Below are 72,089 nucleotides of genomic sequence, written 5' to 3' on the forward strand. Positions count from 1 at the left end.
AGCTTTGTGACAAATCAACAGATTCAAGAAAGAAATACACATGTTTCTGATGAAAAGCGCAATGGTGGGCTCTGGGAAGCAAGCAGGAAATTGAAGTTGAGGCCAAGATAAGATCAGCCATGTTAAATGGTGGAGCAGGCTCTTCGGGCTGAACTGCCTACTCCCGCTCTTAATTCCTATATTCCTTTGTTAGAGATGGCTATCCAGAACAAGACCTGGAAAAGTGTCTCTCTCATTTCGTTTTCATCACCTCAAAAGCCAGCACTGGTAATAAATCAATTTGGAGAAAGATTCACTTATTGAGAAGCCAAGGAACTTGCTGAGGATACAAGATATCAACTAAACTGCTGTGGTCTCAGATATAGCTACAACACTGCAAAGAGTTTAATAAACTTTTAAACTGCATTTTTTTCTTATATATATATATTTATATATATATAGCTGTAACACCATGTTCTGCATTCTGTTCCATTAGATTAGAACAGAATCTAATCTTCGGCCCAACAAGTCCACACCGACCTGCCTAAGCACAACCCACCCAGACCCATTCCCCTACATTTACCCCTTCACCTAACACTATGGGCAATTTAGCATGGCCAATTCACCTTAACCTGCACATTTTTGGACTGTGGGAGGAAACCGGAGCACCCAGAGGAAACCCACACAGACACGGCGGGAATGTATAAACTCCACACAGTCAGTCACCTGAGGTGGGAATTGAACCCGGGTCTCTAGCACTGTGAGGCAGCAGTGCTAACCACTGTGCCACCGTGCAACGTTGGTCTGCTTTCTTGACTGGAGCATTGATGTGGATGGACAAATTGTTGGTGACATTAATTTATAGGAACGTGAAGCTCTTGACTAACTCCACCTTAGCACCATTGATACAGACAGAGGACCATCTTCCACTCTACTTCCTGAAATCAATGACCAACCCCTTCGTGACACTTGATTTTTGGTTCCAGTTCAGCCCCATTCTCCTGCTGTTTGGGCACCTGGTGCAAAGCATTTGGGCAAATCAGAGGACCACCTCGGGAGGTCTTCTCTTGGGCCTGGCCAGGCTGATTATTAACAGATCCCAGCAGCAGAATGTGAAGGGGAGGTTGTCATTTCTGGTGACTGCTTGCCTCTTTTCCATAGTTCGGTTTGGAGAAGTGAACAATGTCCATCAATGCTCTCGTCACTTTTAGGGAGAACAAAAATGCAAGGTATTATTTGTTTGGTTAGCACGTAAAGCAACACTTTTCACTGTATCACTGTACATGTAACAATAATAATCAAAATCAAATCAAATTAAATATTATATTTCTACAGTATCTATTGTCCCCCTTTTTAAAAATTTTTTTTAAAGATATTTTTATTAGAAATTTAATATTTTGACAGATTTACAAAAATAAACAGAACTTTCAAGCACAAACATTAATATAAAAATAGATCTTAAATATATAATCATCAAAATTCAAAGGAATGATACTAAAGAAGAAAGAAAAACAATGAAACTCAGTTAACTACTAATCTAATCCACAATTATCCAGAGTGTATAGTTGAGTCACTTACATCCTTCAAACAAGAGAAAATGTTCTCTAATACACTCATAACAGTATAATAAAAAGGAAACTATTTCCAAACAATAAGAACAAAAAACAAATGTTTGAATGGAGATCCTCCCCCTTGTTCTCAGGGGGCCTTACTTCCTTTCTAACGGTCCACCATATCCTCTCCCAAACAGTGTCCCACCCTTGACCCGGGCGCTCCTTAATAGGATTTAGATATAATACCGAGCTAGAGTTGACAGTGAGCGCCCCACCCCCACCCCTCCCCACCCATACCTGAGTATATCTGATAGCATCAATGCCACGTACAAACACACATAACTATAAAATTACAACTCCAACAAATTACAGTTAAGTATAATAATATAAAATAGCAAGAGAAGACAACCCTGCTCCCAGAAGCAAAAGTAAAGTAGAGTAAAGTATCCATTTCTCCCCACGGAGTGTGGAAGAGGCAAGCCAACATAAATTGTCTCGTACGATTTATTTAAACGAGTCTAAAAGTTCCTTAGCCTCTTCTGGTGATCTAAAATTATACTCGGATCCTTCGTGGGTAAAGCATAACGTCGCTGGGTAGCGTAAGGTGTATTGAATATTTAAGTTCCTTAGACATTTCTTCACCTCATCAAACGCCTTCCTCCTTCGGGCCAAAGCCGGGGAGAAGTCCTGAAATAACATAATCTTGGATCCTTCATGAATCATAGCTTTAGGATCCTTTCCAAGATTTCTGGAGGCATCCAGGAGTATCTGCCTCTCCCTATAACTCTGCAGCCGGAACAGGACCGGGCGTGGGCGCTGGTTTGGGCCAGATCCGCGTACTGCGACCCGGTAGGCCCACTCCACCCTTACCCGGTCAGTTTCAGCCCCCAGGTTTAAAAGCTGGGGCAACCATCGCTCCAGAAATACTACTAACTGTCCCTTCTCTTCTTGTTCAGGGAGGCCCAGAAGACGGATATTCTTTCTCCGATTTCTATTATCCAGGTCATCCATGTAGATTTCAAAGGCCCGGACTCTCTGCTCCAGAGCTGGCACCTGTTCTGCAGCTGTTTGTGCTGCAGCCTCGGAGGTCGTGGCCTTTAGCTCCGCCCCCTCCACTCGGCCCTGCAGTTCCTCGAGAGCCTGGCTGTACTTTTGTAACTTTTCTTCGAATGCATTCCATCTCTGTCTGGATTCTGCGATGAAATTGACGAGTGTCGTTTCCAGCCTGGCAATCATCTCTTCAAGGCCTGTTTTTACATCAGCTGCAGCCGGAGGAGGAGAGGAGGGTGGGGGAGGGGTCTTTGTTTTCTGAGAGCTGCGGGATCCCTTTGGTTTACTCATTATCCACTTAATATTAAACTGCTTAAATATAATAGTAAGCAGCTAATTAAGGTTAGAAAATTTTTTTGGGTGGTTTGGTAAGTGTGGTGGGGGTGAGTAACTCACTTTACCCAGGTTTTGGGAAGAGCACTGTAAACTCAGACTTGCTGAGTCGCCGCCATCTTGGATCTCCCTTTTTAAAATTTTATTTAAAATTTATTAGATGTTTGCATCACCAACTAGGCCAGCATTTATTGCCCATTCCAATTGACTCATTAGGAAGTTAAAATCCAATCACGTTGTTGGCCTGGAGTCATATGTAGGCCAGACTAAGTTAGATCCTTGATAGACCTTGGTGAACCAGATGGATGTTTGCAACAATCAACAGGAGTTACATAGTTACAATGAGATCATCCATTTAATTCCAGATTTTTATTAAATTCAAATTTCACTGTCTGTCATGTGAGTGAATTTTATGAGAGGATTAGCCTAGGCTTCTAGATTACTGACCCTGGTTGGATATTTGGTTTTATGATTTTTATTGCAGCTAGTAAGTAATAAAATTTCTTTCATTCATGCAAGAAACACTTGCAAATAACTCTTTTGATTAATGCAATGTTTTAATGAAAGCATGCTGAAAAGAATGAAAAATTGTTGTGGCTGATCGAGAGAGATAAAAACAGGGACGCTAAGTCAGCACTCTGTAACTGTTTGTAACACTGCTTTCTCTCTGTAATACAGAGGAACATCGATCATCCGAAAGACCCGGGTGGGGAGTATTTTGTGCGAATAATCGAATGTTCGGATAATTGAATGCTGGATAACACAATTTCACCAAGCATCAGGACCTTGCTATCTTGTTCGGATAATCGAAAATTCAGATAATTGAATGCCAGATAATTGAAGCTCCTCTGTACTCTCAATAACAATGTTAGAGCTTAAAATTAAAGTATGGAATTGGTGGTATCCTTCTGCCTGTGAAGCTAGATTCATTGCACTTTTCTCACTGAGAACTGGGTTACGGAGTCAGCCAAAACATACTGAATCTCTCCGACAGCATCCTGACTGACAGTCTACTTGTCTGATTTGAATTTGAACAAGTAAGTTTAATAGTTCCTGCTGCATCTCCCTGCCAACCATGGCCCCACAAATCAGCATCATCTTCTTTTACAAAATCAGGAATTGCTGATAAACTCAGCAGGTCTGGCAGCATCTGTGGAGAGAAAGCAGAGTTAACTTTTTGGGTCCAGTGACCCTTCTTCAGAAAATCCTCTCCTTATGTTGTACTTACTCTTCCTTTCTAACATTATTTTGGGGTTCTAGTCCACAGAGTACAAGGCAAAAAGTTTGACTTCATGAGCTGAATTTTGTTTTGGCTAAGTTTGAGTTGTGATGAGTTTATCTTCACATGCTTGCATTAACCTGATTCACTATCATGATTACAAATCTAGTTAACTGAAGGGAAAAATAGCATTTAAGAAGGAGTTAAATCTGGGGCAAAGCTCATTGGTCATCACTAACTTTGTGAGCTGTGAGGAAATGAATGAACAACTTCCGATTTATTTAATGTGGCTTTAAGAAATGGCCTTGTGGTGACATTCTTGAAGACTTTGTCAATAGTCATGTGAATAAAAATGTTTTGTTCAAAGTTCAGATCTCCACTATAATGAAGAAATTATGCCACCAGAGATAAAAAAGAAAAGCCCATGTGAGGCATCAGGAAACTAGTCATTCAATAATAAAAGTCAGATTTACTTAGTCACGATTCTTGACGTTTTCAATTACAAGAATGCCTCAGATGAATGAAAACAGTCATTTAAGGGTAAGCTGATTATGTGAGAATGTTTAGTTTTTGAATACAAAGTAGCAGCAATCTGAGCCCAATCTTGCAGGGTTTAGCTCATGAAAGCAGGTGACCTTTACAGATCAGGCTTCCCCAACAGGCAACCGGATCTGTGGGCCACAATATGCCCTCCCACCCCCTTCCCCCAAAATGGTCCTGTCAGTCTGGCCACTGGGTTTCCAATTACAGGAAGGACAACTGGAAGATTCTGCAAGGATGTGTTCCTCCAATTAGACCCCGATCTGGTCTGGTGTTTGCTGCTGATCAGTTTATGAGTCAGCCTATCAGCAGCACCCCATGTGAGTGGGACATGGCTGCTGTTTGGATGAGCAGCAAGCTGTGTAAAATGGGAGTAATTTCATTTGGCTCACGGCCAAATGGGGAGCAAGACTGTGGGGATGGGATGACTGCTGGCTTGTGTGGTAAGTGGGTAAGAGGTCCAAAGTCAGGACCTGAATACAAGGAATCGGGAGCGAATTAGAGGCTAGAGTAGGGTCTCTCTTCCTTGTGCCTGGTCAAGAGCTAGCAGTTTATAGTTTCTCTGAATAGTTGGAGATGTTTTTTTCTGGACATTGCAGACAGAGGGAAATTGACCTGGCATTTCCTGGATGTTTTGATGAATAGGATGATGCAGAGGCAGGACATCTTGTTTGCCCAGGACTGGCAGAAGAGACCAAAGCACCAGATCTCACCAACCTGGTCTGAGGTTGCCATCCAAGTCACGTGATCTTAATATTCCAGAAGAATGCCAATAACTTTCTCCACTCTTCCAGGGTAAGTGCTATCATCTGCTACCTTACACTCACTCAATCTTTGCTAATGTCTCCTACCAAGCCTCATGCTCTACCACTCTCACCAATGCATGCAACACCTTTCCTCACATGCACTCACCCCTCCAATTGCCCCAAAATTAATAAACCTGAATGGCCTCTGTGCTGCTCACTTACTCGCTTTGGACACCCCATCATCATTTGCACCCACACTAACAGCAGTGTCACCTACTTTTGTCTCACACAATCTCTCCCATTCTCTCATTCCAAGAGAAAGTAGCCCATAAAAGTGCTGAAAAAGCCAGGATAGGTGATGGGGTGGCAGACATTGGGTACCTCACCCCCTATGAAAGAGAAGTTGGGCCTGCACTAGCGAGGACTGGAACTGGTCCTTTGGAGATGCTGGACCATCCATTTCCTGGCAACAAAAACAGAAGCATTGTTCATTGTTGTACTACTCTCCCATTACTCTTACTGAGAATGTATTACTAAAATACCACAAACTAACCCTTGGTCATGATGCTTTCTCTCTTCTGTTTCCAGTGGATACCAGTGGTTCCATTCTTGAGTCTGTTTGCAAGTTGATTTGTACACAAGTTACAACACAATGCAGGACAGTATAAAGTACTCATTCATAAAAGTTCATACGTTGAATGTTTTAAATGATGTCCCAGCATGGAATTGTAATTCGGACACTCATAAATTAGAGATTCCCTTTGTACCTTCCTCACTTGTCAGCATCATGGACATAAAAAAAGCTCCAATTTTGCATAAAATGTCCTCAAATTAAAAAGATTTTTGCAAAGTTGTGACACCAAATTCTCTCCAAAGCTAAAGTCACCATTCTTCTATCTGGTTTATGACAGGGCTACCTCTTTACTTCAAAATAAACTTGATGTCTGTCATTCAAAGCATTGGCAAGATTATTCATGTAGAATGACCAGATGCTAGTTTCTGTCTTCTTAAAATTATCAAATTGCATAAAACACTAAAAGATTTTTGAGATGCTAAGGCATTAAATAAATCACAATTATTCTTATCATTATTTTAATCTTACCTGCCACAAGCAATGAGAAAACCTGGCTAACATTAATATATTCACTAAGACCAATGCTGTATCTCAGATGCTATGTTCACATTGTAGAGATGACCTCATTTCTTGATAAGCAGTAGCAGATATTACCTAGTTTATTTGGCAAAACAGGATGCAACTCATCTTCCATCTTTTAATGGAGTGCTAGCTTAGATTTTTAAACTACAAACTGGAGTGGGCCCTGATGTCATGATCAAAAACAAGAAGGCTATCAACTCAGTCAAGCTGAAATGTCCAGGATGAAAGCAACATCCTTATTAGCCTCATACTTATTGGTATTTGGAAGCCACAGGAATGTCAGAAAGAAGAAGAAAATATAACTTGTGATTACTGTATACACATACATTTCTATAAGCTATTGTCATCATGGCATTCAAAGTCATCCATCTAGTTTCTACACTGAGGTTTCAGGACTTCAGTTTAATACAGTTAGTTTCCACATTTGTCTGTACATTGAACAAAGTTATGCCTGAACAAAGTCAAAATTTACAGGACATTTCCAATCATTCAACTTATGAAAACAATCTCATACAGGGTGTAATTTTAAAGATCCAACATACAAACATTTCCTTTATCAATGGACAGCTGCTTTATATTGTTCTGCACTGTGTTCTGACTTGAGTACAAATTGACTTGTGAATGGATTCAAGGACAGAACCTGCCTGTACAGACTTTATAAGACTTCTAACCATATCAACTCAGAGCTTTAGGGAACATCTCTGGGACACCCACACCAATCAACCACACCGCCCCGTGGCCCAACATTTCAACTCTCTCTCCCACTCTGCCGAGGACATGGAGGTCCTGGGCCTCCTTCACCGCCACTCCATCACCACCAGACGCCTGGAGGAAGAACTCCTCATCTTCCGCCTTGGAACACTTCAACCCCAGGGCATCAATGTGGACTTCAACAGTTTTCTCATTTCCCCTTTCCCCACTTCGCCCTAGTTCCAACCTTCCAGCTCAGCACTGTCCCCATGACTTGTCCTACCTGCCTATCTTCTTTTCCAACTATCCACTCCATCCTCTTCCCTGACCTATCACCTTCATCCCCTCCCCACTCACCTATTGTACTCTATGCTACTTTCTCACCACACCCACCCTCCTCCAGCTTATCTCTCCACCCTTCAGGCTCTCTGCCTTGATTCCTGATGAAGGGCTTTTGCCTGAAACGTCGATTTTACTGCTTCTTGGATGCTGCCTGAACTGCTGTGCTCTTCCAGCACCACTAATCCATATCAACTCATGCTTACCATGACATATCATTAGTAATATGACAGCACAAATATGAAGATGTGACAGTCCAGTAGGACAATGCCATTGACTCAAAGCTTTTCCTCAAAATGTAAAATGGCTCTTGACTGTCCATTGCATTCCACAAACCAAAAGTTGCATTATGATTTATTTTTCGAGTTACCAACTTCATTTTTGAGTGTGAGTTGCTCTAGTTTGTTAATACTTCTATTAAAAACACATATTTTTGTCTTCAAACAAATACTTGACTCCTAATTGGATTACACCATTTCTGAGTCCCGAAAAAACAAGAACGCAATACTAATTTGGATGAAAGATGTCAGGACCATAGGGTACATAACACTTATATAAGCCATAAAAACACAGACATGTAGGTGTTATGGATCTCAGTTCTCATTGTGAAACAAAACTTGTTTTCCCAAAAGCAAAATAATAAACACTAAAAAAACTTTGCCAGTTGTGACTATTATTACTTTGAGGAATATTTGCAAAACAGTTGCTTTCCTTTGATCTTCTTCACATGCATAAGGATGGCTTACAGCTGGAAACCCCCATATGAAATTTCCATGAGCCTTTATGTATTTGCAGGCCTGTGAGTTCACACTAAGCTGTGTGAAGTTGTGATGTTTGGCAGGTTCACAGCAGTGCTTGGGAAAATTCTCAGGATATGTCAGACTCGGGAGAATGTTTCAGTTTGCAAGCAGGCGTTTTACAAAATCAATCGCATTTCTTTTGCCATCAGCTTGTCGAAATGTAATTTGCAGAGCCCTGTAACTTCAGGGGCTCTGTTGGGTTGAACAGAGCTTATATTCTGAACTGACTACTCTGTGTTAAATCTTGCCAGTTAACTTAATTAGCCCTTTCTCTGACACTCACTTGTGTAGTTCAGAACGTAATTGCTCTTGGAGAATATGATCTATATTTTTATTTACAATATCACGAGAAAGCCTCAATACCAATGAACTCATAAATTAGTGCTCTGGGGTTCAAAACCTAGGGGCAGGTTTATCATTGCTGGTGATGGGGGTCAGAAGCTAGCACGGAGAAAACAGACAGTCATTTAATGTGATTTTCCCAGAACTAACCTATTACTGATCAAAGTGTGTTTTTGCCATCTACTTGAGAATGGATGGCATGATCTCGAATCTAGCTGGAAAATAGGGAACCCTCCAGCTTGGAAGTTGTATCAAGAGGTGGTATCCAATGTGGTAAAGGAGAACATATCAAATAGAGGTGCCATCTCCCCAAACATTTTCAAATTTGATAATGGTCCCCCCTGCTAGGTTGCTCTTGTTGGAGGGAGCACTTCCTACAGGTGACCCTTGGTACTGCTAAATTAAGGTGGCAGTGAGTGTAGGTAATCCTGCCTGCATTGTTCTTTGCTTCCTGAGAGGCCTGGAGGCAGACTGGAAAATCTCAGCTGGCCTCAACATCAGTTGAAAATGTGTTGCTGGTTAAAGCACAGCAGGTCAGGCAGCATCCAAGGAATAGGAAATTCGACGTTTCGGGCATAAGCCCTTCACCAGGAATGAGGAAAGTGTGTCCAGCAGGCTAAGATAAAACGTAGGGAGGAGGGACTTGGGGGAGGGGCAATGGAGATGTGATAGGTGGAAGGAGGTCAAGGTGAGGGTGATAGGCCGGAGTGGGGTGGGGGCGGAGAGGTTAGGAAGAAGATTGCAGGTTAGGAGGGCGGTGCTGAGTTGAGGGAACCAATTGAGACAAGGTGGGGGGAGGGGAAATGAGGAAACTGGAGAAATCTGAGTTCATCAACTGTGATCTCCAGCATCTGCAGACCTCATTTTTTACCCTTTGGCCTCAACATCAGCCTTCAATAGGCACTTAAGCAGCTCAACTGATTACCAATTAACAGTGGGCAGGCTGCCCTCACTCTCTTCCTTTTGCAAACAGGAAAATGGATGGAATGTATATGGTACTGTTTCTGAAGAAAGGATTAAGCTCGTCTCAATGTGATGAAATCACAAGGACTTGGGTGGGACAAAGGGAGAATAGATTATAAATTTGGAGGAAGACTCCAAAGTCTCCTCATTGTCCTAGTAACAATATCTAACTTGCTAATACTTACTTATACCTAATTTCTATCTCAAAATAAGCTATATTTTTTTAAAAGAAAAGAGCCTCTGCTCTTGAAGGCTAAGCATTTATTCTTTACCACTATAAATGAAGTAGGAACTTAGACCAAGTGAAGGAAAGAGGATGGTCATGACAGAAACATAACTGGATGTAGCCTGTGAACTAGCACAGAGGCTGTTGGGGTTGAAGCTCTATGGCCCAACTACCCTGCTTTGGCCACTGGCATAGGCTAAAAATCCAGATGCTAGTTTCTAAAGTGCTTATCACAATGCAAAAAAAAAATCACCAGGAGTTAGTGGAGTCCAGTATTGTTCTAAGTAATACTAACTTTTGTTAATATGGCACCATTTCGTTTGAAGCCCTTGGCACTTTTTTTCTGACCTCCCTCCAATGTATCAATAGGCTTTGAAAGTACAAAGCTCATATTTAACATTGACGGAAAGTAAACTTATATGTGTAGCCCTCATTAAAAGATTGAAGTGAGAGATTGAAATTTGCAGTAAATTCTGCAATCCATGTTTGCAAAATAAGAAATTCTAAATAAAATTAGTTTGGTGACATTATCAGAAATATCTTTTTGAAGCCTTTTCATCCAAATAGAAACTCAATCTCCTGTTAGAACAATCCTATAATTTATAAGAGACAACCATGTTTATGCCAAAAGCATTTTTTTCTGCTTAAGTTGTTTGAAGTGCCTTGAATGGTTCATTGCCAAACTAAAGTATAAAGCCAGGCTCATTGAAACTGATGAAGGGTACTTCTAAAATATTAAAACATAAAACTAAAACAGTCACTGAAGGTCCCTCATTGTGTAATGTTGATTGCTACAGAGCAGATAGTACCAGCTTTCATTCTCATTCTGTGGTCTTAATTCACATTGACATCAACATTCCTGAACTAAAGAAATGTAAAAGTCTGCCATGGTTATCACTCCTGATTACTCCCAAATAATCCATGTGCTGTGGCACTGAGCCAGTAGATGAGGACTCTGACCTAGTACCCAATCCTACAACTTACTAACTTAGGGTCTAAATTGCTACCACTAAACAACAGACATAAAATGTGTCACTCCTTTGGTTGAAGTTATTGTACAAGGCAATTGGTCTGAAGGAGTTATCTTGGAAGCTTTGGAATATCTCTGCCAATGTTATCTAAATGACTGTCCTTGTGAGGATCTTGTCAGTTTGTTGTTAGTCATTTCTATATTCCACGCTGTGCAGCATTTACCTAATTATTATCTCAGAGATAATAATGTCCCTAACCTTATGTCATTATAATCAACCAGTCTTAAGGTAATATAACCAATTATCCTACTATAACATAAGAAACTATTTCTTGTTGCTCAAGTATGTACCTCTTCTGCCGAAGATGTAGTGTATTATAGTGTAGTTCCCCAATTAATACTAATAAACCCTACCAGAAGAAAGCTAAGTGGCAGCAAATCTTCCAAAAGAAAATCCTATCACAAATAGGTGCCAATTGTGGGCATCTCCAAAAACACAGATGGTTATTCTTTTAAGAGTGAGGCACATAATGAAGGTCAACAGCCAATTTGACAGGTGAAACTCTTCCGGGTGGAACTTGATCTCCTCAGCAGAACTTTCAAAAGGGGCCATTGGAGAATGAGCAAGAATGAGAACTTTCGCTGATCTTTCTCTTCCCTTCCCTTCCCTCATCGAAGTGAATTGTAAACCTCCAGCTGGTGCCCCAGCTGAGATCAACTCATGTAACTCAGACTGATCAGATGTGTAAAAGATAACATCAAGGTGTGTCTAGTAAATTGACTCAATTAAAGCAATAGCTGTCCCTCCCAACCATTATTTCATTTGAGAGTGGGAATTCTGTGGAGAGAATTTAGAGCTCCCTGGTTTCCACTTCTGTGTGCACACAGAACATTATAGATTAATTTTGACCATGAAAACTTTTCTGGATGGTAAGCTAGAGGAGATACTTGTTAGGAAGGAAGATGTGTTGGGCATTTTGAAAAAACTTGAGGATAGACAAGTCCCCCAGGCCTGACAGGATTTATCCTAGGATTATGTGGGAAGCAAGAGAGGAAATTGCAGAACCATTGGCAATGATCTTTTCGTCTTCACTGTCAATGGGAGTGGTGCCAGGGGACTGGAGAGTGGCGAATGTTGTGCCCCTGTTCACAAAAGAGAATAGGGATAACCCCAGGAATTACAGGCCAGTTAGTCTTACTTCAGTGGTAGGCAAAATAATGGAAAGGGTACTGAGGGATAGGATTTATAAGTATCTGGAAAGACACTGCTTGATTAGGGACAGCCAGCACGGATTTGTGAAGGGTAGGTCTTGCCTTACAAGTCTTATTGAATTCTGTGAGGAGGTGACCAAGCATGTGGATGAGGGTAGAGTAGTGGATATAGTGTACATGGATTTTAGTAAGTCATTTGATAAGGTTTCCCATGTTGGCTTATGCAGAATGTCAGGAGGCATGGGATAGTGGGAAGTTTGGCCAGTTGGATAGAAAACTGGCTAACCTGTCGAAGTCAGAGAGTGGTGGTAGATGGTAAATATTCAGCCTGGAGCCCAGTTACAAGTGGAGTTCCACAGGGATCAGTTCTGGGTCCTCTGCTGTTTGTAATTTTTATTAATGACTTGGAAGAGGGAGTCGAAGGGTGGGTCAGTAAATTTGCAGATGATACGAAGATTGGTGGTGTTGTGGATAGTGAGGAGGGCTGTTGTCGGCTGCAAAGGGACTTAGATATGATGTAGAGCTGGGCTGAGGAGTGGCAGATGGGGTTCAACCCTGTCAAGTGTGAGGTTGTCCATTTTGGAAGGACAGATAAGAATGTGGGATACAGGGTTAACGGTAGGGTTCTTAGTAAGGTGGAGGAGCAGAGGGATCTTGGGGTCTATGTTCATAGATCTTTGAAAGTTGTCACTCAGGAAAATAGAGCTTGTGAGAAGGCCTATGGTGTATTAGCATTCATAAGCAGAGGGATTGAATTCAAGAGTCGTGAGGTGATGTTGCAGGTGTATAGGACCTTGGTAAGGTCACATTGGGAGTACCGTGTGCAGTTCTGGTCGCCTCATTTTAGGGAAGATGTGGAAGCTTTGGAGAGGGTGCAGAGGAGATTTACCAGGATGTTGCCTGGAATGGAGAATAGGTCGTACGAGGATAGGTTGAGAGTGCTAGGCCTTTTCTCATTGGAATGGTGAAGGATGAGGGGTGACTTGATAGAGGTTTTTAAGATGATCAGGGGAATGGATAAAGTAGACAGAGACTTTTTCCCCGGGTACAACAGAGTGTTACAAGGGGACATAAATTTAAGGTGAAGGGTGGAAGGTATGGGGGGATCTCAGGGGTAGGTTCTTTACCCAGAGAGTGGTGGGGGCATAGAATTGCCTGCCTGTGGGAGTGGCAGAGTCAGAATCATTGGTGACCTTTAAGCGGCAATTGGATAGGTATATGGATAGGTGCTTAAGCTAGGACAAATGTTCGGCACAACATCGTGGGCCGAAGGGCCTGTTCTGTGCTGTATTGTTCTATGTTCTATGTTCTATGATGTTATCTGAATGGCACCAGTTGTGAAAATCCCAGCAATACTCACTGCCGAGCAAATTTCTGATCTTCATTAAATTTTGGCTTTGATTATATAAAGTCAATCTATTTTCTGGACTTCTTTTTATACATCAAATTGAAATTTATTTTGGGAAAATTGCAGTGCACAGCTGTAACCCACGTGGAATTGAATGGACCTCCATTTGTTGGAGATATTATTAATCCTTCTCTGTACTTGAACGTGTGGGCTAGAAATTTTCATTTAACCCAGTTGCCTGGAAATGATAACTTTCCAGCCTTCACTTACTGAATACCAAAAAAGGCTCATGGGTATATCTCTGGCTTTTTGTCCCTGTACTCATCTTATAGAGTTTATCTTCACTTCAGCAACTTAGGGCCTTGGTCACTGTAGTTGTTGGGTCTCATTTGATTAGCACTGAGCCATGTGAACAAAGAAGCCACTTATCCTTATACCCATTCCACTAGCTAAGAGAACCACTCAGGACACTGCATTTGCTCTTGCTGATGCAAGCTTGTGAGACATGCATTCAGCCAATGTTTCTGCTCTTGATCATTAGCTAGTGACGTGTGTGTGCATGTGTTTGTGAGTGTGTGTGTGCTGGTGGGGGTTTGGAGGAGTGGAGGGAGTGGAGATAGCAGAGTGAGTGTGGTGTCCTTCATGACAGAACAGACTGGCATCGTTCGGTGTGCTGTCTTATCACAGGAAATGGGTGAGGCACTGGAGGATGTTACCACCACCTACTGGAGTCCAGCATGAATCAGGAAAGGAGGGAAAAAAATTTGGGGTGAGGGTGGGTTACAAAAAATGGAATATTTACAGATGTAAGATGAATGGCCAGAATGTGCCAATTTAGTCATTAATAGAATAAACTGTGAGTAGATCAGTTCCAAACATTGATTGAAAAAATGTAACAAGATCAATAACTAATTGCATTAACATCAGTCATGAATATATTTCAGTTACTTGTTCACTCTCCCCTTTTAGATTTCCAGAAACTCAGAACATGCTGCTTATTATATTGCCAGGAAGCAGGAAAATCCCCTTCCCCCACTCACTTCCCAGTCTCTTCTTCCACATGCCAATTTTTCTTAAAAGCGGAGGCAGCTCTGAAACTTTGATTATCATTTCAGTATCTACCAGCACTGAATATATTGAGCAGTGCATTCTTTAATCTAACCATTGATTAAAAGTTAAGGTCACTTACAGTTTATTCAGAAATTCTTCCTTGATAATTTAATTCAAGGTACTCTCATGAAAGGCATTTTATGGAAAATGATTTTTAATCAATCAGCTGGAAACATAATTGGAACTTTTAGAGACAGAAACTTTTCATAACACCAAAATTGTAACTTGAAATTCAGCCAAAGATGGTTACCCTATTACTGCACTTTCCACAAAGATGGCTACCCCATTACTGCACTTTCCATGTTCCAGTCCATTTGAATGCAGCTGACATGTCAACAAAATCCTTTGCAGGCAATTGCCTCCTGGGGAAAATGAATGATCCACATATTTTGTACCATTTGGAACCATCAAGGGATTCACCTGCTCTGTTCACTTGTTGGGAATGATCAATAATCTATTATCACTTAGGCAAAGGTCCTGAGAGAACTTCCCATCAATTATCTAATCTTGAAATACACAGGCATAAAAATATTTGGATCTCTAGGCAGTTGGAGGGGAATGGAGATGTGATAGGCCATCCCATTGTATTTTATCGAACAGTTTTATGTGCAGAACTAGGGGTCAGTAGCTGAGATGATGAAATAGAAGGTTGAAGTGAAGTGCTTTCTGTCTATATATCTGCACGCTTTCCTGCAGTTGGGCATACTTGAGAGTTACATTGATTTATTTTATTCAATTTTCAAAATGGTTTTCACTCACACTATTGTTGGCATAGGGCAGAATTGTCCCTTCCCTGGATGTAATAAGAGAGACGTATGATGGGGAAATAATTGGGTGATTAGGCCCCAGTGAAATACTTGCCCCTTTCTTGTGAATTAGCTGAGGGAGTCTTGTGGGAATATTCTTGATCCATAAACAATTAAAGTCCTTAAGTAATTCATAAATAGCTATTTATAGGCTTCAACCTTTCACTCCTCTATTTACCAGCCTTCCCGGTAGGTGAGGAATGTCTTTATTTTCCTGACTGGGAAACCTGGGTGACCTACCTGCCTTGTTCTGGGGACTCCAATTTTTCTGGCGGGGGTGGCCTCTGAAAGCTGTGGCCCTCCCCATTCCTTTTCCTACCTCTGACCCATTCACATTCCACCTCTCCACATGATCTGAACTCTGTAGCATGAAGAAGAAGAAGGAAAAACAATACTCATCTTCTTGCTGCTTGAGTAGGAGGCCTAAGTCTTAACTAATAGCTCCTCTCTAATTGGGCAGTGGCTACTGTGATTGGTATCAAAGCCTGTGATGGGCCAAGAAATTCACCTAAACAATGCCTGATAGCTCTTAATGAGCTGAATGATGCGTGCTAGGTTGGATTATCTTGGCAAGGGAGCGACTTGGTGATCACCACTTAACATGCCCGCCTACTCACACGTAGTTGCAAAACTGAAAGATAAACATGGCCTCAAATACTTACACAACATTCCCAGGAACAAACCTTTCAGCACAGCCTGGCTATGTCAGTTTTTAAGCTTCTGACAAGCCTTCTCCCCATCCTCATAGAAATAGAATCATTGCCAGCAGATTCCAGGTCAATTAAGACACTCCATGCCATTCAGGATTATCGATTTCTGATGGCTGGAAGTCTGAGAAGGGTAGCACAGTGGTTCAGTAGTTAGACTGCTGCCCCATAGCACCTGAAACTTGGGTTTGATTCCAAGCTTGAGTGTTTTTCTGTGAACCTTATTCTCCCTGTGTCTGCATGGGTTTCTGCTGAATGTGCCAGTTTCTTGTCACAGTCCAAAGAAAAGCAAGTTAGGTGGACAGGCCATGCTAAATTGCCCTGCACTGTCCAGAGATGTGCAAGCTGGGTGGAATTAACCATAGTAAGTATGGGCTTATGGAGATGGGGTGGGGCTGGGTGGGATGCTCTTTTGGAGGGTCAGTGCAGGTCCGATGGGCTGAATGGTGTCTTTCTGCACTGTCGGGATTCTATGATACATGTGTGCAGACATTTTTCTTTTATTGCATTGCTCTTTCATGCTGATGCCCTGTGTTGAATTTTACAGGTTCACCTTAACACCGCTGATATTATCGTGTTCTGCTCTAGGGGTTGAATTAAAAGAAAACACATTTCACTTCTGAGACTTATGCTCCACAGTCAAGCCTGCGGTGCCTCTTCCTGCAGGATAGGGACACAATTCCTACATAACGCAGCACACATCCGTGACCTTGAGCACCTGAAAGGAGGACTATTGCAGCGCCTTGGCACAAACAAATGCATACGCATGTTACATTGGAATGCCATATGCATTTGTGGTTTGGCACATTTCTCATTCTGCCTGAAATGTTCTCCAGATGGGGACAATGCAATAGAAAGAAAACTGACCGTGCAGGCACCAGAAAGACATACAGTGACATGGCTGCACTCACTGCTCAGACAACAGCCACAGATGGATGACAATTGCGTGCACCTCCTCAATCTAACCTGCTGGAGCCCACAGGGTCATTGAGAGAGGGGAGATAGAGAAGCAGGGGGTGTCCTGTGATGAAGCTCCTCGTCTGCATAATAGTATCTCCCGGACGCCTTGAAGAGAAGGAACACCTGGAAGGAGGTTAAGGTTCTGGATTAGTGGTGCTGGAAGAGCACAGCAGTTCAGGCAGCATTCAACGAGCAGCGAAATCAACGTTTCGGGCAAAAGCCCTTCATCAGGAATAAAGGCAGTGAGCCTGAAGCGTGGAGAGATAAGCTAGGGGAGGGTGGGGGTGGGGAGAGAGTAGCATAGAGTACAATGGATGAGTGGGGGAGGGGATAAAGGTGATAGGTCAGGGAGGAGAGGATGGAGTGGATAGGTGGAAAAGGAGCTAGGCAGGTCGGACAAGTCCAGACAAGTCATGGGGACAGTGCTGAGCTGGAAGTTTGAAACTAGGGTGAGGTGGGGGAAGGGGAAATGAGGAAGCTGTTGAAGTCCACATTGATGCCCTGGGGTTGAAATGTTCTGAGGCGGAAGAGGAGGCGTTCTTCCTACAGGTGTCTGGTGGTGAGGGAGCAGCGGTGAAGGAGGCCCAGGACCTCCATGTCCTCGGCAGAGTGGGAGGGGAGTTGAAATGTTGGGCCACGGGGCGGTGTGGTTTATTGGTGCAGGTGTCTTGGAGATGTTCCCTAAAGCGCTCTGCTAGGAGGCGCCCAGTCTCCCCAATGTAGAGGAGACCGCATTGGGAGCTATGGATACAATAAATGATATTAGTGGATGTGCAGGTAAAACTTTGATGGATGTGGAAGGCTCCTTTAGGGCCTTGGTTAGAGGTGAGGGAGGAGGTGTGGGCACAGGTTTTAAAGTTCCTGCGGTGGCAGAGGAAAGTGCCAGGATGGGTGGGTGGGTTGTAGGGGGGGCGTGGACCTGACAAAGTAGTCACAGAGGGAACGGTCTTTGCGGAAGGCGGAAAGGGGTGGGGAGGGAAATATATCTCTGGTGGTGGGGTCTTTTTGGAGGTGGCGGAAATGTCGGAGAATGTTAAGGTGCCTCGTTCCCCCCTCACCCAGCCATTGCTGCACTGCATCCATTGCTACAAGCAGTGAGCACATTCACAACAGAACTCTGTGTTCTGCCAGATTTGGGTCACGTCATTTCCAATGAGGGAGCCAAGATTTTGCAGGCCAGAGACATAACCGCAGTCAAAACTTGGAAGGACTTCTCCACCTTTTCTTCAAGTCTGTGTGTAATATCTGTACCAGATGTTCCAAGGCCTCTCTGATCAGGTCACGAACAGCCAATACTGGAAGCTCGATATCAGCACTGGGCTTTGGATGGACCAAGTCTCCAGCAGTCCCGGGAGACCTTGGCTCTCACATCCTTTGTCAGCTGTGAATATTTGTGTGAGATTAGAATAGTTAGGTGGTTGTTTTTGACCAGTGCAGACTCAATTTGCCAAAGGGCCTTTTTTCAGTGTTGTAGACCTCTGTGGATGTATGAGATGTGCTCACCAGCTTGTGATCCCAAATCTAAAGTAGAACACACCTTGACCAAGGCGAGTGTACCTGCAGGAGTGGAGGGTGCATGTGAATACTGTCTCTGACGGTTCTGCACGATCATTCAGAGAGATGGTGGTCAAGATAGAGTTAAGGCAAGGCTATCTCCACATCTTATTTTCTGAGTTGCTGCAAAGGTCTGCAGTGGAGAACAAAAACAATAAGCTAAACAAAACAAAGAACTGCGGACACTGGAAATCAGAAATTGCTGGAAAATCGCAGCAGTCTTGCAGCATCTGTGGAGAGAAAGCAGAGTTAACTTTTCGGTTCCAGTAACCCCACCTCAGAAGTGATTGCAGCTAGGTAAAGGTGGTGTACATCCTGAAGCTCGGGTGGGGGGAGTGGGCAGGAGTAAGTGAGAGTGGGAGATAGAGCCCAGAGAGAGGGGACAACAATTGAACAGACAAAGGAATAGGTTAACGTTAGCCTGGGAAAATCAATAGCTGTTATGTGGACAATTAGTAGCCGACAATGGGATGGTTGTAGTAGGAGTCCATGTGATGGCAAGGCCAGGTGTGTATGGATTGGGGTAAAGATATGAAATAAAGTGCTGAGGTCCTAAATTGATTGAACTCAATATTGAGTCCAGAAAGCCACAGAGTTCCCATGAGGAAAATGAGGTGCAGTTTTTCCAGCTTATGTTGAGCTTCACTAGAGCACTGCAGGTATCCCTCTAGAGGTGGCTAATGGTCCTTTGAATGTGGATGTTATTGGGGTGTTAAGTGAGGACCAGGAGAATGCTGTCACTATTGTGGGAGGGAAGAGAAGGGATGAGGGCCAAAGTACAGGAAATAGATTAGAGACAGCTAAGGTCCAGGACCATCCTTTACCCAGCTACAATCCGTTCTGAAGAAGGGTGACTGGATACAAAACATGTTTCCACAACTACTGAGTTTTTGCAGCAGTTTCTGAAAAACAATTAGCTGATGGTTATGCACAATCCCTTTTCTCAACAATATTTCATGTGTTAGTCCTTTGTGTGCAATTTGTCATTAGCAAATTGGAGGCATGCTTACTGGATCACAGTGAGACTCCAGGCTCAATATTGCTGCAATTCTGGCCCAGTCCTGCCCAGAAAAGTTACCTCCTCAAAGTGGCAGAGAGTTTTTCCGCTGGGTGTCCCTTCTCCAGTTGCGTTGCATGTGATTATGAGCACTTTCCTCCTGCAGACAAACCAAATGATAGAATGTCACCCCAATGAGTACATAAATATGTTATGAGCATCTGTGTCTCTGACAGCTCCTGAGTACTCCTCAGTAAGTGCTTGGCATACACACTGCCCTGTAAACTGGTGCAATATTCCCAGCATGAAGTGACTCCCACAGATTCAGCCCTTATGGTCCCAAGTTCTGCTGAAGCTTGTAACCCACCCCCTGTCTGGCATCTACATTCACATATTTCAATGGGTTACTGCCCTTCTGTGACATGTAGTGCCACTTAGACCGTTGCAGAGAGCAGCAGAACCTCATTGACCATCAGCTCCTTAACCATGCACAGCTTAATTGCACCCCCTCCCTGTGAATTAATGTGGTGAGTCACCCCTTCCCCAAAGATGTCTGCTCATTCATGTCTGCTCCTGAGGCCCACAGGATTCCACTCATTGTATTAAGTAGCACTGGACATCACTCTGCCTATCATCCATTTGCTGGCCCTATGAAACATCAATTCCATTTGGTCCCATGACTTTTTTCTCCATTCCTATTGCCTCAGAAACTTCCTTGACAAGTATTCAGTTTCATTTCAAATGTTATTATTAAAACTGCTTCCACGAGCCATTGACATAGTGCATCCTGGATCAGATCTTGCCATGGCAAAATAAAATCTCCTCACCTCCCCTCTGATTATTCTGCCAATTTCTTTAAAATTGTGTCTTCTGCTGAAACACCAACCTTCCTGCTAGTAGAAACATGCACTTGGTCAAATGCACAATATTCAACATCTTGGATAATTCAACCCGTTTGCAATATGTGGGTCAAAATGAAAGATTAACACACACAGATGTGTCTTTTACATCCAATTTGTGGTAAAGCAAGAGGTTCTTTTCTCAGATGCTCTGCTGATGCACTCTGGTGTTTAGGAATGGTGTGCCAATTAATTTACCATTGGTAATCCAGATTGCGGAAAGTCTCTGCCTGTCATTGTTTTTTACTATGTGTAATTGACAAGGTTCTCACATTGTCCTTAAATTTTCCACCAGGCAGTAAGTTTACTTTGAACTGCAACTTACAGTCAGAAACAAAATGCAGAATTGCTTGTTATTATTTGATTAAAACCATGCCATGGAATGATGCTGGGCCAACAGCTCTCCTGTCACTGTGTTTTCCGAGTGATCTATGGGAAATGTAATGCTGCAGGGTCTGGTTATGGAAGATGTAGTATAGAATTCTCTTACGAGTGCACAAACCCACAGCATTGGTAGATAGAGAAGCCAGCTGGCCCATCAAACCTGCCCCACTCAATAATGGCTGGAAGAGCTGAATGCTGCTTCCCATTCCCACAGCCATGTAGTCCCCTGGGAGAGGTACATGAAAACAGAGAGGAAACCCAGCTCCAAGCAGGGAACAAATGCTCTGGAAAAAATTCTTCTTAGATACTGTCAGGCAATCAAAATCAGTCCAGGGGTCAAGTGTTAAACGTAAAGACATTACCCTCTGTATGACATGATCTCTGGCCCAGTCACAAGTCGTTTCAGCTTTCTCTGGAAGAGAATCATCAGTCACCACACTAGCTGATCATATGTTCCAGACACTTCTGCTCTCCAGGAAAAGAACTGCCTAATACCTCTTGCATATTTTAAAAAATTGTGTTCTGTGATCTTGGAATAATAAAGACACTTTTCAGCTCTACTCAAATGCTGTTGTCTCTAAGTCATGTAAACCGAGGTCTATCCTGAGAATCTGGATGCCTGAAAGATCTGTGACATTAATTCTACTTCTCACAATATTATTTCCAGTGTATTCTATTTTCATTTCACGTTTCTGGAAGCATTTTGCAGTTGCATTTATAAATGATGTGCTGTATTTATAATCTGGTATTGTGTTGCAAATTATAGCCTTAATTTCATGCCTTGAATTATATCACTAGTTTTGGAATATGCAAGAGACTAATTAATTCCTCACTGGAACCATATGATAACACATCTATTTCTGGGACAGGTTGGGCATTGGACTCAGGCATTTGGAAAAAAGATTCATTTTTTCTGGTAATGTAATAAAAACCTATAACCAGGCTCAAACATAAAAGTGATAAAATAAATGCGATAAATATTTTAAAATTCTGTGTAAGAGGATTGTGGAATTTGGCAGAACATTACATTTTATGAGAATTAAAAGCTTGTCACGCAAACTCTTTTTGACATCAATCATTCTTTGGGTTGATTTTAATGATTTTCAACTCACTTTAAAGGACCTCACTGTACCTTAGTCAGGTTGCCATTCTCCCATCAATGGACCTGCGTAGTATCAATAATCTAATTTAACAAGGAGCATCCACAGTTATGTCTAATGTCATCCTCATTGGACATCTTCAAACTTATATTTTCAAGCAGAAGGCGTAGGATTGAAAGATGAAAGAGATATGCCTTACTTAATTTCATACTTAAATCTTTCAAGACCTCAAGACATTTCAAAATGTTTCACAGCCAGTGAAGTACATTTGGAAATACAGTCATTGTGGCAGCCTGAGTTCAGAACAGCAATGAAGTAAATTATCAAAGAGATGTCAATCAAGAAAGGAGAACAAGAGTGGGAGCCTTGCGATATTTCCCATTCATGCTTCCAGGAACATTGGCTCCAGAGATAGCGTTGTTATATTTTATTGTTTTATTGTGCAATATACATATTTGAATTTCCTCAGATGGTTCACAGATGATACTAATTTCTAAGTTTAGAAGAGTTTTAAAATAACTCTGCCATCACAAAGGGGTGGGATCTTATAAGAGCCTGAACAACGTTGGCTATGATGTGGAATGTGGGAGATTTGTGTAAGAGGTCAAGTGAGGTCGACAAGCAGAAGCAACTCGTTGCATTTTCAAACAGATTTCCGGGTGTTGAGACAAGATTCTCACCAGGTAAGCAGCAAGATGCTTATTAACAGGAGGATCATCATTTGCTGTCAGCCTCATTAACTACAAACCTCACCTCATTAATATGCAGCTTCCGATTCTACCGCCTACCGCACTGAAATGAGACATTGGCATTTCTTGGCATGAAAGCCAGTCCTGGCAACTTCGGCTTGCACTTGCTCTCCGGATTGCCACCTTGGACTACCAGCAACAACATCTCAGGGCACCAGCTGCATTGACCCCCATCCAGCTACACTGGCATCCAACGCCTGCCAGTCTCTCAGAATCCTCAATGCACCTCTCCGATTCAGTTGAGTATAGTTCTGCATTATGTACCCCTTCTGTTCAGAGGGACTCAGGTGGATGGCAACTGGGATTGCAATGTTGCTGCAAGGATACTTTGTGCGTGGGGAATAGATCAGGCTGCTCAGTTGCTTTGTCAGCACTCGCTCACGGTGAGCCTATCTGGATGACCATAGCATCTCGGTCTTGCTTTGCTTTTCTCTGCCTTGTTGTGCTGCGCCCTCCCTCAGCCAGAGTTACTGGGCTAAGATCACTTCTGTATTGCCATGCATTTTTATGCAGCCATAAAGCCAGGAAGCTTGTAGTTGTTAACAATCGTCAGTCAAGTCAAGCATGACAGCCTTCGGTCAGGGGGATCCCATTGCACTAAGTCAAGGTGGCTTCCAATACTACTCCAGATGCTTGGACAGGGCATCCTCAGGGCAGTCAGGGTCATGACTCCTTTCCTCAAAGAACTGAATGTCAGGCAGCCCATCATCTGTTTTTGCACTTTCTGCTGGACCAAACCGTGGGCGGCACGGTGGCACAGTGGTTAGCACTGCTGCCTCACAGCGCCTGAGACCCGGGGTTCAATTCCCGACTCAGGCGACTGACTGTGTGGAATTTGCACATTCTCCCCGTGTCTGCGTGGGTTTCCTCCGGGTGCTCCAGTTTCCCCCCACAGTCCAAAGATGTGCGGGTCAGGTGAATTGGCCATGCTAAATTGCTCATAGTGTTAGGTAAGGGGTAAATGTAGGGGTATGGGTGGGTTGCGCTTCGGCGGGTCGGTGTGGACTTGTTGGGCCTGTTTCCACACTGTAAGTAATCTAATCTAAACTCACCTCATTAGTTTACTCCCCACCCCCACCCTCCTCTAGCTTATCTCTCCATGCTTCAGGCTCACTGCCTTTATTCCTGATGAAGGGCTTTTGCCCAAAACGTCGCTGCACTTTGGATGTTGCCTGAACTGCTGTGCTCTTCCAGCACCACTGGTTTCCAGCATTTGCAGTCATTGTTTTTACAATCTGATTGCCATTGTACTCATATTTCATTCCATGGCAATTGAGATTCACACTTCTAGCCTGGAATTCTGACCTCTGACTCCTTCAGACAGGCAGCCCATAGCAGAAATTAACACAGGGTAGTTGGTTGGGGAAGAAGTGGGGTTGGGATTGGGGAAGTTCAAACCATGACTGCTTTTGCATCGGTCAGTATGCTGTGCTCTGGGTCTCAAACAATTAGTAGAACAGCCTGACAGTTTGACAGCAGCAGTGAGGCAAATGTGAGGTTAGAATGGCAGTTTTAAGGGGTTAAAATGGCAGGTGTGTAGGATGCCAAGGTGGGTACGATGGCAGATAGTTAGTGTGTCATGTGGGTATTGTGCCAGGTGGATAGGGTGTTGGTAAGATGGAGTGCCAAATAAGCAAGGTGCCCGGTAGTGTGTCAGGGAAATCTGGTAAGTCAGTGTCGGGGTGTGTGGTCGGTTGTTCTGCAGCTCTTACCAGCAGCAGGAGGAAGGACATTGGAGTTGCTGCATAACCAAGGAGTTAGGGCGCTAGACCAAGGTGGTGGCTGGTCCCGGTAACTGTGGAATCATTGACTTGGGTCAGGGTGGGACTCAGGTTGAGAGGGTTCTTGTTAGGGATGCAGGCATGTTAGGGTTTTGAGTAGGTCTAGTTTGGGGAGTGAATGGTTAGGTTGAGGATCAGTTACTGAGGGGTATAACTAGGCTTTTAACCATCTAATGTACCTGAATAATAATTAACATGATGGAGACATAACCATCCAGATTCACCAACAATAAGGTTTCCAGATGCCACAGAAATTTCATTGGAATCTTCAATTGCATGAACAATTCCCACGGAGGCAGCTGTATCCCAATTATCTGTCTGTGCTTTTATACTGATTACCTAGCTATCAGAATATCCAGGCCATGATTGGAAGTGCCAACCTTGTCATTACCACCAGTTTCTTGGCTCTTACTAACCCTCTCAACTATTAACTCTAAGTTACTGGTTATCAGGCTGGTCAAGAGTCAGTTTCACTTACAAACTCAAGGCTGTTAAAGGTTATGCAGCTTTCTACATTTTTCTAGGAAAGTAGTAAAGAAAAACCCCGAGTTATTCTGAAATGAAAATAGATTTGCATACATGTCATCACTTGTGATAAACACCAGGCAGGAATCTGTGACCACAATGTCCTTGATGATGCAATCATTTTCTAATCTGTACAAAACACTGTGAATTGATCTCTACAGGACCTTCAGACAGAGGGCAACAAATTTCTTGAAGCTTTGCCATGGATAACTAGTGATAGCAGGGAGTTAGGAAGAGAAGGCTTGATGAGGAAAGATGAGAAGATTCTTGAGTAAGGGATAAATACCAATTTATACTGGCAAGGCTGCATGGCTTTTTTTCAGTTCTGCATCTTGCAAGTTGGATCAATCATTGTCTTAGCGATAGGAGACAGAGGGTGTTGGGAAAAAGGCTGTTTGTGTTACCGAAGGCTGGTATCCAAAGGCATACCACAGGGATCAGCACTGGGCCTTTTTGTTCAATATATGTTTTGACAGTAGAGGAGAAAATGTGGGGTGGATCATAAGTAAGTTTGCAGATGATTGGCTGGGTGGTTGACGTGGAAGGAGGAGAATGAAGATGGATTGGTCAGATGGGCAGATGGAATTTAACTCTGATAGTGATGCACTGGATGAAATCAGACATGAGAGTACTTAATGAATGGCAGGACACTAGGAAGTACAGAGGAAGAGAAGGATCAAAGTGTGCTTGTCCATAAATTGCTGAAGGTAGAAGGTCAGGTTAATAGGATGTTTAGGAAGGCCTAGAATATAAGAGCACAAAGGTTACGTTGGAGATATACACGGCCTTGGTTAGGCCACAGTTGGGATACTCTTTACAGGTCTGGTCACTGCTCTTTACGAAGGATGTGATTTGCATTGGAAGGGGTGTAAAGGAGATTCATCAGGATGTTGACTGAGATGAAACATTTCAGCTATGTGGAGAGGCCAGATAAGCTCGCGTTGCTTTCTTTAGAGCAGAAGATGTTGAGACAAGACCTGATTGAAGTGTATAAGATTATGAGGGGCCTGGACAAGGTGGAGAGCAAGCAGCTGTTCTCTTTTGTTGAAGGGTAATAAGAAAGGGTTTAATTTTAAAGGGAAAGTCAGGAGGTTTAGAAGAGAGTTGAAAAAAAGTTTTTTTCTGGGCAGGGGGTGGTGGGAATCTGAAATGCACTGCCTGTGAAAGCAGTTGAGGGGGAAACTTTACAACCTTTAAAAAGTGCTTGAATGGACACTTAAACTGTCTTAATATTCAAGGCAATGTGCCAAGTGCTGGAAAGTAGGAATTGCATTGATTCACAATAGTTTTGTCTATGCATATCGATGGCCTGATGATTCTGTGATTTTATGATTCTATATCCGATGTGTTATAAGGTTACACTTGTCGCTGGACCCCATATAAAAATGATGACTACATGACGAAGCAGATGTGATTATGGATTGAATTTAATCAGAGTCATGGGAGCAGCCTAGTGAAGGGGAATGTTGAAGTGGGTGGAAAGGCAGGGTGGAAAGCTTATTGCCATCCTGACTTGGTCCAATGTACTTGAGCCTGAATGATTAGGAATGTCCCTTTTCTGAAAAAAAGGGACACAAAAATAAATAAAATTCACGCAAGATGTAATTGCTATTCTTTTGGCATGAATACAACCCAGAGGTACAAACCTGTAATTTTTAAATGACCAATAACATTTAGTATAAGAGAAAAGAAGTGATAACTAATAACAATTTAAATGGACCCAAGAAAGACCTATACACCATACAGATTCTTACACTGGCATTTTAGGCAGCATGAAAATTTGCAAACGTCAGATGGAAAGTCAACATTTATGGACAGGCAATCCACTGATATTCTTTTAGAACTTTAGTTATTTAAAGAAAGAATTAATATTCATTTTGTGTATCAACACATAACTGACAAAGAATGACTTGCCAACAAGCTTCTTCCTGCTTTGGCCATTAAGGCGTTAAAAACCTCTCTAGTATTTATAATGACGACTGCAAAGATTGTTACAAAGTATTCAGATTTAAAAGGTCAACTTAAATCTTGAGTCAATATCAGGCTACTCAAGCTTGAGTTCACATTATACGGCTAAACAGTGATATGAAATGATTAACCCTAGGCAGATATTAACACAAAATAATAGAATGTTATTTCATCAATGATTACTTATCCGAAAGGCTTCTGGAGCTGATCATTGGCTCTAGACCCATTATGTCTTTCGATAAAACACTTCTGGACAAAGCCAAAGAATATACCATTATTTGCTTCATGAGGAGAAGAATGAGGGTTTGAAGTGACTGCAGCAGACAGGCACTGTCTGCAAATCCTTGACTTTGGAACAATGATTGCAGCCGTCAACAATAATAGAACACTCCAATTCTTATGGGGCTGCGGTTTGTCTCATCCACTCAGACAGTGTCTAGTATTTTGAGTCATGCAGAAGTTGTGTTCCAGAAGAGGGACTAAAAAGTGTAAAAAAGTTCAATTACTTGGAAAAACCCAAAGTATAACACAATGCTCCACAGTAGCATATGTTGAACTGCCAACCAAGAAATAATAGAAAAGAAGCTTCCAAAGTTATGTGCGTAATCAGCATTATGTCAATGAGGTCTCAGTAGTAACTTCAATGATATAGCCCAGTCAGACAGTAACAAAGAGTCAACTTAACACAAAATGGATGGTATTAGAAATGCTGAAGCCGTTGCCTCCATCCAAGTAATATATTTAGAATTAGAATTCCTCCAGTGTGGAAACAGGCACTTCGACCCAACAAGTCCACACCAACCCTCTGAAGAGTAACACACCCAAACCCATTCCTTACATTTACCCCTGACTAACACATCTAACCTACACATCTCTGAATACTGTAGGCAATTTAGCATAGCCAATTGACCTAATCTGCACATTTTAAGATTGTTGGAAAGAAATCCACGCAGACACAGGGAGGATGTGCAAACTCTACACAGACAGTCGCCCAAGGCTGAAATTGAACCCAGGTCCCTAGCGTTGTGAGGCAACAGTGCTAACCACTGAGCACCATGCCACCCTGTGATTGTCAAGGACTTGCAGATAATGCCAGTCTGCCGCAGTCACTTCAAACCTGCATCCTTCTCCTAATGAAGCAAATAATGGTATATTCTTTCACTTTGTCCAAAAGCATTTTATCTAAAAATATGAGCCAATGATCACCATGCCGACAGCATGTGCTATATGTCAAAATTAGTCCTGGTGTAAGTGCAAATATCATCCTCTTATGAGTCTTACATGAGGTGCACTCAGAAAACTGGCACTGGGTGGTGCAGTCCACATAGGATAAGCTAACTGTTCACAATATGTCTGATATCCCATGCACTGACATTATCCATTTTAAATCACATGACTCCTTGGGACATTTAAAACCCTTTGTATTATTGAAACAGATAAACCTTCCATCTTTAGACTGCCAGAATGCATGGATTGACATATTCCGATGATCCATGATGGTAACCAGTTGTAACAGCGCCAAAGGATCATCATGAGTGAGCAGCATGAACGCAACAAAACATTCCTCAAACTAGTAGCTTCTTTCTGGTCATTCAGTGATCAGTGTAGAATCCCCCAGAATGTAACCTTCAAAGGTAAGAAAGTCATAATTCTACAAGTTCTACAGCAAAAAGTGCTGGACTACAAGGTAACATGCATGTGGAAAAAAATTAAGAGATTTAGAGCCTAAATCCATGTGTTTAGGCTCTAATAATAGGGACTATGAAACTCATCAAATTGTCAAATGTGGAATGTGTTAGTTCCATCAATCTCAAAATTGAGAAAACCTCATATTCCACACACGATTCCTTCTAATACATGTTTCATGGTTGCAACTAATATTTTCTCTAACCAGGGGCACAATTTTGGTGACTGGCTATTTTATCAAATTTTCTTTTGTGCAACAAACCAAAAATACCACCAACACATTAGTTGTTACCTGCCATATTCAGCATGTTTGGTGTACCTCAACAAATTGCATCTGACAACGGCTGCAGTACATTAGTGCACTCTTCCAATACATGGAAATCGGTTGTTCAACATTATTACCTATTCTCCGCATGAGCCTCAAACAACCTTATGAAACATTCTGTTCTTACTGTAAAACCCATGTAAAATCTGCATCCTACTCCTCCAAGCAAAGGTTTATTCTCATCAACAGTTCTTGTGTGTGAGAGGCAGTGTGCACAAATCCTCTGTCCCACAATCTCACCACTCAACCACACAGTCCATTGTGGGAAAGAAGGGAGAAATTGAGACAAGAGCAGGATCAATGAATATGCAGCAGCTAGAACAACCTGAACCAGTACAAATAAAATGCCTTTGTGATTTTAATATGTGCATGTGGTTTTATGGAGTGATATTAAGTCGTTGTAATCAGCCTAGGTAATATGATATTGTAATGAGGCATGGTCGAGTCTTGTGAAGAAATAGACAACAAATGTGGACGGTTTATCGTCAACCACTTGTCGCACAGGATGATGGCTCAGATACTGAAGATACCACGTCAGGCAACCACACATTTACAACAAATGATGCACATTCATATCTGATGATGAGTAGCCTACTGTAAAATCATGATAAATGTATTAAAATAAACCATCAGGAAGTAGGCATTGTATCCTCTTGAGGTAAGGGGTGCTACAGGATACATGATAGGCACAGGAAATGAATCAATTACAATTTGACTAAGTTGATTTCCAGTGGCTGGGAAGGAAGGAAGATAAAGAGAATGCTTATGACCATTCAAATCAGGAGAACCCATAGAGGGAAAGATTGAGCCCAACTCTACAAAAGATAGCCTTAAGTTGAGATTTTGAGAAGGAGTATCACTGTACCAGGCCTGAGCAGCCAGAGGACAGATGGGTAATATCACACACAAACATGAGTATTGTTTGGCTTATCTCACTGTGGTATTTTGTTAGTAAGTTGTTTTTAGTGCAGCAAAGCATTGTGATTGCTTCAATGGAAATTGGCATCTTGGGGTTGTTACTCATGTGAAACCCACTTCCAGACAGATTAACAGTACAAATATGTCTCAGTGTGATTTGGGCAAGTTGAGTGAGTGGACAAATGCATAACAGATGAAAAAATGTGAGGTTATCCACTTTGGGAGCAAAAACTGGAAATAGATTCTCTGAATGGTGACAGATTGGGAAAGGAGGAGGTGCAATAAGACCTGGGTGTCCTTCTACATCAGTCATTGAAAATAAGAACGAGAACGCAACAAACAAAGGAAGCAAATGATATGTCGCTTTCATGGTGAGAGGATTTGAGTTTAGGAGCTGGGATTTCCTGTTGCCTTGGTTAGACGACACCTGGAGTACTGTTTGCCATTTTGGCCTCCTTATCTGTGGAAGGATGGTCTGGCCATGGAGGGAGTGTAAAAAAAATGTTTACCAGACTGATTCCTGGGATGGCAGGCCTGATGTATGAAGATAGACTGGATCAGATAGAACTACATTCACTGGCATTTAGAAGAATAAGGAAGCATCTCAGAGGAACCTGCAAAATTCAAACAAGGCAAGAGGAGGCACATGCAGGAATGATGTTCCCGATGTGGAGGGAATTCAGATCCAGGGGTTGCAGTCTAAGGATATGGGGCCAGCCATTTAGGTCTGAAATGAAGAAACATTTTTTCACCTAGAAAGCCGTGAGCCTGTGGAATTCTCTGCCACAGAAAGTGGTTGAGGCCAAACATAGATAGATACAGTGCTTAGGGATCAAAGGACATGGGGTGACAGTAGGAACAGGGTACTGTGTTTGATGATCAGCCATGATCATACTGAATGGCAGAGCAGGCTGGAGGGCTGAATGGCCTGCTTTTGCTCCTATTTTCTATGCTTCAGTCTTGTTGTGCTATATGTTCGCTAACGCATTATTTGACCATATTGAGGACTTAATCTTACATTGTTTTGCTAAGTGTCAGTTGCATGAATTTTTTGGGAGGGTTTTTCACCATGAAACCTCATGACATCCCTGCCATATCTTACAAAACTCATCTGATTAACCACCCACTCAGACTCTTGCCCAATCATACTATGTGCTGTTCTAACTCACTGGGGCTGGAATATCCCAAAATTAACCTGCATCTTTAAAAGGCCTTGTGCACCCCATCAAGTATTGTTAGTCCTCAGCTGTCCATGACAGATGGAGGAAATTTGGCACCATGCTTGCAGACAGGGACTTGGTAGTCCTAACAGGACTAGGTGGTGCAGAGACAGAATGTCCTCTGCCCTCCCAGACTGGCAGATGAGACCATGATACCAGACTATATAATCCTGGTCTAAGGTTGCCATCCAGACCAGTGCAGTCTCAGCCATCTCAGGCATCATGCACAGCAATGTAGGAGGGAGGTCAATGACCTTCTCCACTCTCCCAGTGCAAGTGTCACTAACCTCTCTTTGCTAGCTCACAGTCACTCCATTTCTGCACCTGCACCCACCTCCTCTCAAATCTCAAACATCTAACTCAACACTTACCTTTCTTTCATTCCAGGAGAAAAATAGCCTACGCAAAAGCAGAAAGAGGGTGGATGGTGGGCTGCACAATGTTTGGCTCTTTATATGGTAAGTTTCCTGACTCTGTACAGTTCGAGTAGCTGACTGACCATGTCCAAGCCCCTGCAATGCAGAAGCTGTACTTGACTTGCTTCCTGTGCCAGGGCTCCCGAGAAAAGGCTTACCCCCTAAATTTGACTGAGGATCATAGAAACCTTGACAAGCTTCTTGCCTTTGTGGCTGGGCTAAAAGGCACAGCAGTAATCTGAACTTTGTATCTCTGACTGAGGGGGCAAAGCACAAAAAGGCAAGGCAGTACAATGCTGAGCATCCAGTTGGTTTCAGTGTGAGTGTTGTGGGGAAGCAAACAGCCCGGAGATGCAGCCTGGTCCAGTCTATGAGCTGGGTGTCTGGCCCTGAGCACACAGTGTCCTTGCTATAGCATTTCAATGAGAGTTATCGATGCAGACCAAGGTGCAGCACTGAAGTGCAGAGGCATTCTCTATGTGGATCAAAAATATGCCAAGATGATTCTTAGAGGTTGGCACATGTGGGATACCAATGTTTGTGGAAGTGGTCTGCGTGTGCTCAGTGCCCATGGCATGTGCCCTGAGATGTTGATGCCTGGTGTCCAAGGTGGTGGCAACTTGAAGCAAGCAATGAGCTAAAGTCATTACGTTCCTGCTCTGACTTCCGTGTCGAGAATTCTCAGCTTCCAGTTTGTTTGCCATGTTTGGTAAGACAGGAAGCTGCATGTTAAAGAGCTGAGATGTGCCATTGATACGGTGGTTAACAAGCAATAATCCCCTTACAGGCAACTCACGGCTGACTATTGAGAAACTCACTTGGATGACCAGTTGATGGATAAAAGATGTTGAAGTGGACCCCTCCAAACTTCTCACATGACGCTGTCACAAATCATGCCATTGCCCAAGTCATTTAGGTCCCTTTAAGATTTTGACAATATATCTGTATGCATTTTTATGTAAGTTATTGGGAAAGGGTTCCCATTCTTTAAAGGAATTCGTGGAGATGTTGGCATATGGCACAAATTCCAGACCAGACAGGCCCTTATCTTTAAGACAGTGACATATCATCATGACATGAGATGATCTGGTGTAAAGGTCCCTGCCTCAGCTTCAGTCACTCTCTCTGTGTAATGGAAATCAGCGTCATCAGTTGGTTATGTGCAACATCATGAAGTACAGATCCCAGACCAGGTGTGTAAGGCTGTAATATTGTAGATGTGCATATCGCTGGTGTTGTTTATATATTTCAAGACACCTTTGTTAACAAAAACCTGATGTGGACTAACATATTTAAAACTACAAAGTGTATTATTAGGCAAACCACTGGAGAGAGATTCAGAGTTAAAGGTTTCAGGTCACTGACCTTTTGTTCGAGCATTTGTATGTCCCTTAGTGACTGAGATGGCGAAGAAACTGTTCAACTAACTGATCATTTCAGACAGAAAGGGTCTTGCCATCAGGACTCTTGGGCTGTGGTCATGAGTGGGGATTCCCACTCAGACTTCTTCTGCAGGTCTAGAATGAAGAGCAGTAAGGTTTCTTCCTTATCTCCTCCATATTTGAGATTGTAATCTCCCTTATTTCTGGTCCAGAGTCTTCTCTTGACGACATGTTTACCTTTGGTGTCAAGGCTGCTTAGCCTGACATACCTGTTGAAGCACAGTGAAGATGTAATGCTGGTGAGACCCAAGTTCCAACTTCAGTCTAGCCTTAGCGGTTGGATGGTATGGTTTTGGGTAATTGGCTCATTTCAGTGCTGAAAGTAGGTCCAAGGTTATTCCCACTTCATTGTTTCCAACTGCCAATGAGCTACTAAAGACATGGCCTCCATTTAAGACGTCAAAGAGTATGGAAGTTAGGAAAATCTTCTTGAGATGATGGGAATTAGGGAGCTGGTGGTGAGTGGGAATGGTGAGTGTAGGTGGATAGACTAGAATTTTCTGACATAAATGATTGATAAAGCAGAAACTACTTCTATTTTTAAACATCAGTTAAGTAGCTGCTCTAAAACATGAGACAATGATATTAAGGATTAGCAGTTCATTTGTTAATAAAGAAAGAGGTAGAAATGAGTTAAATGCTATATCATTCTATGATTCTGTTCTATGAGTTATAACCTGCTGATTTATGCTTATTAAAATGTAATGGTGATACCTCAGCACAAGATTTATATACTTTCAGTGGTTTCAGTGTCAGAGTCAACTCCAAAAGACATCTGAGCTCATTGCGTCTGTCTGGTCACATCCTGTATTTTATGCCACTATACAGTAACATACAAAACTGCCCTTCTTGTTTTATAGTACATGCTCAGTTTAATCGGAACAAAAACATTTGATATTACTATTTATACACATGAAAGAGATTATGGCTGTGACAAAAACTGGAAATAAAAGGGTTTGTAGATCTTGGGAGGTATCAGAATCCACCAAGTGAAACTGATACTTCCAAATGTGAAAGTCTCTTGTCTAATGTCGGTGAAGGGTTCTAAATGAAGTATAGTTGCTCGTTCAGCCTTGACAATAATTGATATGAACTGGAAAATCAATCACTAAAGCCATTACAATTTGGTGACCTCGTTAAAATTGTTTAAAGGTATTCCATTGGCTGTAATGGCACTTTGAATATCTTGAGGTCATAAAAGGTGCCAATAAATGCAAATCTCACTTCTTTCTTTTTCTCCCTCTCCTTTCATCTCTCTGTTTTTCTTTCTCTTTCTTTCTTCCTCTCATTTCCTCTGTCCCTCTTTCTCTCCCCTCTCTTTCCCTTTCTCTCCACCGATAACACAATGATAAAAACGTTCAATTCCAGCTCATCAAAATTGCCATTTGAATGTGGCACAGAGGCTAAGGATGTGGATTAAGAGGCACCTTCCTCCTGTCCATTGGTTCTCATTGGTCTGAGAAATATGTGAAGACCAATTTAAGTTGGGATCTTCTCAAAATCCTGGTCCTCTGCTCCCAGCACATAGTGTGACATTTATGGGCACTTTTAGTTTGCAGGTATATTGTGATTAGAAAATAATCACAGATCATTCAGTGATAACATTGAATATGAAGATGTTTAGAAAAAAAACATGAATGAATGAATGAATGAATGAATGGAGTAGAATCTAATGCTATTCTTTGGATCAGAAAACAAAGCGATCAACAGAACTTTGTGTAAGAAGCACAAATGTTGAAGCTAGGTTGAGCTTCCTGAAGACAGATATTGGGAAGCCCTTTTGTAACTCATACATGGTCATTAGGGGGTCAACTTATCTGAACTAAACTTCCCTTTCCAATTAGGTTCACCGTGAGCAAACAATATGAGCCTTCAATTCCTGACTGAATTTAAAAGGCATGCAGCAAGTGAGGGAGGTAACTTGCTGGAGCTGGTCTGAGTAACCCCAACTTCATCTTCCTTGGGGACTGTTTATCTGTCAGGCGATGATTGGGATCAAATGGCAGTAGTCTAACTTGCATGAGAAACAGGATGACACAAAGATGGAGGTGGGAATGTAATGGCACATGTCAAAGGATGGAAGTCTGTCTGCCTAGGGTAGGCAGGCTGAAACAAGGAAGGCAGGCTGAACGGGGAAGGGATGGAGGCTGAAGTGGGGAAGGGAGGAGGGGGAAGGGGGAAGGGAGGCAGGCTGAATGGGGAATGAAGACAGGCTGAAACGGGGAAGGGAACTGAATGGGGATGGGAAACATGTTGAAAAAGGGATGGCATATTGGTTGAATGGGGAAATGAGGCAGGCTGAATGGGAAGGAAGGTAGGCTGAAGAGGGAAAGGGGGGGGGCAGATTTTTGACTTGAAGTGTCTATTTTGAGGGCTTCAATGATGCTCCCTACTTGCTCAATGTCTGCCTGGGAGCCCTTTAAACTTGGCATCAGGACTTTTACCCCTTTAAGGTAATGGTGGGATGTCGACTTTCTCCTTGCCCCACTTCATGATTGGAGGAACTCCCTGTGGATGTATATGTAATAAGCTGACAATTGCATGATCATGCATCATCCCCTCTGAATCTTCTCGCCAGGTTATATCTGACGGGCCTTTTCTGAGGCAGTCCCATTGAAGCGGGCTACTGTACGCTCTCCTCCTTCCCCTCCCCCCACCATCTCTCTAAGACCAAGCACCACAGCACAATGTGCCATTATTAAAGAATTAGGAAGAACAGATGAAATGCAACAATCATTTAGTTAGGTGAAAGGTAGCATCTCGAGAGAAGTACTTTTTAAAAATAAATAGTTTTTGTTAATGGAATGTGGGCATTGCTAACTATTTATTTATTGCTCATCCCTATTTACCCAAAGCCAGGTTGGGGAGTCATCCACACGGATAAGGGCAGCAGATCTTACCTGCAAGTTCCCACCAAGCCATTCACCATCATGACTTGGAAATATATTTGAGAGTGTGGTGCTGGAAAAGCACAGAAGGTCAGGCAGCATCTGAAGAGCAGGAAAATTGATGTTTCAGGCAAAAGCCCGTCATCAGGAATGAGGGATATATATTGCCATTCCTTCACTGTCACTGGGTCAAAATCCTGAAATCCCTTCCTAGTGGCATAGTGGGTCGACCTACACCAGACAGACTGCAATGGTTCAAAAAGGCAGGTCACCAACACCTTCTCAAAGGCAACTAAGGACAGACAATAAATGCTGGTCCAGTCAGTGATGCCCACAACCCATCAGTAAAAAACAAAATATATCCTCTCTGCTAGGTAATGGTGAGAATGTTTAACAAGGGCTAAAGCAACATCTCCATCTATTAATAATGATACATATTTGTATTTCTTCAAAGAATTATAACTAGAAACTCAGTTTTAGTGAACCAAACATAAAGATAAAAAATCATTAGAAATAAATATGCTAAAGTTGGATTTTAAGTATACTTAAAAAAGCTGTTAAACAAAACCATCTTGATTATTGTAGCTTCAAAACCTATTTTATTTCTGCAGTCAGCTCCAACTTCCCATAAGAACATATGTATTGTAAGAAACATGCAGTCTTTACTGCATTCCCAGTACTGATAATGAAATAGGTACCTGTCAACCGGTACTATTATAGTCTCTTAGTCATGCGAATTTGAATGGCAGGTCTTAATACATATACCGACAAACGCGAAAGAGGATGGATGAAGGGATGGGTAAACTGATATTCAGAAGAATAATGGATAGACAAGTGGAAAGATGAATGGATCAATTATTTGCTGCAGGGGAATCTGTATAACTAGTTTCCCATACAGCAAGCACACTGAGGAGATGCCTTCCCTGCAAAGACTGGTGTCAACTCTGATTGATTTTTGTTTTTGATGAATGAGTTAAATCACTGTCTGGTGCATCTGAACAGTTCCATGAACTGCAGTGATTCTTAAAAAGAAAATGAAGAATGGTGTTGTCTCACAGGTAAATGTAGACTTTATAAACCAATTGTCCCTATTTGAGCAGTGCTCTTTAAACACCAACAAAAGGCTTATTAAGGTTCAAAATATCTCTCCATTGTTAGATGACTGGTTAAGGGTTTAGTGAGTTTTTTTGTATTAGAACTGAAGTCAGAAATTTAAAATAGAGTCATAGAGATGTACAGCACGAAAATAGACCCTTCGATTCAACTTATTCATGCTGACCAGATATCCCAACCCAATCTAGTCCCATCTGCCAGCACCCGGCCCATATCCCTCCAAACCTTTCCTATTCATATATCCATCCAGATGCCTCTTAAATGTTGCAATTGTACCAGCCTCCACCACTGGCAGCTCATTCCATACACGTACCACCCTCTGCGTGAAAAAGTTGTCCCATAGGTCTCTTTTATGTCTTTCCACTGTCACCCTAAACCTTTGCCATCTAGTTCTGGACTCCCTCGATTTATCTTATCCATGCCCCTCTTGATTTTATAAACCTCTATAATGTTTTCCCTCAGTCTCCAATGCTGCAGGGAAAACAGCCTCAGCCTATTCAACCTCTCCCTATAGCTCAAATCCTCCAATCCTGGCAATATCCTTGTAAATCTTTTCTGAACTCTTTCAAGTTTCACAATATCCTTCTGATAGGAAGGAGACCAAAATTGTATGCAATATTCCAAAAGTGGTCTAACCAAAGTCCTGTACAGCTGCAACATGACCTCCCAGAAGCAAAGCAAAATATTGCAGAGGTTGTTATTTTGAAATAAAAACTGAAAATAAGGGAGACACTCAGGCAACATCCTGAAAACATTTCAGGTTGACAAGCTCTTAGTAGAAAAAAAAGGTAGCTTTTTTATTTTTCCAATTCCCCTCTCCAAAGCTTTCTCACCACCAGCGTGTATTGAACATACAGTATAACACATGGCAGCAGTGGTGACCATTAGTCCATCACCTTTTAAGCATTAACCTATATAATAAAGATTATAAATTCTATCATCTGCTTTTGCATTTGTGCTCTTAATGGCTCATATATGGCAAACAGTGATGAATGAACAATGGCATTAATTTATTACACTTACAACTCACCAAAAACTTCAGTGGTCATTTGCATGAAAACTTGAAGTCATTAGATATTCATAACAGTGCATCACACTCTACAGCTGATTTGGGAACTGTATGAAAAGGGCAAGCAAATTGTACAGAACCTTATTAAGGCATTCAGACTCTGTGACAAAATGAACTAGAAAGAATATTTAATTCAATAATTCAAGTAGAGAATGCAAAATAAATATAGAGAATGAAAGATTAGCTTAAAATAGAAAAGGTGAATAAAAGAAGCAGTGAAAACAAATTCCAATTTTTATTTTCAAAACATTCTTTCATGGGATGCTGGCATTATTTGCAAGACCAATATTTGTTATCTATCCCAATTTCTAAGTGATCCTTGAGCTGACTGGCTGACTATTGTTTTGCATAAATCTGTTCAGAATCAATACATTATTTTGGGTTTGGAGTCACATACAGTCAGATGGAGTCACTCTCCTCTAAAAGGGAGGCACAGTGGCTCAGTGGTTAGCACTGCTGCCTCACAGCATTAGGGTGCCAGGTTTGATTCTGGCCTCGGGCGACTGTGTGGAGTTTGCACATTCTCCCCGTGTCTGCGTGGGTTTCCTCTGGGTGCTCCGGTTTCCTCTCACAGTCTGAAGATGTGCAGACCAGGTTAATTGGCCATGCTAAATTGCCCGTAGTATTACGTGCATTAGTCAGAGGGAAATGGAACTGGGTGGGTTACTTGTCAGAATGTCGGTATGGACTTGTTGGGCTGTAGGGGGTGTTTCCACACTGTAGGCAATCTAATCTAAGAACATCAACTTGCAGGTTGTTTCAGAGAACATGTCTGGGACACCCATACCATCCAACCCCGCTTCCCCCATTGCTGAACAGCTTAAATCCTCCTCCCACACCACCAAAGACATGCAGGTCCTGGGCCTCCTCCATCGCAAAACCCTAATCACCTGATGCCTGGAGGAAGAACACCTCATCTTCCACCTAGGGACCCTGCAACCACACAGGATCAATGTGGATTTCACCAGTTTCCTCACTTCCCCTCCCTCCACCTTATCCCAGTCACAAGCCTCCAACTTGGCATTGCCCTCCTGACCTGTCCAACACCTTTCCCATCAATCTGCTCCACCCTCCTCTCCAACCTATCACCTTCATCTACCTATTGCATTCTCAGCGACCTTCTCCCCAGCCCATCCCCCTCCCAATTATCTCTAAGCTCCCTGGCCCATAAGCCTCACTCCTGATGAAGGGCTAATGCCCGAAACATCGATTCTCCTGTTCCTCACATGCTGTCTGACCTGCTGTGCTTTTCCAGCACTACACTCCTGACTCTGATTTCCAGCATCTGCAGCCCTGATTTTCTCCTGGAGTCATGTGTATGGCTAGACTAGCTAAGCATAGCAGATTTCCCATCGACATTAACAAATCAGATGGATTTTTCTAACAATTGATATAATTTCATGGTCATCTCACTGAAACCTTTTTTAAATGTTAGTTTTATATTCCCAATTTATTAACGTATATAAAAATCAGAAGGAAGGAGACTTCACATTTGTGAAAGTTAATATTCACGGAATTTGTTTGGCAGTAATTGCAACTAACAACACCATTAAAAATTTGCTTGCACTTGAATGGACAAGCACTAGTTTTAGTTTGCTTAGTGTGCATCTGTTATGTAAGTACAATAACCTCACAACTTTCTCCTGTTGTTCAATGGCAAATCTCTCAAGGTACTGGCATCGCACAACTTCTGGAGGAGCTGGGCACTTAAGGCAGCAACTTCCTGATTTCAACATTTAATTGTACGTCTGTTGTACCAGAAGTTGCTGGAATTATTGATCGAACCATTACCATTATTACTGCAAAATCTGGACCAATGAGTTTTTTTTCCTGTATCTTTTATTCTTTCATGTCATGTAGGCAAAGCAAGCACTTGTTGCCCTTGAACTGAATGATATGCTAAGCTATTTCAGAATGTAGTTAAGAGTTAACCGCATTGGGGTGGGTCTGGAGTTACATGTCAGCCAGACCAGGTAAGGATGACAGCTACCTGCCTCAAGGGACATTAGTGAACGAGATGGACTTTTACAACAATCAACATAACTTTCACTGTCATTGTTATTGAGGCCCGTTTTAGTTCGAGATTCATTAGCTGAATTAAAATTCTGCCAACTGCTTCAATGGATTTTGAACCCATGCCCCAGACTATTAGCCTGGGATGTTTAATTACTAGCTTAGTGACATTACCACTGTGCCACCCATCTCTCTGTACTTTTTAGTGCCCTAGATCAAACTGCGCACCATTAAACACAAAGAATAGAAGAACAATTACAGTTTTTGATTGTGGACTATTTTAAACTATTATCAAATCTGACAAGTTACCCTTAGAGTGCAGAGGTAACAGCCTTGTAGATATCCTACTGTTTTGTGTATACTGTATTGTTGATAATATTGTTTAAATGTCCTCACACAGCTGTAGTGAGTTGGCTTAGACAGTGCAAAGAAGTCTGTTTACTGTAATGTGTCAAGTTATTTATGTTTGACCATTAATGAATGAAATTTGAAAGGGCACAGAAATGTGATAACTCAATAGTGAAATAAAAATGCAATAGTTGTAAAATGATACTGAATCTATACTTTGAAAGTACCTCACCAACTCTGAATCCTACTTATAAAATGCCATTTCAATTCAAACTGATACACTTGGACAATGTGCTCTTCTTCTGGTTGTAGAATTAAGCCCCATTACAGATTTGAATTTTAATGAATGTTCAATCTAGAGTGACATATCAGCTCAGTGCTGAGGATGTGCTATGTTGTCGAACGCAGTATCTTTCACAAGATGTTAAATCTAATAGTGATATTTGAAGAAAAATGGGTATTCCTCCTTCCTCAGGCAATGTGTGTGATATTAAATCAAGGTCTCATCTCCCTTCTTCGGTAACCAGAAATGATCCCATGTCACTTTGTAACAGAAGAACAAGGGACTTCTCTCCAACATCCTGGCTAACAATTGTCTGGCTATTATCATATTGCTGTGTACAAATTGGCTGCAGCTAGAATGGGGGTTACATTTCAAAGACGCTTCAACAGCTATTAGATTAGATTACTTACAGTGTGGAAACAGGCCCTTCGGCCCAACAAGTCTACACCGACCCGCCGAAGCGCAACCCACCCATACCCCTACATTTACCCCTTACCTAACATCACGGGCAATTCAGCATGGCCAATTCACCTGACCCGCACATCTTTGGACTGTGGGAGGAAACTGGAGCACCCGGAGGAAACCCACGCAGACACAGGGAGAACGTGCAAACTCCACACAGTCAGTCGCCTGAGGCACTTTGGGGCATCTTGGAGTTCTGATAAGCACTTTTTAAATGCAAGACCTTTTACCTAGCCACTCATTCATTTGTGTTTCTGGGACTTCATTGTATGTAAATTTGTTGCCATATTACTCTCGTTTTTTTTCATTTTCATTTGTGGGATGTGGGTGTCTCTGGCTGGTCAGCATTTATTGCCCATCCCTAGTTACCCTTGAGGAGATGGTGGTGCCTTCTTGAACTGCTGCAATCCACATGCTGTAAGTTAACCCATAATATCCTTAGGGAGGGAAATCCAGGATTTTGATCCTGCAACAGTGAAGGAACAACACAAAGACAGGACAGGGGTGACGGAGAGGAATTTGTAGGTGATGGTGTTCCCACATATCTGCCCTTGTCCTTCAAGATGGAAGTAGTTATAGATTTGAAAGCTGCTGTCTAAAGACCTTCGGTGAATCTCTGCAATGTATCTTGTAGATAATACACATTGCTACTACTGAACATCGATAGTGGAGAGAGTTAATGTTTGTGGTTGTGGGGCTAATCAATCGAGCTGCTTTGTCCTGGATAGTGTCAATCTTATTGTGTTGTTGAAGCTGCGGTCATCCAGACAATTGGGGAGTATTCCATCACACTCCTGACTTCTGCCTAGGAGGACGTTGACAGGCTTTGGCAAGCCAGAGAATGAGCTACATGCCCAGTATTCCTGGCCTCCTACCTATTTTTGCAGCCATTCTGCTTATGTGGCAAGTCCATTGAGTTTCTGGTCAATGGTAATCCCAAGGATGTTGATAAAGGGGATTCAGTGATAGTAACACTATTGACAATAATATCAAGGGGTAGTGGTTACAGTCATAGAGATGTACAGCATGGAAATAGACCCTTCGGTCAAACCCATCCATGCCAAATAGTTATCCCTAACCAATCTAGTCCCACCTGCCAACACCTGGCCCATATCCCTCCAAACCCTTCCTATTCATATACCCATCTAAATGCCTTTTAAAGGTTCAATAGTACCAGCCTTCACCACTTCCTCTGGTAGCTCATTCCTTATAAGCACCACCCTCTGCGTGAAAACATTGCCCCTTACGTCCCTTTTAAATCTTTCCCCTCTCACCCTAAACCTCCAGCCCTTCAATTCTGGACTCACTGACCCCAGGGAAAAGACTTTGCCTATTTGCCCTATCCATGCCCCTCATAATTTTGAAACCTCTATAAGGTCACCCCTCAGCCTCTGACGCTCCATGGAAAACAGCCCCAGCCTGTTCAGCCTCTTCCTATAGCTCAAATCCTCCAACCCTGGCAACATCCTTGTAAATCTTTTCTGAACCCTTTCAAGTTTCACAACATCTTCTGGATAGGAAGGAGACCAGAATTGCACGCAATATTCCAACAGTGGCCTATTCAATGTCCTGTACAGCCGCATCATGACCTCCCAACTCCTGTACTCAATGCTCTGACCGATAAAGGAAAGCATACCAAAAGCCTTCTTCAATATTCTTTCTACATGCAACTCCATTTTTAAGGAGCTATGAACGTGTACTCCAAGGTCTCTTACTCTTATTGGAGATTTGTGTGGTGGAAACGCTACTTGCTACTTGTCTGACCAAGCCTGGACACTATCTAGATCTTGTTGCATTTGAACACACATTGCTTCAGTATCTGAAGAGTCCTGAATGGTACTGAACATTGTGCAATCATTAACAAACATCCTCACTCCTGACTTTGTGATGGAGGGAAGGCCATTGATGAAGTAGCTGAAGGTGATTGGGCCTAGAACACTACTTGAGGAACTCCTGTAGAGATGATCTGGAGCTGTGAGAAAATAATTTAAAACTGTTTTGGGACAAACTAAGAAAGATGAAATACAAGAATATTCTTTCATAGATTTGTAATTTAATGGATTATCTGTCCAATGTACAACTGATTTGTACAAAGCAGGAGAGGCTATGTTTGAAACAGTACAGAATAAATTGTCCTCAATTGGCATGGCAGTCACAATAAATGATTTTACTGTACAGAAACTAATCTGGTGAAGGTCAAGAAATCATACACTTGTTATTATTAGATTAGATTACTTACAATGTGGAAACAGGCCCTTCGGCCCAACACGTCCACACCGACCCGCCGAAGCGCAACCCACCCAGACCCCCTATATTTACCACTTACCTAACACTACGGGCAATTTAGCATGGCCAATTCACCTGACCAGCACATCTTTGGACTGTGGGAGGAAACTGGAGCACCCGGAGGAAACCCACGCAGACACGGGGAGAACGTGCAAACTCCACACAGTCAGTCGCCTGAGTCGGGAATTGAACCCAGGTCCCTGGCGCTGTGAGGCAGCAGTGCTAACCACTGTGCCACCGTGCCGCCCTAATTACAATTCTGTAATTGTAAGTGGACAAACTTCTTTCGAGGTCTCCAGATGAAGATAGGAAAGAGCTCAGCTGCAATGTTTCCCTTAAGAATAATAAATTGTATTTACATAACATGCTTAAAGTGGTAAAACACATCCAGGCAATCCACAGGATGTTATGAAACAGAATTTTACATTAAGTTACATAAGAGTACGAAAAAAAAGCACATGTGAACAAAAGCTCCGTCAAAGAGGTAACATTTAAAACATAGACGCTGTTGGAAAGTAGGTCTCAATGAAGATTGCAGGAGGATGTGCCAGGAACAGTACTGGGCTAACCTAAAAAAAGGCCTGGACTTGATAAAAATAGAAGAAAATGAGGACTGCAGATGCTGGAAACCAGAGTTGAAAAGTGTGGTGCTGGAAAAACACAGCAGGCCAGGACAAGGAGCTCCTCGAATGCTGCCTGGCTTGATAAAAATAGAAATGAGTTCATGGAGTGTTTCCCTCTATGGGCCATACCACCTTTTCTCATGCAAGTTTACATTGCTTAGTTCAATAAACATGCACCTCGCCTCTTCAGTATCACTCTTGCAATCTTGCTGGTGCCGAGACTTTCTGACAGTCACACACCAGTCGAACACAGCCAGCCTGGACTGAAGTATCTGCCAAGTTCATGCTGTATTTATGGTTTGATAGAATGTACAGCAACACCTCAAGAAAGTAAATGACCATTTGTGTTTCACCACGGCAAGTGCCATCTTCTCCCTCACACTCACTCTATGTCTGCACCCACCTCCCACCAATCTTTATGGTCGACAACTTTCAACATTCTAGCATGTCTTCCCTCCATGGTGCTCATTCATCCCATCACTCTCAAAACTACTAACCCTTTCTGTCCTCTGTGCTGCCTATTCACTCACTTTGAACATCTCACACCTTAGCATATTGATGGAAGGCCAGCCCTCTGGCTGACCGTAGTCCCTCTTGACTACTGCCAAACATGACTAGCTGCTTGGCTATCTGTCTGTGCTAACAGTCAAAGCAAGGCTGTGATCGTATATTGTGCACAAAGTGAATGAATGCAAAGATCTTGAGATGTGCCTGCTTAGATGATGAGGTTGTACCTGTCCCTGTAAGCAAAGAGGCCTGGCAGCAGCATTGCAATGAAGGTCATGAATGAGATCCAAAACTGGAGGACTAAAGTGTGGAATTGTATTAAAAGTGTGTCAGAGGTATACCATAATGGTGTAATGAGGATAGTGCTTTGCTGATTCCAGCCTCCATGATCAGAAGGTGTAGTGGGGTCATTTCCGATGGACTGTACCCTCAGGTGTTGAGGAATGCTGGCCAAAATGGAGGCAAGCTGCAGCCATTAGGTCCTCACCCAAACTTTCAGGTTGGTAATTGTCACCATCTATTTTATCTCCACTTTCTGGGAAAATAGCAAACTGCATGTAAACGAGGCAAGGATAGTTAATAATGAGATAAGTGTTCAAATAAGCCCCTCACTGCTTACTAGGGAGGTTCTTACCTAGCCAATGAAACCTTGGATGGAACATTGAATCTTTTCCTTGAAGTTAAGAGTGAGATCTGCTCTACAATAATTTGTTCATTGAGGCTCAATTTGGGTTCTCCCAGGCTCACTCAATTCCTGGCCTGACTACAGCCTTGGTCCAAACAAAGACAAAAGAACAGAATTCCAAAGGTGAGGTGAGAGTGATTATTATCAAGGCAGCATCAAAGATCCCTAGCAAAATGGAAGTCAATGCAAGTCAGGGAAAAGCTCTCTACTAGCCATATAAATACTTTGGCTATAAAGTCAGCAGTAAAGAATTCTTTGTGCATAACTCACCTCCTTACTCCCCAAAGTCCGTCCACTATCAACAAAGCATCAGGCAGAAGTATGATAGAACATTCTCGACTTGGGGAGGAACACAGCTTGAACAATAGTAGCTAAACTTCCTACCATTCTGGATGAAGCAGCTCACTCGATTGACAGCCTATGCATCACATTCAAAATTTGCTTCCTCCAGACATGTGTGGACCATCTGCAACATGCATTACAGCAACTTAGCAAGGCTTCCCTGACAGTACATTGCAAACCTATTACACCAGTATCTGGAAAGACAATGGTGGCAGTTGAATGGGAACATCACCATTTACAAGTTCTCCTTTAAGCCTAACTTGGAACTATATTATTGTTTCTTCACAGTGGCTTTGTTAAAATCCTGGAACTCCCTTGCTATCTACACTGTGCATGTACTGACTACCCCATGGACTTAAGTGATTGAAGAGCATGACTCATTCACCCACCTTTTCAAAGGGACAAAATCTGAAGAAGGGTCACTGTGCCCCAATAGTTAATACTGCTTTCTGTCCATAGATGGTGTTAGATCTGCTGAGTTATTGCAGCAATTTCTGACAGCATCTGTAGATTTTTGACTTTTTGTTACCTTGGGATTAAGTGATGGATAATAATTACTGTCTCAGTCAGAGATACTTAGATTCTATGAATGAATTTAAAAAAAAACTTCAGAAATGTTTCATTGGCTGTAAGTAACTTTGTGACTCTAAGATGATAATGGGGATGGATCAGAAATTGGCAGTTTCCATGACTCTTTTTTTAGTTTCCAATGAAAAAGTGTGTATTTCTTTTGTCTGTGTGTACAGGGCCCTGTGCATTAATGTATGTAGTTCCCAATGCACATCACACTGTGAGCTCAAATAATAATTTTAAATTGTTTCCAGTGTAAATGTTAGCTCAGTCTGGAATATTTAATAAATGATGTCCAAACCAAAATCACACCTAATAGTGAGACAATCTGTTCTGAAGCTTGCAATCATAGTTGAGCACCATGGACATGCTTCAGAGCTGCCAATGGACATTGGGATGTGTTGCTTGATTCAGTACGCTGGTTGTTGGAACATACAGCTCACATATCTAATATCACACCGGCACCATGAAGGAAACAAAATTATTTGTCATTGGTATCTCACCTTGTCTGAAAGTAACTTGGGAAATTTTCAACTAATGCGATAAATATTATTTTTCACAATTTGGGGAATTTAACATATTTTTCAGTAAAAATGTTTTGCATGATTGCATATTTTGGCATGATTGTGACTCTGTAGCTTTGTTCATGCAAATTCCTAGCAAACCACAATTAATTTAGAAGTTTCAGGCTGAAAATTACACAACACATAGAATGATAATAATGCAGTTTAGCTGCTGTTAGAAGTTGCACTTAGCTTCCTTATTTCAAGAACCAAGGGATTAAATAAAAACTATTTTTCTGTGGTTCATTAAACTGAAGCATCTGTTTTCAAAGTCTTCAATGTTGACAAGGTTAAATAGTTATAGTTTTAGCCATTAAATGTCTTTTGTTGATATATATAGGAAACAGACAAGGTCTTGTCCTCTGGCTCTGAATGAAATATATGAATAAGAAATCAATTGGAGCCTGTTCCACCATTCAATAAGATCTAGTGGTTCTCTCAACTCAAATTTGTCTGCTCACCATAACCCTTGATTCCCTTGTCTATCAAACATCCATTAACTCTGGCTTTAATAAATTCAATGGCTCAGGTTCTATCCCTTTCTCAGGAGGATACTCTCATACACTAATGACATCCCAATGGAAAATATTCTCATCTCCATTTTAAGAGAGATCACGCCTTCTTGAACTGTTTCTTCTATTTCTATTTCCTTCCACAAAAGGAGGCGCCTCCTGGTATTCACCCTATTGCTTTCCCTCACAATGTTGCAATAAGATAATTTCTCAGTCTTTTAAGCTCCAATGTTTTATTGACCCAACCTAATCAACATTTCTTCTTTAAAAATGACCTTTATCCAAGAGTACATGGGTGAATTGCAGCAATTATTTATTACTGTTTGGTGCAAAAGTAAAATTGGAAAGGTGGCCAAACCATGGCTTACCAAGGAAATTAGAGATAGCATTAGGTCCAGGGAAAAGGCATGCAAATTGGCCAAAGAGAACAACAGATCTGAAGAATGAGAGCAGTTTAGAATTTACTAAAGAAAAACATAGAAATTGCTTAAGAATGAGACAATGGAATACAAGAGTAACTTGTGGGGAACATAAAAACTGACTGAAAATGTTTCTATAGCTAATTGAAGAGAAAATGATGGGTGAACACAAACCTACGCCCAATACAGGCAGAATTTATTACGGAGAACAAAGAAATGGCTGATCAACTAAGTACTACCTCTGTGTTCACAAAGGAGGACACAAATACCGTTCCAGAAATGTTGTGGAACACAGGCTTTAGTGAGAGGGAGTAATTGGAGGAAATCAATATTTTAGGGAAATTGTACTGAGGAAATGTAATGCTCATAAATTCCCTTGGCCTAATAACCTAGAGTATTAAAGGATATGGCCTTTGAAATAATGAATGGATTGGTAGTCGTGTTCCAAGATTCTATAGATTCTGGAACAATCCCCACAGATTGAAGCGTGACTCAGTTAATCCTTCTATTTAAAAAAGAAGATAGAGAAAAAACCTGAGAATTATTGACCAGTCAACTTAATGTAGGTGGTGAGGACATGCTCTGGTCAAGTATAAAAGATTCAAAAGCAGAGCACTTGGAACACTTTTGCAGGTTTGGATAGAATCAGCATGGATTTATGAAACTGAAATTATGCTTGAAAAATCTACTGGACCTCTTTGAGGATGTAACCAACAAATGTTGATGAAGGAGAGTGAATGGATGTGGTTTATTTGGACTTCCAGAAGGCATTTGACAGTGTCACATAAGAGATTAACAAGCAAAATTAAAGCACATGGGACACTCATGCGAGTGGGAGAGTCCAGAATCAGGGATAACAGTCCACAGTCCAGGGATAACAGTTGAGGTGAGGATATGGGGAGAAATTTCCTCACTCATGGAGTGCTGAGCTTGTGGAGTTCTCTGCCACAGAAAGAGACTAAAACATTGTGTAATTTCAAGGGGTCGGACATAGCACTTGGGGCTAGAGGGATCAAAGGAAAAAGCGGGAATAGGCTTTTGAGTCAGATGATTAGCTATATCATAATAAATAGCGGAGCAGGCTTGATGGGCTGAATGACTTACTCCTACTCCTATTATGTCTGTTTCTATGTATAAATTGAATGAACCTTTTCTGAACTCCCTCCAATGCAATTAATCCTTGTTTCTTTCCCCCCAAATAAGGAGACAAAAACTGTAAACAGCATTCCAGATGTGATCTCACTGAGGCTCTGTGCAGCTGTAGTAAAATATTTTTTCTATTTCCCTTTCCCCTGGAATACATGCCAACATCTCGTTTGCTTTCCTGATTGCTTGCTATACCTGCATACTAACCTTTTGTGCTTCATGTATCAGGACATCCAGATCCCTATGTACCACTGAGCTCGGCAAATTCTCCATTTAATTGGTGTTGCTGCCTTTCTATTCTTCTTGCCAAAGTGGACAAGATCATATTTTTCCATGTTAAGCTCCAGACATAACAAGAAAACTATCCAAGGAAAACAATGAAGCTAAGAGTAAGAAATGTTCAATCTATATCACCAGCCAATTCATTCAGGTGATAATCTATGCAGGACATCTGAAGAAGCTTAATTAGCCCTTACTGAATTTCCAGATGGTTTTGGAAAGTCTTTTGATATCTGCTGATGTGGCTACTTGTCTGCTGTACTTTTGATTACTTTTATTCATGCAGAACCACTTTTCAGCAGAAGTAATCGCAAGCAAACAGCAGAAAGAGCATGTATCCAGGAGACGTATGATATTCCAGTGAGTTCTGATTTTGACTGAGCCACAATGGATGTGCTCCAATGCAGGATCAGAAAACATTTCTTATATTTTAAAATCTAGAAGTCTGTTGAGCAAGATTATCAGTTCCGTGTCATTTGGCTTGTGGACTGCTCCAAGCTTTGTCCAATTTTTTTGATTCACTTAGGAGCATCACAATTAATGCATGCTTTGTTCTTATAAGCTCACAGTAAAGATTTAAAGCCAGGTCACAGAGGTGAAAGGATTATTGACGCTTATTGTCCCCATTCCGATTCTTTAGGATATTATAATACTGGCATGGAGTTACATACAACAGAAAAAATAATTAAGAATTTGAGGTGTTGAGTTTGGCATACCCATTTTATGGCCCAGTATTTCCATTCATTACATCCATTTGGGAACACTAAATTGGAAAGTGTATTCCTATAACTAAATAATAATGCAGGTAAAAAGGGTCAGATACACAGTGATAATGACAACATGCTGTTAAATTTGTAGCATGAAGGCTTTGTACAGCCTCTAAGAAAAATTTGATTAGATTATGTCTTTAGTTAACAGTGCAACTTGTTGATATGGACACAAAGTGTTGAATGTTAATTCACAAGTGGGTGGTTTAGGCCCACACAAATATTAACAGTTTAAACACATCTAGGTTTAAGACAGGTTGGCAATTTGAATTTTTAGTGAGGCTGAAAATCTCTGATTTGACTTTCCTTGCATATTTAACAGTGATGCTTAGGCTACTGGCAATTGAAGAGAGTTTCAGGAGAAAGTTAAATGATTGTGCAGCACTGCTTTGAGCTTGGATGAGAGGGAGTGCTCCTATATTGCCCTCCACACTCACTCAACTTTCCAACATGAACAGAAGCAACCCCTTCCCCATCAAATAAATATCACGATGCTATGGCTCAGTTAGTGCACAAACTTAATTGTGGCATGTAAATTATTTAATCGTTGTGGCTTTACACTAGTTCCTTATTTGCTCTGACAAAGATTGACATCCCCTACCCTAGCTCTCATGAGTTTGAGCTACAAACCCCCAGTCCCTGTGTTCTTACAACTATCAACACCACGGCCATTCTCCAGTCTCCTTACCCCACTTTCACAACTCTGGGGTTAGGTCGATTTAATAACATTAAAATGGGATTGAAATAACTCTACAAAGGGTGGTATCCCAATACCAAGTCACCTTTTATTTACACATGCATTGTACATGACACTGATCCAAGTAGCACAGTGCTGCCTCATAGAGTGAGCAGTATCTCTGACACTCCTGTTTATTATGTTAGCCAGGGCTCCTTGATGAACCAAGTTAACAGCCCCAGTCTGGGAACTCATATTCTAGAGATCCACCTGGCTGACATCATTCCAATCACTACAGGGATCACATGGAAAAGGGTTTGGGAATGCTTTAGCCTATGGCCCTGTTTAGTAGTTTTAAATATTGCTCTGCAACTTAAAGCAGGGTCAGCAATGGAAGACATTAGTGAAGCACTCCTGGTTATACATTGCTATAAATAACTATGGCTTGTACATTTCAAAGCATTAGCATTTATGAAAACAATTCTCTGCATCTGTATAGAATGGAGGCATAGTCTTGGAAGGACCATATGCATCTCTCTACATTTGGTTGTGTTCAGCTTGAGGGTAACCACTTCACAGGCATGGAATAGGGCAAAGGGGTGACCCTCCATGAAGTATTGCAGCAGGTCTGGAATTAAACCTGCACTGTTAGCATCATTCTGCACCATGTTCCACTCACTTAACTAACTTCCACCCTCCCTCCACCATCTATTACTGTGCATGCACATAGACCCTTGGTTAGCCGTGACCCAATTTACAGCACACTCAATTCTGAGTGAGAAGATTGTGGTTCTTGACTGTACATTGTAGAAATGTGAGCACACATGTTATGTGGGCACTCCAGGACAGTTACAAAGGAGTCCTACAAAATTGGAAGCACCACCTTTCAGATGAAAAAAATGAACAAAGTTTCATTATTAGGAGTAAGAAGCGAGTTCTTAAAAATAAAATAAGTTAACAAATCAGTTTCTCTGGGTTCTTCAAGAAGATTTGACAGTGCAATGTTGATAGTTAAGCAGTTGATTTCAGGCTTCTTGGCTTTGTGATTAATTGACGTCCTTTTGTCTTGGTTCCTTTGATGGTTGACTGGCAACACTCAACATGAGAGATCCTTCTGTTGTCCTGTTTTCTTAGTTTATGAGCAAGTTAGCTTCTAACACTGACAGTGAGAGAATCCTCTTACCTGCAATGTCAGGGTGACTAGTGGGTGGTTATTTTACTGCAAACTTCACAGCACACCAGCACAGGTTAATATATTCAAACTTCAATTCATTAGCACACCTTCATCAGCTAGCTCACATAGACCAGGTGCGCAGTCAGTTTTTGGCACCCTTTTTTGCATATTTCTGAAAAGTCAAACACAGAAATTATCTGGCTTTCTGCTAAGAGAGGGGATACAGTCAGTTCCTTTGTTATCTCTTCCTGCTATATCTCTCTCCCTCAGCTTGAAGTTTTTCTGACACTGTACAGGTGCAACATTCCACACAAACCAAATAGGACTTTGCCAGAAAGCACTGAATTTACACCTGCAGTTATTCTTTTTTGTCTGTTGTAGCATTCTTAAAAAAGAATATGTCTTGGAATTAAAAGTTAAAACCTTTCTTCATACTCTGGGCTCTGATCCATTGTCATGACAGTAAGCATAATGTTCCATTTGCAGGGAACTCATGAGGAATCTTGAGGATATGAGTAGCACTATATATTTTTCTAGCTGCCACACCAAATCATAACTTTAGCAATGAGAATACATTGAGAATGTGACATTCATTTCATATAATGTGAATATTGTTTGCATTAAATGAATTCGAATGAAATTTGAAATTCCATAGTGTTGAACAATTGAATTACTCTTGCTAGAACATTGAGATTTCAGATTAAGGAAATTAATTGGAGAACTTCCATCTCAGACTTGGAGCAGTAATTCAATACTTGTTAAAGTGCTTCAGGTTATTTTTTAAAAAAGGTACAACAGCCAAATAATATTTAATTCCAGAGACATTCTTTAATTTAGCTTTTTAATTTATATAATCATAGAATCATAAAACCATACAGCATAGAAGGAGACAGTTGATCGAAATAATTACAGACTATTATTGTAACTGGATATGTTTCACAATGTGTAGGCTCCATTTTGGTTGAAATAAATTGAAGGAGATTGTATCAATACAATCTGACAGAATCGTATTAAAGGGTAAAGTTCACTTACTTCTTGCCACTGGGCTGTTCTGGTAGACTAAAATAATTGGCGCTGGTACTGGTAGGGTGACTGTCCTTTGCATGAAAAATTGCTTATGACACTTGCTTTATAAAATCATTTTTCGGATATATATGACTAAAAATGGTGGGGTAAGATGTCACCTCTTGCCTGCTTTCTGATCCCCTAGGGTTTTAAGTGACTGCTGATTTGACCTAAGACTTATCTTTCAAGTGATCCTCCATGTGTTGATTTTGCCAGCTACTGTTCAATAATTTTAACCTTTCCAACCCACTATTATATATGTTGTGTTGCCAGAAAATATCATTGTACACACATCAAGATTGCCTTAATGGATCTAATGATTACATGACTCTTAAATCTCACTTCACCTTGCCTAACATTGAAACTGTCGTGTTTGTACCTGCTGCAAGTATGTACAACATTGTGTTGGACACAACATATAAAAATATTTACTACCTTTAATTCCACTATATTTAAAACCTCTTCATATAAGAGAAAATACAGCACATGATTTCACAGATCTGGTTTCCCACCTCAAATCATTTTAATAGGTGTGCCGTACTGATTCATTAAAAAAATCTGAATATGTAGCATCTTGTCTAGAGCTTTTAAGATGGAATTTAAGAAAACAGGACATTTATGTTGCTTAACCCATAAATTATCCACAATGAAACTTTACAACGGAAGGACAAAGGTCAATTGGCTTCCACATTGAAAAGTACTGGTCATCCAGTTTACTATTTTTCTGAGAAACCTCATATTTAATTAGCTAACAATTTGGAGAGATTCAGCTTCATTCTTCATATGGTTGTTGTCCACACAACATATGTTTAACAAGGTTTTTTTTTAAACTGTGTTCAAAGTGGTGTTAATTTATTACTGGGGTATGAATTGAACTAGTATTTTTAGTACTGTATAGTGCAAGAGATTGGAAGAATTTGTTTGAAGAAATGATCCTTTAAATGTTGCTTTAAAATTGTGAAGTATTTTGTAATTTGAGTTTAACTCAATGTAATATTATTTTAAATAAATACACAGCTGTCTTGCTCGGTTTAATTCTTTTTGCCAGGAATTTCATGTGTTGTTAATTGGTTACAAGAACAGGTGTGGGGCTAAGAATTCTGTTGCAAGCAATGCACCTCCTGAATTCCCATAACTGCCCACTATCCACAGAATAAGTCAGAAGCTGATGGAATACATTTGCCTCGATGAATGCAATTCCAACAATACTCAAGATGCTTGACATCATCCAGAATAATACAGTGGACTTGATTGACACCCCGTACACAAGCTTCCTTGGCACCTTATCCACCACATTAAACATTTATTCCCTTCACTACTGAAGCACAGTGGCAGCACTGTATACCGTTTATAGGACGTACCTCAGGAACTCACCAGAGCTCCTTGATAGTACCTTCCAAACTGATGAGGCCTACCATCTGGAAGGACAAGAGCTGAAGAGGCACATGGAGATCACTTACAAGTTTCTCTTTCTAGTCATACACCATCCTGATTTGGAACTATATCCCTCTTCCTTCAGATCTGCTGAGTCAAGACTCTGCATCTAAGAATTGGCTGCATTGTTACATCAAGTTGGTTGAAAATGATTTTGGGTAATTCGTTAAGTGCAGTCTTTTTCCTTAAAATTCTCCATTTCCCTGATTTGAAATTTTGACCTTCCTTCTTCCAATGATCTTAATGTTGGCTTATCTGATTTATCTTCAGGCAAATAGATCTCACTTTCAGGATTTCTCATCTTAATCCCTTCTATTTCCCCTTTTTCTCTTAAACCATTCTCTTTGATCAATCATTAGCATCTCTCTTTTTGGCTAAATGTTCATTTTCTGATGCACAAGATTATTGCATTTTACCATGTTAAATGTACTACTTACAGACTCAAAATAATTTTAGGCATTTCTTTGTTTAAGGAGCAATCAAGTTCAGTGTCAGGAAAAGACTCTAAAGTGTTACTATTGGTTTCACAGTTTCAACCAAGAATAACACAGCAGATCACTTGTGACTCGTGACTTTTTATTTCTCAGCACACATTGACATGCTGCAACATATTCCCAGATGCACTGAAAGCATTGGCTGAAACCAATGTGGCACTAAAGCATAATTAGCTCTTCTATTCATAAAATTGATGTATAAGGGGAATTGGTTTTTGTGGTTTAAAAACTCACTGTAATCACAGTGATATAAGTTAATTACATTTGTTAGGTAACAGATGGTAATGAGCAGTTTGCGTTAGACACAGCATGAGCAGCCTGAGGCAGAGGATTGACAGAATATGTTTCCTTTACTACAAAGAGCTGGAGAAAATGATCCAATATTTATTTAAACATCCAGTTACGAGAAACAAATGTGCATATCATGCCTGTTATCTTGATTATGATAATGATATTTTGGATTATTTCTGAATTTGGGATTCAAGATCCTGGTTAGAAGAGTCTGGAAAATGGCAACCCCCATGATGAAAGCCATAGAACATAGAACAATACAACGCAGTTCAGGCCCTTCAGCCCTCGATGTTGCGCCACCCTGTGAAACCAATCTGAAGCTAACCTACACTATTCCATTATCATCCATGTGTTTATCCAATGACCAGTTAAATGCCTTTAAAGTTGACAAGTTGACTACTGTTGCAGGCAGGGGGTTCAATGCCCCTTCTACTCTCTGAGTAAAGAAGCTACCTCTGACATCTCTTCCATATCTATCATCTTTCAATTTAAAGCTATGTCCCCTCAGGCTAGCCATCACCATCCGAGGAAAAAGGCTCTCACTGTCCACCCTATCTAATCGTCTGATCATTTTGTATGCCTCTATTACATCACCTCTCAACCTTCTTCTCTGTAATGAAAACAGCCTCAAGTCCCTCAGTCTTTCCTCATGAGACCTTCCCTCCATACCAGGCAACATCCAAATAAATCTTCTCTAAACCCTTTCCAATGCTTCTATATCTTTCCTATAATGTGGCAACGAGAACTATATACAATATTTCAAATGTGGCCACACCAGAGTTTTGTATAGCTGCAGCATTAACTCACAGCTCCGAAACTCAATCCCTTTGCCAATAAAAGCTAACACACTGTATGCTTTCTTAACAGCCCTATCAACTGGGTGGTAACTTTCAGGGATCTATGCACATAGACATCAAGATCTCTCTACTCATCCACACTACCAAGAATCTTCCCATTAGCCCAGTTCTCTGTATTCCTGTTGCTGCTTCCAAAGTGAATCACCATACACTTTTTCATTAAACTCCATTTGCCACTTCTCAGCCCAGCTCTGCAGCTTACCTATGTCCCTCTATAATCTGCAACATCCTTCTGCACTGTCCATAACTCCACTGACCTTAGTGTCATCCGCAAATTTACTAATCCATCCTTCTAGACCTCATCCAGGTAGTTTCTCAAAATGAAAAACAGCAGTGGCCCAAAACAGATCCTTGCGCTTCATCACTAGTAACTGAACTCCAGAATGAACCATCAACCATCACCCTCTGTCTTCTTTCAGCTAGCCAATTTGTGATCCAAACCACTAAATTACCTTCAATCCCATGCTTCTGTATTTTGTGCAAAAGCCTACTGTGGGGAATCTTATCAAATGCTTTACTAAAATCCATATACACCATATCAGTTGCTTTACCCTCATCCACCTGTTTGATCACCTTCTCAAAGAACTCAATAAGGTTTGTGAGGCATGACCCTCCCTTCACAAAACCAAATTGGCTATACCTAATCAAATTATTCCTTTCTCTATGATTATAAATCCTATCTCTTATAATCCTTTCCAACACTGTACTCCCAACCAAAGTAAGGCTCACAGGTCTATAATTACCAGAGTTGTCTCTACCCATCTCTTGAACAAGGGGACAACATTTGCTATCCTCCAGTTTTCAGGCACTATTCCTGTAGAAAATGACTACATAACGATCAAAGCCAAAGGCTCTGCAATCTCCTCCCTGGCTTACCAGAGAATCCTAGGATAAATCCTCGCCAGCCCAGCAGACTTATCTATTTTTACACTTTCCAGAATTGCTAACATCTCCTCCTTATGAACCTCAATCCCAAATAGCCTAATAGTCTGTATCTCAGTACTCTCCTCGACAATATTGTCTTTTTCCTGTGTGAATACTGATGAAAAACATTCATTTAGCGCCTCTCCTATCTCCTCGGACTCCAAGCACAACATAATACTACTGTACTTGACTGACCCTAATCTTATTCTAATAGTTCTTTTACTTCTGAACTACTTATAGAAAACTTGAAGATTTTCCTTATTCTTACCTGCCAAAGACTTCTGATGTCCTCTCCTGGCTCTTAGCTTTCTCTTTAGATCCTTTCTGGCTAACTTGTAACTCTCGAGCGGCCTAACTGAGCCTTCACTTCTCATCCTAACATAAACCTCCTTCTTCCTCTTGACAGGAGATTCAGCTTCTTTAGTTAACAACAGCTCCCGCTTCCTCCCTGCCTGACAGGTACATACTTATCAAGGACACGCAGTAGCTGTTCCTTGAACAAGCTTTACATTTCAGTTGTGCCCAGATGTCAATGCTACCTTTGAATAACAACAGGAAACAAATAAATGTGCAATAAATAATAATAGTCTTAGTTTTCTTAAAGAAGAAATAGCACTGAGAAAGAGACAGAGAACCTGGAAGATTGCTCTGATCATGTAATGATGCTTGATGAAGATACAATGCAGCTGCCTTAATAAATTGGAGAGGTCTTTATTAGTCGCTTCCAGGGTGAGACACAGGAGGTGCAAGAAACTGCAAAACAAAGTCTCCAAATGAGATAGAGGCCTTGCAGACTCCTGTGGTGACAATTCAACCGATATTAGCTGATCTTAAACTCCAGCTCTATACAAGACTTGGAAACAACATTAGCATTGATGCCAATGACAACTGAGCTATTTATTCTTACCAGTCAGATTTCACCCAATTAAATAATTTAATTTCCTAAGTTGGACAACTATTGCAAATTCTGGTAGGAAACAGTGATTTCTGTTTTTTTTATAAAAAAAGTCATTGTTTTGATCATGAATACAGAACTGAATTTTTAAGATTATTGTCTGACGGCTCCACTTATTTGATTAAGACATTTCATTTCTGTGATGAGCTCAATGAAAAATTGTCAAATCAGTTAGTCACTTGAAACACATAATTGGTGTTACATGGAAAGCAAATGTGAGGTAGAATTACTGTCTTACAGTGCTGTTCTCTCCCAGAATGTATGACTTGGAGGTGCAGGTGTTGGACTGGAGTGACAAAGTTAAAAATCACATAACACCAGGTTATAGTCCAACAGGTTTATTTGGAAGCTCTAGGTTTTAGAGTGCTGCTACTTCATCAGGTGGATGTGGATATAACCTCATGTTGTGTGATTTTTAACATACTCCAACAGGTTTATTTGGAAGCATTAGCTTTCGGAACACTGCTCCTGAAGGAGCACTGCTCTGAAAGCTATTGCTTCCAAATAAACCTACTGCACTATAACCTGGTGTTGTGTGATTTTTAACTAAGTATGTATTACAAGTGAGTGAGCAAGCTATTCACTTGGAACCCATTGTGAGTTAGGCGTCCTTGATAATGGGAACATATAATTAATATGGGTTTTTTTCTGTCATTAACTTTTTTTGAAATCTGAAATCCAGTACAAAATGCATTTGTATGAAATGAATCAGAGAGAAACCAGTGCTGGTCTGTGCATCATGACATGACTGCGGAACTTCACATAATGCAGTGGAGCATGGTAGCATTCAGGCAGACTACTCCTCTTGAAGTATATCACTTCAATTGAAGTTGCACAAAGAGATTGCTGTGATAGAAATCTCTAAAAGCTCAACATCATGGTGAATAGAGGGTCTATTGGATCTATGCAACCCTGGGCAGTGCAGGAATTAGTGATGTAAGTTGGCAACATGTGAGATGCCGTGGTGCCATAGAGAGGCAATCGGGAATCACTCTCAGAAGGGAGTGGAAACAACTGATCAAGAGTCAACGACTCCCAGAGATTGAACCCAAAGACACATTAACAGTGTGTCACGAAGTCAAATGCCACAAAATATGCTGCAGCTCACAATACTCAAGACTTCGATAATATTTCACCTAGGAGCTCCAGATTAAATGAGCAGGAACACCAAAGGATATCGATAAAAATGTCCTGTGTTGAGTAATGAAATGTAAGTTCATAAGAAACAAACAAAAACAGAAATCCTTGCAGACGGGTCTGGCAGCATCTAAAAAGAGAAAATAGAATTAACGTTTCAAGTCCAGTGATCCTTCTTAAGATCTTAGATTAATAAGGAGTGTGAGCAGGAATATGGCGTTTGGGCTATTGAACCTGCTTTGGAATTCAATAAAATCATTGCTGATCTGAGTATGATCTTAACTCCAGTTTTCTGGCTGTTTCTTGTAGCCTTTGATTGCCATAATTATAGATCAAAAATCTGCCTAACTCAGTTTTGAGTATATGAAATGACCAACTATTTACTGTTTTATGCAGAAGGAATTCCAATGACTAATGAGAGAAGAAATTCTTCCTTTGTCTTAACTGAGAGACATTTTATTTTTAAATGGTGTTTCCTATTTCCATATAGTTCCTCTTCTCTTGGAGTCCATAGTTATGTTTTATGTTTCAGAGTCTTATGTTTCAATAAGATCTCATTCCTTTAAATTCCAATGAGTATAGGCCCAAACTGCTCATCTTTTCCTCATAAGACAACCCTGCCAGGAATCAGCCTAATGAACCTTTGAACTACCTACAATACAAGTTTATCCGTCCTTATGTAAGGAGACTAAAGCTGTGCACAGTGGCATGGTCTCACCAAAGCAGCAAGACTTTCCCACTTTTATACACAATTTTCCTCGACAAGCAATCAGTTGTCATTCAGAAATATGAACAAGAAAGAAAAAGAACTCGCATTTATGTAGTGTCTTTCACAACCTGAGGATATCTTAAAACATTTTCCAAGAACTGAAGTACTTTTTAAAAGTGTAATCACCAGTATTGTGCAGAAGATATGGCAGCCAATTTGCATATAACCTTGTCAAAGAAACATTAGTGTGATCAAAATAGTGATATTGTTTGAGCAATAAATTTTGTCCAGGATCCTGGGTGACCTCCCATACTCTTCCTGGGATTTTTAAACATGAGAAAGCAGAAAGGATCTGGATGTCAATGCCTCAGAATCAATTATCCTGAATCTTTGCATCTTGGACCCATCATTTCAAGGCTTTGGTCAGATTGTTTGCAAATCTACTTTAACATAGGATAAGAGATAAAATTAACTTTAAAATGTTTAAGAAGGCAAATTTACATTTTTTCAATTCTATATGTTTCAATGATCCTCCAATTACAAGAACCCTTTCATTTTATTTCAAGCCATTTTAAATGGATGAGCTTCGAGAGATTTAATTGAAACTTACAGAATACTGAATGGTCTGGACAGAGTAGGTGTTGGGAAGATGTTTCCATTGGTAGGAGAGACTAGCACCCCAGGGCACAGCCTTGGAGTAAAGTGAAGACCATTTATAATGGAGATAAGGAGAAACTTCTTTACCAAGAGAGTGGTGAATCTATGAAATTCACTGCTACAGAAGGCTGTGGAGGCCAGGTCATTGAGTATATTTAAGATGGAGACAGATAGGTTCTTGATTGTAAAAGAGATCAAAGGTTATGGGGATAAATCAGGAGAATGGTGTTGAGAAAGGTTTCAGCCATCACTGAATGACAGAGCAGACTGAATGGGCTGAATGGCCTAATTTCTGCTCCTGTATCTTATGATCTTATTGTCTTATGGTCTAATATCTTGCAGATTTATGAGGGAAAGGTGGAGGAATAACAACATTGAGGTATTGTTTCAATGTATTCACTTCATCCTGCAATGCTGTGAGTGATCAACATTCAACATTCAACTCCCTTAAGTATGAAAATTCAAAATTGACAAATGGGAGAAGATTAGCTGATTCATCCAGGCTCTATCACTCACCATGATTGATGGCGAATCATCCCTATAGGTACTTTCCATCCCCACAATGTTGTAACCTTCTGGAAGAGGCACAAAAACACAAAGAAAATCAACTTTGATAAATGGAGAACATATTGGAAAATCCTTCTCTGACTACCTTAGGCAATGAAAACTAGGAACTTCTATGGATTAAATATTAACTTCTATGGAGATAAGTGGAATCTGAACCCCTGCATTATCTGAGAAAGTATTCTGGAGGCTCAAAATATTTGAGAACAGAACTCCCTAATTTTTAGTCTATTTCTCTCACATAAAACACATATTCAGAGGTCTTCCACATTTGACCACACTTGAATAATCCTTCATTTGGCAGGTAATGCAATTCTTTAATGATTTAAGAAACTTCTATTAGGTTGGCAAATATAAATTAACAACCTCAGAGTTCATCTAAATGTCATTGAACTCTACTTAAAATTCTTGTCCTTTCTATTTATATTTCAAGTACGTCATGGAACCCAAGCTTTTATAAAAATTTTAAGGACAGGAATGAGATAACAGACAAAGATTTCCTTTTCAACAACAGCAAAAAGACAGAAATTGCTGGAAAAACTCAACAGACATAATAGAGTATAATGTCTATACAGAGAAAGCAAAGTTAATGTTTTGGGTGATTCTTCTTCTGAACTGCTCGTAGCAAGGAAAAGATTGGTATATATGCTGAAGATGGGGTGGGGGTAGGAGGAGGGGGTGAAAGATAGGTGGAGTTGAAACCTGGAGAGAGAGAGACAGAACTCAACAGTTGGGCAGACAAAGGAATGGGTAAGGGTCAGCCTGGGAGATAGCTGTTAATAGGGTCCATCAGTGGCTCACAACAGGTTGCTTGTGGTAGTAGCCCATGTGGCCACAAAATCTGGTTTGTGGGGGTTGGGGTAAAGAGATTAGAGAAGGTGCTGTGGTCCTGAAATTATTGAACTTGCTGTTGAGTCCAGAAGACTGCAGGTTTCTGTCCTGAAGGTTTCATATAGTGATGGTATTGCAGCTTTAAGAAGTGTATTTTGTCCTGTATTTTTAGAAAGAGCAGTTGAAATGTAGGTGCTGAGTTTGTCCCTGGTGCCGAGGCAGCAGTACTGACTACTGAGCCACTGTGCCACTGGAGGACCTCTGCGTGTGTAGGTAACAGTACAGTTAGGAAGGAAGTTGTAGGATTGTGACTTAGGAATAATTAAGGAACTGCAAGTCAGATCCAAGTCAGGGAGGTGGGTGCCTTGGAGGGGAAACTTGCAGGCAGTGGTGTTCCTATGCACCTACTGCCTTTGTCTTTCCAGGAGTAGAAGTTGTTGCTCACAGGAATGTATTAATGAGTTGCTGCAGTGCATCGTGTGCATGTCATACACTGCAGCAACTGCATGCCGGTGGAAGAGGGAGTGAATTTAAAGGTGGTGGATAGAGTTCCAGGCAAACAGTCTACTTTGTTCCAGCTGGTGTTGAGGTTCTTGAGAGTTTTTATCAAGCTCTAGGTCTGGGGCCTTGGGTAATATGGGCTGGAGACATGGCAAGGAATATGAGTCTTAAATAGTCTATTATACACAACATTGCCTTTTTCAGAAATCATTTGACAATATGAAGTGAGGTCCTCCAGCAATGGAACAGATTCTAATATTAATTGCAAACTATTGTACGTATTATAATTGGACAGCATTGTGTCAATGATTCTATATTATGATTTTGATAGTGCAATTTCTGACAGAAGTAAAAAAAAACTGGCAACCTTCCTTGTAATAACTAAACAATTATTAATTAGGATTTGAAGAAATCCAGAGCGGAAAACAGGAATCATAACAGATGATGAAGTATTCGCAACATTAAGCTTGCAAACATAACAATATTTATACTGTAAAATTAAATTATGAAATAAGATAAGTCTTCAGTGAATAAAACCCTTTAAGATCCAAGTTCTACAATCTGTGCTCATATTATAAAACATAGATCAAATGCCATATGCTTCTCAGAACCACACCTGCTTGGCTGTCCAGACGTGTGGCATTTTTACAAGGCTACATTTGCCTCTCTCCAAGTGAGTACCATGACTTTGCAGTTTCTGTTGGCTGCCTCGTACCTACATCTACACATTTGCTCCTGCCCACTGTACCACAACTCAATATGTTGCCTTTAATGCAGTGTAAGCTGTCGATGTGTTTCAAAAATGGGTTAGCTTGAACACTCCATGGAATTCCATTGGGAGTGTTGATAATGAGGGATATTTTGAGGAAAGTTTTGAAAGTTGTAAAGGAGTTCAGGAAAGCAACATCAGAGTGTAGGACCTTGATGACTGAAGATCAAGACAGCAGAAAGATGTTCCTCGTTAAAATAAAGTACCACTCCAAATCTCAGCCATGCTAGCAGTCAAAGTATTATTTTTCCAAGTGATTTCTGTTGAGATTTTCTCCATGGCTAATTTTTGATGTCCAGGGGCTATATTTTGATTTTGGAGAATCTGTTTTCATTTGCATTAACTCCTTAATAGATGATGCACTCAGTGACATTAACTGTTGTGGTTGTGTTAACATGTTTATACTCACAGTGAAGCAGAATTAAAAGAATTCATCAAAATCCTCAGTAATCATCACCACTCTAATAAATGTAAAGCCATAAAATACTAGGAAAACATTAATTTCCTCGACACTATAGTATTTAAAGATAACAAGCATAAGTTAGCAATAAATCTGAAACACACTTCAATACACAAAAAAAAACTACTGCGCTAAACATTCCTTCCTTGTGTTGGTAAGGCCACAGATCTAAGTAGTTTCAAGCTTGCCTCTAACATGGTCTATACACCTCAAGGAGTTCACAGTATGTGAAACAATTTGAGATTCAATAGCACGTAAATGCAAAATTTTATGAAATAACTATCTGGTACCAAATTATCCAACTGACATTCTGCTTATTAGAAAAGCGTCCATTCCATTCCACCCCATTATAAATCAATCGTCTGCACCCTTAAACCAGAATCTCCACATTTATTTTTCAAGGAATTCCTTATGTCAATGTTGTCAAGATTTCCTGGTTTGTGGTGAGCTGAATATTCGATTGTTAAATGGTTTAAAATAGCACTCTCTTTTTGCAGCACCGTTCTCTCCTCTGGAGACCCATTTGCTGATCCTTGCCCCACTTTGCAGCCCTTCACTCTCTTTGTCAGCCTCTCACTCCATTTGTCATCCCATCTCCCCCTTGGTAACTACTGTGCCCTTTGCAATCACTCTCCTCCTTTAAAGAGAGGGTGGGGTGATGATAGAGGTATGGGGAAGTTATCATGCCTGAGGGGTGGGGGAGGGGGTGTGTGTGTGGTTCTGTTGCCCCTGCAGAGCCTGTCCCTGCACCATCATCGAGACACAGTCTCCCACTCCCAATCCTGGAGTGAGGTTGACCATCCACTGTGCCAGAATGTTCACCTGCCACTGGTGAAAAAAAATTGAAGTGTGGAAGGTCACAGTCACTCCAACTCTTGTCCTCACTTGTGATCATACAGGCTCCCTGACTTCACAGCCTGTTCCAAAAGACTGGTAAAACCCAGACCTCAGGGACTAAAGTGTGGATACTGCTCTTCCAGAAACATTTGTGAAATGCTACATGAAATGTCTTTTGACATTAAATGTGTTACTTCAATATTAGTTGTAATTCTTTTCATTACCCCTACTAATTTATGAAACTTAAGATGAGCTATCCTCACAAACTATAGCACACAATTATTATCCCTTTAAATAACATTTTGTAAGTTTGCAGTATGTGTTTAAGATGCTTTGTCTATTTCGTTTCCCTTTCTCTGTTTTTTGCATGATTACAAAAGATCTCTTTTACTCCCCCTTACTTCCCATGCTGAATGTATAATTCTTGCTGGGGTTCTTGTTTGGTGTGGTGTTACTGAGGGAGAGTTTTCTCCACAATAGAGAGACTCCAATGCCCACATCTAAACAGGTGGTCACTCTCCAACACTGATGGCATCCATCCCTTTGCCAGATCATTGATGCACACTGGCCACAATATCCGAACTCAGCATCAAAATACCTCATCAACATTTTTGTGGGACCTTTACCGCCAACATCATCCCCCACAGCACTGTAAACGAAAATCTTTTCACAAGTGATCCAATTCATTTAGATGTTTATTAATTGCTTCTGCAGTTTAATAAAAATGGATATTATAATGAGATAGATCAGTTGGCAGTAGTGAGAGATGTACTTATAAAGAGCAGCATTAGGATAACAGTGAAAATAAAAGAGTTTTCCTTCAAGGGGAAACTATTACAAGCCACATCCTACAAAGAAGAGACAAGCATAGACAACTCTCCACGATGCAAAAAGAAGTCCAAGCCACAATTTTCATGGCAACAGGAATCAGCTTCTAGTAATATAGAATGCCTACAAAATAAAATTTATGACCTTCTTTCACCATTTGTGCTTGCTTGTGTTATACCTTTTCGACTTGCACCATGGGGAAATCTGAAAATTGCCGTTTCAACTGAAGCAGGCCAAAAACTACATTTTCCACGATATGTTCTCTCCCAGTCTCCCACCTCCTGATTTTCCAAAACCTTTCATCACTTGCAAAGCGCAAGTCAGGAATGAGATGGAATACCCTGCACTTGCCTGAATGAATGCAGCCTCAATAACATTCAAGAAAGTTCACAATCAAGTAAGACTACTGATTGGCACTCCCCATCCAAACATTCAATCCTTCCACCATCGATACTCTATAGAAGCACTGTGTACCATCTACAAGATACACTGCAGAAATTCTTTAGATGGCACCCTCCAAACCCATGATCACTATCTTCCAGAAGAACAAGGACATTAGATACATGAGAACATCTGCAAGTTGCCCTCCATGCCACTCACCAGCCTGACTTGGAAATACATTGCAGTCCTTCAGTGTCACTGTGTTAAAATCCTGCACCTCACTCCCTTGTAGTTGTACTGACACCAAATGGACTGCAGTGGTTCATGAAGGCAACTCACCACCACCTTTTCAAGATCAACTAGGGAAGGGCAATAGATTCTAGCCCAACCAGCACACCCACTTTCCATAAGTAAATTTTTAAAAAACACACACATTGAAATTCTCCTCAAGAGGAAAGATTCTCCAAAGTTTACATATGTGGTCGTCTGTCATGGTGGAGGCTGACTGCTTTAGTTCAACAGGACTAAAGGCAAATTGTCAACTGAAAAATAAATTAAGAATATTTTTAAACAGGTCAGTCCTTCAACTCTGTTTGACATTTCAATCAGATTGTGGCTGTGCTGGATTCTAACTCCATTTACCCTCATCATTTTGTAACTTGCAGCACGATTCCTAAACAAAAAAAATCAACCTGTCTCTGACTTAACTTGTAGATCTCAGAGCTGCAGCAAGCTCCCTATGAGCATTTCCAGTGAATTTAATTTCTGGGCACGGTTTGTCATATGTCTTTCAGAATTCTGTCATGTTTCTTTGGAATTGAGTCCCTGAGTGAAGGAGAAAAACGGTGGCTAAATTGGTTGTGTTTGTGTTATATCTTTAGTAGCTTTACAGAACTGGAGGGAATTGTTCTATTTTGTGTTTTTCTCATTTACTCATTTTTTATTCATATGTTTTACTACTTTTTGCTACTTTTTGATTTATTCATTTTTATCAGTCAGACTGTGTGGGCCAGCAGCAGCTATTAAATTGTACTTCAACATTATCCGTAATTTCTTGGCCTGGCAAATCCCCCACTTTAGCATTGTTCAATTGTTCAAGGAAGAGGGCAGGAGCGTATGTAGGAGCAGCACCAGGCATGCCTGACAATGAGACGTCAACCTGGTGTAGCCATAGACCTGACTTACTTGCATGCCAAACAGTATAAGCAGCAAGTGACAGACAGAGCTAAGGACATTTTACAACTAATGGATCAGAGCTAAGATCTGACATCTGTGCTATGTCTTGCTGTGAAACATGGCAGACCAACAACTCAATGGAGGAGGATGCTCCATCAATACCCACCCCCTCAATGTAAAAGATAAAGCCAAAGCATTACTAAAAATTTTCAGTCAGAAGTACTGAGTGGATGATCGGTCTTTGCCTCACCCAAAGAAACTAAGCATCACAAATGGCCAGTCTTCAGCCATTTCAATTTACTCCATGTAATAGCAAGAACTAGCTGGAGGCATTGGATACCATAACATCTTTGGGCTCTGACAATATTCCTGTAATAGTACTGAAGACTTGTACTCCAGAACTTGTCACACCCCTAGCCATGCTATACCAGCTACACCACTGGCATCTATCCAACAATGTGAAAATTGCCCAGGTAACCCCTGCATAAAAATGCATGACAAATCTAACCTAGCCAATTACTGTCTGTTCTCAATCATCAGCAAAGTGATGGTAGGTATTATGATCAGTGTTATCAAGCAGCAGTTACTTGGCAATAAAATGCTCACACTGATGTTCCACTTGACTCAACTCCTGAACTCATTATAATGTTGGTTCAAACATGGACAAAAGAGTTGAATTCCAGAGGTGAGATGAGAATGACTGCCCTTAACATCAAGGCAATGTTTGATGGAGTGAGGTACCAAGGAGCCCTAGAAAAACTGGGATTAATTGGAATTATGGGGAAAACTCTCCACTGGCTGGAGTCATACCTGAAACAAAGGAAGATGGTTGTGGTTGTTGGAGGTTAGTCATCTCAGCTCCAGGATATCTCTCCAGGAGTTCTTCTGGATAGTGTTCTAGCCCCAGTCATCTCCAACTGTTTCACCGATGACCTTCCTTCCATTGTAAGGTCAGAAGTGAGGATGTTTGCTGATGATTGCACAGTGTTCAGCACCAATCACACTCCTCAGATACTGAGGCAGTCCACGTCCAAATGCAGCAAGACCTAGATAATGTTCAGATTTGGACTGATGAGTGAGAAGTAACAGTTATAATGTACAAGTTGCAGGCAATGACTATACGCAACAAGAGAGAATCAAACCACCGCCCCTAGACAATCAATAGCATTGCCATCAATGCATCCCCACCATCAACATCCTTCAGGCTACCACTGGCCAGACTCTGAGTTGCACTAACCATATTGTGGCTAGAAGAACATATCAGAAGCTAGGAATCCTGCAGCAAGCAACCCATTCCCTGACTCCCCAAAACAAGTCTAAAATCTATAAGGTACAAATCAGAGATGTGATGGAATACTCTCCATTTATCTGGATGGATGCAGCTTCAACAACACTCAAAAAGCCTGACAACATCAAGGAGAAAGCGGCTCGCTTGACAATATCCACAATTTGCTAGTTCCACCATCGTGGTCAGTGGCAGCAGATACCAATTCAAGTCTCACCTGCTCCAGAGGTGTGAGATAATATCTCAGAACAGGTTGATTAGAAGTTAAAAAGTTCACCAAGGCTCTTTAGAAAACACCTTCCAAATACATCTCCATGACCATCTGGTAGGACAAAGGCAGCAGATACTTTAACACCCTTACCTACAATTTCGCCTGCAATGCACTCCCAATCCTCACTTGGAAATATATCGCTGTTTCTTTAGTGTCACTAGGTCAAAATCCTGCATCTCTCTCACTAATGGCAGTATGAGTTGCCTGATACCAAATGAACTGCATGATTCAAGAAGGCAGCTTCTTTAGGGCAACTAGGGATGTGCAATAAATGCTGCTTAACCAGCCCCATTCCTGATTAGTAACATGCAAAGTAAGTGGTTATTAGAAACAAATACTTTTTTTTTCAGGAAAAATACTACTTTGACATGTGTCTTCTTTGACGACTGACTGACCCATCCCTAAAACAAGACTTAATTATAAAGATTATATTCAAATCTTTGTTCTGAAAAGCTTAAACATTTTTCTTACAATACAACTCATCATAGCAATGGAAGTAATAAGGATAATTATGTGGTTTCTTCTGAAATTCAATGAAAAACAATGTACATTAAAACAAAGTAATGAAACATAAAAGAATTTCTGAAAGTTGATTCGTGCTTTTGAAAAAAATAGCTTTGTTGCGGTCCGCTTAAAAATGCTAAAGTTTATTCATGACATTTGGAAAGATATTCAGTTTTTTCTTCCCTCAGTTACAATGTTGATGTTTACATTTTCCTGTGAGAATCTGCTTGGGCGGCTTGGGAAAATGACTCATCCAAAAGAATATCCAAAGGGTAAACTTCAATGTTTTTAGACTCACTCACATCCAGCAGGCAGACTAAATTTGTAGCATCAAATACATGCACTTCCTAAGCATGCTTCAAATGATTATTTAGGAAAAAGCAAATCAGGTCACCCCAAATTTAAAAAAATTGATTGATTGCTTGGTGATCAACACATTCCAATTTGAGATTTTATTATATTAGGAATTTAAATTTGCCTTTGCAGCCTGGAATCATTTCTTTGATTTGTGAAAAGTTTTGGGACAATGTGTGACCAAATTAGTGAATTTAGATCACTTACACCTTTATTCTTTGACTTTCTATTGATTGATGGATTTGTTTAAAGGATTCATATTATCCAGAGTGTACAAAATAATGCCATCTATGTTTATGTGTTGGCTGAAATGTGTTAAAATCATCATCATCATATCTGCAACCACATCGATGATGACTTTTAAAAAAAATGATATTCAAATGCTGTTAATACAGAAACATTTTATTGAAGTTTTTTAGTTTTGCATTCATTGAGGCAATTTGTAAGAAATAACAATGTAAAGTGGAATTAATCCATTTTTTAATAGAGTTTGAGAAGAAAATGCTGATTGGTTAGCAAGTGAATTCTGATTTGTAGAAGTGTTGCCGAGGAGACTGACATTCAGATGTTCCCATTTTATTGGTGCAGCTACCGATAAAAGTCTTATTCCAGTTTATCTCTTTTTTCTTCTTTTTCCTTAAGTCAAAAAAAAACTGAATCATGTCCTGATTCTTGAAAGCGTATTACCATCTAAAAGACACCAGGCAGGAATGTGGAGGAACAATTGTCAGTCTGGATGAATGTCAGTTCAATATAAACTTTTCACCACAGGGGATAAAAGTAGCCCACTTGATGAGTACCATCTCCAATACATCAAGCCTTCTTTGTCAGTGTTTTCTAATTCTGATGCTTTCACCACTCCAGAGCTGAGAGGTCTAGGCTGTCACATGGGTCTTGCACTGAAGGATTGCTGTAGTGTGGGAGGCAGTACCACTTGGATGAAAAGTTAATTAGAGACTCTGACTACATAGAATCCTTACAGTGTGGAAATAGGCCATTTAGCCCATTGTGTTCAAACCTAGCCTCTGAAGAGCACCCAACCCAGACTCACTCCCTACCCGATAAACCTGTATTTGCCTGCACATCTCATCATGGCCAATCCACATAATCTGTACATCTTTGGACTGTGGGAGGAAACTGGAACACACAGAGGAAATCCATACAGACACAGGGAGCTCATACACACTCCACACAGTTTCCTGAGACTGGAATTGAACCTGGGTCCCTTGCGCCATGAGGCAGCAGTGCTAACCACTGAGCCACCACACTACCCTTTAAGATGTGAATTGCAGTTGAACCATAAAGATCCCACAACACCTTTTAAAAGAACATCAGGGTTGTTGTCTGCAGTGTTATGAATAATATTTATTCCCCAAACAATATCATGAAAACAGGTTGCATTCAATTTTCATGGCTGATTGTTCTAACTTAGGAGATGCAGCAACCAAGCTACAGACAGAAAGGTCAACACAAACAATGAGATAATGACCGAGTAATTAATTTAAACCCACAGATGCTGATCGGTTTGGACCACGTTACCATTAAAATAAAATTAAATCTCGACTCAACCAAGCCCACTTCTAGCTATTTTAACCAACTGCTTGAACACACCTCTTGCGAAGGTGGGATTGGAAGCTGGGCCTCCTAGTTCAGAGTGAAAACAGAAACTAACTAAAGAAGGAATACTTGCAGAACACAATGTCGTGGTACACCATTCCCGGAACCAGTGATCTCCGAGTATACACGCACAAAACACAATGGCATGGTACACCGTTCCTGGAACCAGTGATCTCTGTGTGTACACGCACAGAACACAATGTTGTGGTACGCTGTTCCCGGAATCAATGATCACTGCGTGTACATGCACAGAAAACAACATCATGGTACAGTGTTCCTGGAACCAGCGATCTCTGCATGTACAACAGAACACAACATTGTGGTATGCTGTTCCTGGAACCAGCGATCTCTGCATGTACAACAGAACACAACATCAAGGTACGCTGTTCCCAGAACGAGTGATCTCTGCATGTGCTGGCAAAGAACACAACGTTGTGGTATGCCGTCGCCGGAAACAGTGATCTCTGCGTGTACACGCACAGAACACAATGTCGTGGTACACTGTTCCCGGAACCAGTGATCTCTGTGTGTGCATGCACAGAACACAGCGTTGTGTTCGCTGTTTCCGGAACCAGCGATCTCTTTTGTGTGCATGAACAGAACACAACGTCATGGTATACCGTTCCTGGAACCAGCGATCTCTGCGTGTACACGCACAGAACACAATGGCGTGGCACACCGTTCCCGGAACCAGCAATCTCTGCACGCACATGTGTAGAACACAAGAAACCCGTCTTTTTGTTGTACACATTATCCAGCTTATAAAAACTGCTGTACCCGTGGTTCGGGGAGAGACAGTGTGGTCAAGTCCTGTGGTTAGGGTCAGAATCACGCTGCCCCTCCCAAAAGCTTTTGATTTAATTAATTTGATTGACTTGATCCTAAATTTGAGTTTTATTAATTTTACTACAACAAAAGGTAGGGACCTTACCACTGCACCACAAGAACCCCCAACTTCTGCTTTTAATAAAGTTGAGATGAAAGCTGGGTAACCATCTGCTCTCAGGCAGAAAGTCTATTGGTTATATCTTTTAAAAGGCTGTGTGTCCCTATTTTAGTTTGCTTTTCCTTTATTTTTGAAACTGATTTTACTTGGATTCCCAGGCTTTAAAAAAAACCGACAGGCAAAAGGACATACCTTTGCAGCACTGTTTGTTGGCCGAAATGTGTATAAATATTTGCTTCAGATTCAACAAATATGCCTGCTTCCAGCTCCATGAGCATTGTTTCCAAAACCTCCCGCGTTGCAGCTTTACCCTGCAGCACAGCATCTCACCACCATCCCTGAGTGCCTTCTCACCCTGACTCAGCATTTTCTTGCTACCATGAGATTATCCACCATGTCGTCCATCCTGACCCACCAATTCGCACTTCTCCCCACAATCTCAATTACCATCTCACCAGCACCAACCAACCATCACCTCGGTCCACCACCTTGAACAACATCTCA

At 41.1% G+C, this 72,089-nt stretch overlaps 1 pseudogene; it reads left to right on the forward strand.

The window, feature by feature from the left end:
- Positions 1-5,005: 5,005 nt before the first annotated feature.
- Positions 5,006-57,695, forward strand: LOC132829211 (prefoldin subunit 4-like; annotated as a pseudogene).
- The last annotated feature ends 14,394 nt before the right edge of the window (positions 57,696-72,089 follow it).

The sequence above is a fragment of the Hemiscyllium ocellatum genome, chromosome 28 (genome assembly GCF_020745735.1).
Source record: "Hemiscyllium ocellatum isolate sHemOce1 chromosome 28, sHemOce1.pat.X.cur, whole genome shotgun sequence".
Lineage (NCBI taxonomy): Eukaryota > Metazoa > Chordata > Chondrichthyes > Orectolobiformes > Hemiscylliidae > Hemiscyllium > Hemiscyllium ocellatum.